Consider the following 66,861-nt stretch of genomic DNA (forward strand, 5'->3'; position numbering starts at 1 on the left):
AAATTACCTAACAACGTGTCTTTCGGGACTTGTGAGAGGAAACCGTAGCAGTCGGAGGAAACCCACACAGACACGGGGAGAACATGCAGACTCTGCCAGACAGTGATCCAAGTACATAGAACATAGAACATAGAACGATACAGCGCAGTACAGGCCCTTCGGCCCACGATGTTGCACCGAAACAAAAGCCATCTAACCTACACTATGCCATTATCATCCATATGTTTATCCAATAAACTTTTCAATGCCCTCAATGTTGGCGAGTTCACTACTGTAGCAGGTAGGGCATTCCACGGCCTCACTACTCTTTGCGTAAAGAACCTACCTCTGACCTCTGTCCTATATCTATTACCCCTCAGTTTAAAGCTATGTCCCCTCGTGTCAGCCATTTCCATCCGCGGCAGAAGGCTCTCACTGTCCACCCTATCTAACCCCCTGATCATTTTGTATGCCTCTATTAAGTCTCCTCTTAACCTTCTTCTCTCTAACGAAAACAACCTCAAGTCCATCAGCCTTTCCTCATAAGATTTTCCCTCCATACCAGGCAACATCCTGGTAAATCTCCTCTGCACCCGCTCCAAAGCCTCCACGTCCTTCCTATAATGCGGTGACCAGAACTGTACGCAATACTCCAAATGCGGCCGTACCAGAGTTCTGTACAGCTGCAACATGACCTTCTGACTCCGGAACTCAATCCCACTACCAATAAAGGCTAACACTCCATAGGCCTTCTTCACAACCCTATCAACCTGGGTGGCAACTTTCAGGGATCTATGCACATGGACACCTAGATCCCTCTGCTCATCCACACTTTCAAGAACTTTACCATTAGCCAAATATTCCGCATTCCTGTTATTCCTTCCAAAGTGAATCACCTCACACTTCTCTACATTAAACTCCATTTGCCACCTCTCAGCCCAGCTCTGCAGCTTATCTATATCCCTCTGTAACCGGTTACATCCTTCCACACTATCAACAACACCACCGACTTTAGTATCGTCTGCAAATTTACTCACCCACCCTTCTGCGCCTTCCTCTAGGTCATTGATAAAAATGACAAACAGCAACGGCCCCAGAACAGATCCTTGTGGTACTCCACTTGTAACTGAACTCCATTCTGAACATTTCCCATCAACCACCACCCTCTGTCTTCTTTCAGCTAGCCAATTTCTGATCCACATCTCTAAATCACCCTCAATCCCCAGCCTCCGTATTTTCTGCAATAGCCTACCATGGGGAACCTTATCAAACACTTTGCTGAAATCCATATACACCACATCAACTGCTCTACCCTCGTCTACCTGTTCAGTCACTCTCTCAAAGAACTCGATAAGGTTTGTGAGGCATGACCTACCCTTCACAAAGCCATGCTGACTATCCCTGATCATATTATTCCTATCTAGATGATTATAAATCTTGTCTCTTATAACCCCCTCCAAGACTTTACCCACTACAGACGTGAGGCTCACCGGTCTATAGTTGCCGGGGTTGTCTCTGCTCCCCTTTTTGAACAAAGGGACCACATTTGCTATCCTCCAGTCCTCTGGCACTATTCCTGTAGCCAATGATGACATAAAAATCAAAGCCAAAGTTCCAGCAATCTCTTCCCGGCCTCCCAGAGAATCCTAGGATAAATCCCATCAGGACCCGGGGACTTATCTATTTTCAGCCTGTCCAGAATTGCCAACACCTCTTCCCTACGTACCTCAATGCCATCTATTCTATTAGCCTGGGTCTCAGCATTCTCCTCCACAGCATTATCTTTTTCCTGAGTGAATACTGACGAAAAATATTCATTTAGTATCTCGCCTATCTCTTCAGACTCCACACACAACTTCCCATCCCTGTCCTTGACTGGTCCTACTCTTTCCCTAGTCATTCGCTTATTCCTGACATACCTATAGAAAGCTTTTGGGTTTTCCTTGATCCTACCTGCCAAATACTTCTCATGTCCCCTCCTTGCTCGTCTTAGCTCTCTCTTTAGATGCTTCCTCGCTACCTTGTAACTACCCATCGCCCCAACTGAAACTTCACACCTCATCTTCACATAGGCCTCCTTCTTCCTCTTAACAAGAGATTCCACTTCTTTGGTAAACCACGGTTCCCTCGCTCGACGCCTTCCTCCCTGCCTGACCGGTACATACTTATCAAGAACACGCAGTAGCTGATCCTTGAACAAGCTCCACTTATCCAGCGTGCCCAACACTTGCAGCCTACTTCTCCACCTTATCCCCCCTAAGTCACGTCTAATGGCATCATAATTGCCCTTCCCCCAGCTATAACTCTTGCCCTGCGGTGTATACTTATCGCTTTCCATCATTAACGTAAACGTCACCGAATTGTGGTCACTGTCCCCAAAGTGCTCTCCTACCTCCAAATCCAACACCTGGCCTGGTTCATTACCCAAAACCAAATCCAACGTGGCCTCGCCTCTTGTTGGCCTGTCAACATATTGTGTCAGGAAACCCTCCTGCACACACTGTACAAAAAACAACCCATATAATGTACTCGAACTGTATCTTTTCCAGTCAATATTTGGAAAGTTAAAGTCTCCCATAATAACTACCCTGTTACTTTCGCTCTTATCCAGGATCATCCTCGCCATCCTTTCCTCTACATCCCTAGAATTATTTGGAGGCCTATAGAAGACTCCCAACAGTGTGACCTCTCCTTTCCTGTTTCTAACCTCAGCCCATACTACCTCGGAAGATGAGTCCCCATCTAGCATCCTCTCCGCCACCGTAATACTGCCCTTGACTAGCAGCGCCACACTGCCCCCTCTTTTGCCTCCTTCTCTGAGCTTACTAAAACATCTAAACCCCGGAACCTGCAACATCCATTCCTGTCCCTGATCTATCCATGTCTCCGAAATGGCCACAACATCGAAGTCCCAGGTACCAACCCATGCTGCCAGTTCCCCTACCTTATTTCGTATACTCCTGGCATTGAAGTAGACACACTTCAAACCACCTACCTGAACACTGGCCCCCTCCTGCGACGTCAAATCTGTGCTCCTGACCTCTATACTCTCATTCTCCCTTACCCTAAAACTACAATCCAGGTTCCCATGCCCCTGCTGCATTAGTTTAAACCCCCCCAAAGAGCACTAACAAATCTCCCCCCCAGGATATTTGTGCCCCTCAGGTTCAGATGTAGACCATCCTGTCTGTAGGGGTCCCACCTTCCCCAGAAAGAGCCCCAGTTATCCAGAAATCTGAATCCCTCCCGCCTGCACCATCCCTGTAGCCACGTGTTTAATTGCTCTCTCTCCCTATTCCTCATCTCACTATCACGTGGCACGGGCAACAACCCAGAGATAACAACTCTGTTTGTTCTAGTTCTGAGCTTCCATCCTAGCTCCCTGAAAGCCTGCCTGACATCCTTGTCCCCTTTCCTACCTATGCCGTTAGTGCCAATGTGGACCACGACTTGGGGCTGCTCCCTTCGCCCCTAAGGACCCGGAAAACACGATCCGAGACATCACGTACCCTTGCACCTGGGAGGCAACATACCAAACGTGAGTCTCTCACGCTCCCACAAAATCTCCTATCTGTGCCCCTGACTATCGAATCCCCAATTACTAATGCTCTGCTCCTCTCCCCCCTTCCCTTCTGAGCAACAGGGACCGATTCCGTGCCAGAGGCCCGTACCCCATGGCTTACCCCTGGTAAGTCCCCCCCCCCCACAAGTATGCAAAGCGGTATACTTGTTTCTCAGGGGAACGACCGCAGGGGATCCCTGCACTGACTGCTTTTTCCCAGTCCCTCTTACAGTTACCCATCTATCTCCAATCTTTGGTGTAACTGATTCCCTGAAGCTGCTATCTATGACCCCCTCTGCCTCCCGATTGATCCGAAGTTCTTCCAACTCCAGCTCCAGTTCCCTAACTCGGTCTTGGAGGAGCTGGAGATGGCAGCACTTCATGCAGGTAAAATCAGCAGGGACACAAACGGCATCCCTCACCTCAAACATCCTGCAGGAGGAACATTGCACTCCCTTCCCTGCCATCCCTCTAACTTTCTACCAAGATTTAGCTAACAACTAAATTAAATTTTAAAAAAAATAATAATAATAATAAAATATGGTACTTACCTCACACCAATGGGTTTTATTATTAGGTTAGAGGAGGAGGGCGGGTGGGAGACACGACACGTGTAGTGTCTCGGGTTTCCTCTCCACCAGAATTTATTGGTGAGGGTCTTCCCAGAAGTCCGCGGGTCGAACTTCTTGTAGGAATCGAACCTGGGACCCTGGCGCTGTTAAGCAACGGTGCTAACCACTGTGCTACCGCGCTTCCAGCGGTATTTCAGCAGGTTCGATCAACAAGTGAATCTCTTCCCAACCCAGAGGAAATTTAAACAGCCTCTCTCCAGTAAGAATGTGCTGATCATGCATGAAACCCTTTGAATCTGGATCAGCTGGCAAAATAACAAGATGTCCTGGCTCACTTAAGACCATAAGACCATAAGACATAGGAGAGGAAGTAAGGCCATTCGGCCCATCGAGTCCACTCCACCATTCAATCATGGCTGATTTCAACTCCATTTACCCGCTCTCTCTCCATAGCCCTTAATTCCTCGAGAAATCAAGAATTTATCAACTTCTGTCTTCAAGACACTCAACATTCCGGCCTCCACCGCCCTCTGTGGCAATGAATTCCACAGACCCACCACTCTCTGGCTGAAGACATTTCTCCTCATCTCTGTTCTAAAGTGACTTCCTTTTATTCTAAGGCTGTGCCCCCGGGTCCTAGTCTCCCCTGCTAATGGAAACAACTTCCCTACATCCACCCTATCCAAGCCATTTATTATCTTGTAAGTTTCTATTAGATCTCCCCTCAACCTCCTAAGCTCCAATGAATATAATCGCAGGATCCTCAGACGTTCATTGTATGTTAGGCCTACCATTCCTGGGATCATCCGTGTGAATCTCCGCTGGACCCGCTCCAGTGCCAGTATGTCCTTCCTGAGGTGTGGGGCCCAAAATTGCTCACAGTATTCTAAATGGGGCCTCACTAATGCTTTATATAGCTTCAGAAGTACATCCCTGCTTTTATATTCCAAGCCTCTTGAGATGAATGACAACATTGCATTTGCTTTCTTAATTACGGACTCAACCTGCAAGTTTACCTTTAGAGAATCCTGGACTAGGACTCCCAAGTCCCTTTGCACTTATGAATTTTGTCACCATTTAGAAAGTAGTCCATGCCTCTATTCTTTTTTCCAACGTGCAAGACGTCGCACTTGTTTGTCCACGTTGAATTTCATTAGCCATTTCTTGGACCACTCTCCTAAACTGTCTAAATCTTTCTGCAGCCTCCCCACCTCCTCCATACTACCTGCCCCTCCACCTATCTTTGTATCATCGGCAAACTTAGCCAGAATGCCCTCAGTCCCGTCATCTAGATCGTTAATATATAAAGAGAACAGCTGTGGCCCCAACACTGAACCGTGCGGGACACCACTCGTCACCGGTTGCCATTCCGAAAAAGAACCTTTTATCCCAACTCTCTGCCTTCTGCCTGACAGCCAATCGTCAATCCATGTTAGTACCTTGCCTCGAATACCATGGGCCCTTATTTTACTCAGCAGTCTCCCGTGAGGCACCTTATCAAAGGCCTTTTGGAAGTCAAGATAGATAACATCCATTGGCTCTCCTTGGTCTAACCTATTTGTTATCTCTTCAAAGAACTCTAACAGGTTTGTCAGGCACGACCTCCCCTTACTAAATCCATGCTGACTTGTCCTAATCTGACCCTGCACTTCCAAGAATTTAGAAATCTCATCCTTAACAATGGATTCTAGAATCTTGCCAACAACCGAGGTTAGGCTAATTGGCCTATAATTTCCCATCTTTTTCCTTGTTCCCTTCTTGAACAGGGGGGTTACAACAGCGATTTTCCAATCCTCTGGGACTTTCCCGGACTCCAGTGACTTTTGAAAGATCATAACTAACGCCTCCACTATTTCTTCAGCTATCTCGTTTAGAAATCTAGGATGTAGCCCATCTGGGCCCGGAGATTTATCAATTTTTAGACCTCTTAGTTTCTCTAGCACTTTCTCCTTTGTGATGGCTACCATATTCAACTCTGTCCCCTGACTCTCCGGAATTGTTGGGATATTACTCATGTCTTCTACTGTGAAGACTGACGCAAAGTACTTATTCAGTTCCTCAGCTATTTCCTTGTCTCCAATCACAAAATTACCAGCGTCATTTTGGAGCGGCCCAATGTCTACTTTTGCCTCCCGTTTGTTTTTAATGTATTTAAATAAACTTTTACTATCATTCCTAATGTTACATGCTAGCCTACCTTCAAATTTGATCCTCTCTTTCCTTATCTCTCTCTTTGTTATCCTCTGTTTGTTTTTGTAGCCTTCCCAATCTTCTGACTTCCCACTACTCTTTGCCACATTATAGGCTTTCTCTTTTGCTTTGATGCATTCCCTAACTTCCTTTGTCAGCCATGGCTGCCTAATCCCCCCTCTGATAATCTTTCTTTTCTTTGGGATGAACCTCTGTACTGTGTCCTCAATTACTCCCAGAAACTCCTGCCATTGCTGTTCTACTGTCTTTCCCACTAGGCTCTGCTCCCAGTCGATTTTCGTCAGTTCCTCCCTCATGCCCCTGTAGTTACCTTTATTTAACTGTAACACCTTTACATCTGATTCTACCTTCTTTCTTTCAAATTGGAGATTGAATTCGACCATATTATGATCACTGCCTCCTAAGTGCTCCCTCACTTTAAGACCTTTAATCGAGTCTGGCTCATTACATAACACTAAGTCCAGAATGGCCTGTTCCCTCGTGGGCTCCATCACAAGCTGTTCCAAAAAGCCCTCCTGTAAACATTCAATGAATTCCCTTTCCTTGGGTCCACTGGCAGTATTATTTACCCAGTCCACCTGCATATTAAAATCCCCCATGATCACTGTGACCTTGCCTTTCTGACATGCACTTTCTATTTCGTGGTGCATCTTGTGCCCCTGGTCCTGACCACTGTTAGGAGGCCTGTACATAACTCCCATTCTGGGTTTTTTGCCTTTGTGGTTCCTCAACTCTACCCACACAGACTCCACATCATCCGACCCCATGTCGTTTAGTGCTATTGATTTAATTTTATTCCTAATTAACAAGTCAACCCCGACCCCTCTGCCCACTTCTCTGTCTTTTCGATAGGTTGTGAATCCCTGGATGTTTAAATGCCAGTCCTGAACCCCCTGCAACCATGTCTCTGTGATGCCTACCACATCATACCTGCCAGTCACAATCTGGGCCACAAGCTCATCTACCTTGTTCCGTATACTGCGCGCATTTAAATATAGCACCTTTAATTCTCTGTTGACCGTCCCTTTTTGCTTTCTTAGTGTGGTGGACCTTGGTTTACTGAGCCTTTCCCTACACTGTCATATTTTGTGGGATGGGGACAATCGTAATTACTCGTGAGTTTTGTCTGTTCGTGTTTTTTTTAATTCCTAAGCAGCTACGCTCCCCGCTGATTACTTCACCTCTTGGTTCCCTGACTTTCCCTCCCCCCCCCCCCCCCAATCTTTAGTTTAAAGTCCTATTGACCACCCTATTTACTCTTTTCGCCAGAACACTGGTCCCAGCTCGGTTCAGGTGGAGACCATCCCAACGGTATAGGTCCCCCTTGTCCCAAAACTGATGCCAGTGTCCCATGAAAAGGAACCCCTCACTCCCACACCACTCTTTCAGCCACGTGTTAACTTCCCTTATTCTTGCCTCCATGTGCCAATTTGCATGTGGCTCGGACAGTAATCTGGAGATTATGACCCTGAGGACCTGTTTTTTTAATTTTAATCCTAGCTCTTTATAATCTCTAAACAGGTCCTCTTTCCTAGACTTGCCTATGTTGTTGGTACCGACATGGACCACAACAACTGGATCCTCCCCCTCCCTCTCCAGTATCCTTTCAAGCCGGTCAGAGATGTCCCGCACCCTAGCATCGGGCAGGCAACATATCATAGTATTTGAATGGTCTCTCTCTAGTGTGACTGTGCTCTCTGTCAGTAAATGGTATGACCGTGAGCAGCTCTCCCCACATTGAGCTGCTGAGTGGTCAATCTGCAGTGTCATGACACCCTGGGCCAGTGCGTGGTTAATTCCAGCCCCACTTGACATGGAGTCACAACACATTTAAATTAACTTTTATCTTAAAATACCCCAGGTCTTCAGATGGCCAATAATTACAGTCACCTGGCCTTGTAAATGTAAACACTATTAACCTTGTATTATTAATGATGTGGAGATGCCGGTGTTGGACTGGGGTGAGCACAGTAAGACGTTTTACAACACCAGGTTAAAGTCCAACAGGTTTGCTTCGATGTCACAGTGCTCCAAAAGCAAGTGACATCGAAACAAACTTGTTGGACTTTAACCTGGTGTTGTAAAACCTCTTACTATTATATTATTAACAGTAACTATAATTAAATAGGCAACACATACAGCTGGTTAATTCTACTATCTAATCTCTGGGACTACGGCGCTGGGTTCGAATCCCGGCCCTGGGTCACTGTCCATGTGGAGTTTGTACATTCTCCCTGTGTCTGTGTAGGTTTCACCCCCACAACCCAAAGATGTGCAGGTTAGGTGTATTGGCCACGCTAAATTGCCCCTTAATTGGAAAAAAATAATTGGGTGCTCTAAATTTATTTTTAGAAAAAAAAATTCTACTATCTAATATCTGACTCTCAACCACCTCCCCTTAACTCACCCCACCCTCTACACATAGACAGACAAACAAACACAAAGGGGAAAGAGGAGTGTGAACTTAATGCCGACAATAAAAGGTGAAGAGTCTTTGTTTCAGATGGAAGTTTTGCAATTAGTTCCTTCACTCTAGGCTTTCAGATGGATGTTGCCCTGATATTCAGCTTGCAATGGTTTTCACAGTAGACTAACAGAACTAGCAGGCAGCCAGCATTTGAGCAGAGAGAAAGTTTCTTCTTTCAGGATCTAGAAGCTTCATGCCTTCAGACAGTACGCAGAAGAGCAGAGTGAGAAAGCTGCTTCCACCTTGAGGGTCCACTGGCTTCTCCTGGGTTTTCTCTGAAAAACCACACCTGATAAGAACAAATCGCTAGCGGTTGCCAGGTGGAATACTGTCCCTAACCAATCCATAGATCACCAGTCAACCAATTGGAACAAACCCCTTTTAAATCTTGGGTGCCATAAAGTCTGGATTTGTCTGTCCAAAATAGAAAACTTGATAACACAGTATACAATTTTGACACTTTGAGTTGCTTACTTCCTCTGCTCGAGTTAAATGTATGTCTCAATGGTCCAAAATAATAAAGACAAAATTAAAGGAATACGAATTAAGGGAATCAACCGGAAGACCCTTATAGTAACATGACTGTATCATGGGTTCCCAGCTCAGAGAGGACGTCCGTTCATTCCCATAGTCAGCGACTTGCACTTTATAGCACCTTAACAGGAATGACAACATTCCATAACCCTTCACAGGAATATTAACTGTCCCAATATTTAAATAGCTGATTGCTGACATTTTTTTGCTTGTCTCTCCAATTTAATCCCAAAACACAGTTGTAATTCCCACACAGTCAAAACAGGAATGATCTGCTTTTCTCGACATGAATCAATGGCACTGCAAAGTAGCATTCCATAACACACTGACAGTTGTGAAACCACTGGTCCTCTGGCTCACTCTGATTCATGGTTTAGTTGACCTGTCAGAATGCACCATAAACGTGAATTGTTTGTGTATTTCATGTTTATTACATCACACACGTATTTTAGTAAAATGTCTTTCAACTGATTGATCCCAGACTGATTTATTTCCCCAATATTAATAACAAATGTTTCATGTCTCCCAGTTTATTTTTACTGCTCCTGTATTCAGCCAATCTCAATTTTTTTCTCCGTGCATTTCTTGCTGGTAATTTCTCTCATTTTCTTCTCCGTACTGTTTAAATCAGTTTCCCACCTGTGTTGTGTCTCTCCATCCAGATTATTCAGACATTGTACCCAGGTTGGTAAAGATTTCAGCATTATGGTTTGTACATTTGATCTGCTATGTGTCTGCCATTTCCCCCAGTCTCACTGTTTCCTATGTTTCCATTTCCCCAGTTCTCCTGGAATTTGTTACTATCCTCCCCACTATTCCTATATTTCAATTTTCCCCAGTCTCTCTCTGTGTCATCCTGAAATTTGTTATGATCAGCATCACTATTTCCTATATTTCCATTCCCCCAGTCTCCCTCTGTTCTCCTGGAATTTGTTACTATCCTCCCCATTATTCTTATATTTCTATTTTCCCCAGTTTCTCCCTGTCCTCCTGAGGTTTGTTGTTCTCTTCACTATTTCCTATATTTCAATTTTCACCAGTCTCTCTCTGCCTCCCTTAGGTTTGCCCGATAGGACAGGACATGTCCCATATGTGTTTGCTTGGGTGTTGGTGTATCCATGAGTGCCTGGTATGTGTGTTTGTAGAATATATTGGTGTGTATGTGTCTGTCTGTATATTTTCTATGAAATCGATACATAGTTAATATAGAAAGGTACAGGAGGTGAAATGGCTGCATGAAGCCCCATGTTAGAGGCATAAAAGGGCTTCCTTGACCTTGTTACTAATGACAATGAATAGACTCTGAAAATAACAATTTCAAAACTATTTTTTTTTAAATGTAGAGGACCCAATTATTATTTTTTTCAAACGAAGGGACAATTTAGTGTGGTCAATCGACCTAACCTGCACATCTTTGGGTTGTGGGGGTGAAACCCATGCAGACACAGGAAGAATATGCAAACACGGACAGTGATCCAGAGCCAGGATTCAAACACGGGTCCTCAGTGCTGTAGGCAGCAGTGCTAACCACTGCACTACCGTGCCGCCCACAATTAAATGTGATTACACATGCGTACTTACAGCTTCCTACATTACAACAGTGAATATGTTTCAAAGTACTCCATTGGCTTTAAAACACTTCAGGAGGTCCAGTGGGAGTGAGGTTTGATAGAAATGTACATTTGTTCTCACTGTCCCTACACCCGGACATATTACACTCTGTGTCCTCATCAAAATAATTGATAAAGGTAGAGTCTTAATTTTGTGTAATAACCACAGTGTTGACACCATTTTGAATACTCTGTGAAACTCCAGACACACCATATGCACAATTATTTGTTGTAAAACACAGCGGGTTGTTGTGATTTGGAATGCACTGTCCATAAATGGTGCCAGAATCTCATTGGGCTGTAACTTCCAAAAGGGAATTTGGTACATTCTGAAAAAGAAAACAAAACAGTCAAACTCTGGGATTAAATGGGTCGCTGTACAAAGAGCTGGCACGTGAAAAATGGGCCAAATAGACTCATCTGTGCTCTAGCAGCCTTGTGTACATGTAAAGCGAGTGGTAACAACCTGGAACCTACAGCCTTTGATGGTGGGAGATGCAGAAACGACGGAAGGATTTCAATTGGAAATTGGACAGGCACTGAGAGAAATAAACCCACAGGGATTTGGGGAACGAACGGGGCAATGGACAGACTGGCTTCCTCCACAGGGAGCCAACACCGTCTCAAAGGGCTGAATGACCCCATTCCCCACCCTCCAGACGCTGTGATCTCAGGAGAGAAATTCAGCTGCTCCAGTCACTCCAACAGACTGGAGTCCCTCATCTCTGGTGCCATTCTTGTAAATGTCCTCTACACCCTCTCTAAGAACTTGACATATTACCTAAAGTGTGGGGCCCATATATAGGTGTCCACTCTATTAGGGTTAGACTGCACTGGGAGCACTTTCAACATTGGTGATCACCATTTCGATAAAGGAAATAGAGGCACTGGATAAGGTGCAACAAAGATTCATAATATACAGAACTGAGAGCATTTAACACTCAGGAAAGTCTGTGGCTGCTTTTTTCTCGAAAAGAGAAAATTGATGGGTGACCTGATGGAAATCCTTAAGATTATGAAGGAATTCAATAATCCAATGGGAATTTCAGTAGAAACCTCTTTACCCAGCGAGTGGCGAGAATGTGGAACTCACTCCCACAGCGAGTGGTTGAGGTGAACAGCATGAATGCACTGAACATAAAGCTAGATACATACATGAGGGAAAAAGGAATAGAAGGCGATGCTGACGGGGGAGATGTAGTGGGGTGGGTGGAGGATCATGTGGATCATAAATACTGACACAGACCATGGCTACCCTCAGCCGGTATGGGAATTGAACCTGTGCTGTTGGTGTCACTCAGCACAAACCAGCCATCCAGTCAACATAGCCAACCAACCCCCGTGTAAATCTGCAATAATTCCTGAAATATTAGTGATTGCCTGTCTCCCACCATACTATTTAATGTAGTTTCCCAGTGCACCTCAGACAACATCCCCCTCATACCCTGATAGTTTTCTTCTGTGAGAAGCACCAAGATAAATTAAACAAAAGAACCATGTAACCACCACAGCCCATCTTCATGGCAATGTGGCATGATTTTGGGGGTTTCCAAACAGAAATGGTAATGAAACATCTTCTAACCTCACTCTTCTTGTGAAATGTGAAACCAGATATTCACAAGAAGGCTCAGAGAGAATCAGACCACTGGAGACAAAGTCGTGAGACCGGCCAGTCCAGCAGAAAGAAATCCTCTGACCATCCCCATTGACCAACAGATTAAACAAAATGCAGTCCTGGATATATTTGAGAATAGAAACAATAACAGCAGAATCCAATCCCTGTAATCAGTTGTGAACTTGTTGGTGTCTCAGGAAGTGCGATGAATTACAAAATCCCTTCACACATTCAGAGCAGGTGAATGGCCTCTCCCCAGTATGAACTCCCTGGTGTGACTGCAGACGGAATAACCGAGTGAATCGCGCAAATAGACAGAAACAGGTGTGATATAATCGGGATTATGGAGACATGGCTCCAGGATGACCAGGGATGGGAACTGAATATATTCAGTATTTAGGAAGGACAGACAAAAAGGAAAAGGCAGTGGAGTGGCAGTGCTGGTTAAAGAGGAATTTAAAAAAAAAAATTAAATTTAGAGTACCCAATTACTTTTTCCAATTGAGGGGCAATTTAGCATGGCCAATCCACCTACCCTGCACATCTTTTTGGGTTGTCGGGGTGAAACCCATGCAGACACAGGGAGAACGTGCAAACGCCACATGGACAGTAACCCAGGGCCGGGATTCGAGCCCGGGTCCTCAGAACCGTAGGCAGCAATGCTAACCACTGTGCCACCATGCTGCCCTGTTAAAGAGGAAATTTATGCAATCGTGAGGAAAGATATTAGCTCTGACACTGTGGAATCTGTATGGGTAGAGCTGAGAAACACCAAGGGGCAAAATAATTAGTGGGCGTCGTATATAGACCCCAAACTGCAGTGGTGATGTTGGTAATGGCATAAAACAGGAAATTAGGCTGATTGTAAAAGTTATATGAAAAGAAAAAGATTGGTGAAGACAAATGTCGGTTCCTTAGTCAGAAATTGGGGAATGTATAATGGGGACAAATAAATGGCTGAGCAAATAAATACATACTTTGGTTCTGTCTTCAGAAATGAGGGCACATATCAGACACCAGAAATGTTGGGGAACAAAGGATTTAGTAAGAGGGAGGAACTGAGGGAGATTAATATTAGTAGTGAAATGGTGTTGGTGAAATTGATGGGATTGAAGGCTGATAAATCCCCAAGGCCTGATAATCTGCATCCCAAAGTACTTAAAGAAGTGGCTCTAGAAATAGATGGTGGTCATCTTCCAGGATTCTATAGACTCTGGAACAATTCCTGCAGATTGGAGGGTGCCTTATGTAATTCCACTGTTTAAAAAGGGGTACAGCGAGAAAACAGGGAATTATAGACCAGTAAGCCTGACATCGGTAGTGGGGAAAAGTCCAGAATCCATTGTCAAAGATTTTGTAGCAAAGCACTTATAATAATAATCCTTATTGCCACAAGTAGGCTTACATTAACACTGCAATGAAGTTCCTGTGAAAAGCCCCGAGTCGTCACACTCCGACGCCTGTTCGGGTACAGAGGGAAAATTCAGAATGTCCAAATTATCTAACTGCACGTCTTTTGAGACTTGTGGGAGGAAACGGAGTGCCCGGAGGAAAACCACACAGACACGGGGAGAATCTGCAGACTCCGCACAGAAGGTGACCCAAACCGAGAATCAAATCTTGGACCCTGGCACTGTCAAGCAACAGTGCTACCGTGCAGCCCCAGAAAACTTAGAAAACAGTGGCAGGATTGGACAGAGTCAGCATGGATTTATGAAGGGGAAATCATGCTGGACAAATCGACTGGAATTCTTCGAGGGTGTAACTGGTAGAGTTGATGGGGGGGAGCCAGTGGTTGTCGTATATTTGGACTTTCAGATGGCTTTTGACAAAGTCCCGCATAAGATATTAGTGTGTAAAATTAAAGCACATGGGATTAGGGGTAGAGTATTGAGATGGAAAGAAAACTGGTTGGCAGACAGGAAACAAACAGTAGGAATTAATGATCTTTTTCAAATTGGCAGGCAGTGACTAGTGGGGTACTGCAGGGATCGGTGCTCGGACCCCAGATATTCAAAAGATATATTAATGATTTTTAAAAAAAAATTTAAAGTACCAAATTCCTTTTTTCTAATTAAGGGGCAATTTAGTGTGGCCAATTCACCTCCCCTGCACATCTTTGGGTTATGGGGGTGAGACCCATGGAGACACAGGGAGAACTTGTCTCCACACAGTGACCCGGGGCAGGATTGAACACTGATCCACAGTGCCGTGAGGCAGCAGTGCTAACCACTGTGCCACCCTATATATTAACTATTTCGATCAGGTCACAACATGAGAAGGCAGACTATTATCTGAATGACCATAGATTGGGAGAGGGGGACTGTGCAACGAGACCTGGGTGTCCTTGTACACAAGTCACTGAAGGTAAGCATGCAGATACAGCAGGCGGCAAAGAAGGCAAATGGTATGTTGGCCTTCATTGCGAGCGGATTCGACTACAGGAGCAGGAATATCTTGCTGTCATTATACAGGGCCTTGGTGAGGCCACAGCTGGAATATTGTGTGAAGTTTTGGTCTCCTTATCTGAGGAAGGATGTTCTTGCTCTAGAGGGAGTGCAGCGAAGGTTTACCAGACTGTTCCTGGGATGGTGGGACTGACGTATGAGAGAGTGAATCAGTTAGGATTGTATTCACTGGAGTTCAGAAGAATGGGGGATCTCACAGAAACGTCTAATATTCCAACAGGACTTGACAGGGTAGATGCAGGAAAGATTTTCCCGATGGTGGGAGTGTACAGAACCAGAGGTCGCAGTCTGAGGATACGAGGTAGACCATTTAGGACAGAGATGAGGAGAAATTTCTTCAACCAGAGAGTGGTGATCCTGTGGAATTTGTTACCACAGGAAATAGTTGAGGCCAATACATTGTATGTTTTTAAGAAGCAGTTAGATGTAGCTCTGAGGGTGAAGGGGATCAAAGGATGTGGAGGGGAAAGCGGGATTAGGCTATGGAGTTGGATGATAAGCCATAATCATAATGAATGGCAGAGCAGGCGCAAAGGGCCAAATGATCTCTTCCTGCTCCTATTTTCAATGTAATCCCTTCCCACACTAAGAGCAGGTGAATGGCCCCTCCCCAGTGTGAACTCGCTGGTGTGTCTGCAGGGTGGATAACTTAATGAGTCCTTTCCCACACTGAGAGCAGGTGAATGGCCTCTCCCCAGTGTGAACTCGCTGATGTCTCAGCAAGGTGGGTGAATCACAGAATCCCTTCCCACACTGAGAGCAGGTGAACGGTCTCTCCCCAGTGTGAACTCGCTGATGTCTCAGCAAGGTGGATGAATCACTGAATCCTTTCCCACACTGAGAGCAGGTGAACGGCCTCTCCCCAGTGTGAACTCGCTGGTGTCTCAGCAGGGTGGATAACTGAATGAATCCCTTCCCACACTGAGAGCAGGTGAATGGCCTCTCCCCAGTGTGAACTCGCTGATGTTTCCACAGGGTGGATAAATCAATGAATCCCTTCTCACACTGAGAGCAGGTGAACGGTCTCTCCCCAGTGTGATTGCGTCGATGAATCTCCAGCACAGATGGGACTCCGAATCCTTTCCCACAGTCCCCACATTTCCACGGTCTCTCCATGTTTTGGGTCTCCTCGTGTCTCTCCAGGTTGGACAATCAGCGGATTCCTTGTCAACACACAGAACGTGTGCACTGTCTCTCCTCACTGTGAATGGAGTGATGTTTTTTCAGGGTGCGTAACTGGTTTAAGCTCTTTCAACAGTCAGTTAGAGGCTGGTTTAGCTCAGGGCTAAATCGCTGGCTTTGAAAGCAGACTGTGGCAGGCCAGCAGCACGGTTCAATTCCCCAAACAGCCTCCCCAAACAGGCGCCGGAATGTGACGACTAGGGGCTTTACACAGTAACTTCATTTGAAGCCTACTTGTGACATTTAATCACCATTTAAATGTCCAAATCAGTGATATTTATTTGTTTAACTGAGACTGGGCTGTTCAGGAGCAAAGTCAGAAATCACTTCACAGAAAATATAGTGAAATCTGGAATTCTGTTCAGATTCTGTCAATAGAAACTATAAAAACTGAGATTCATAGAAGTTTGTGAGATGAGAGTATTAATGGTTATAGAATTAAGGGAGATGGATGAATTTAACAGATCAGACATTTACAAACTGAGCTTAATGTCTGAGGTTGAACTGATTTTGGTTTTGTTTTGAAGGTGGTGTCGGTTTCCTGTCCTGTCGATTATCTCCACACCCGCTGGTAATTTGCCGGAGGTGAGATCATAATTTTTATTTGTGTCATGAGTAGGCTTACTTTAACACTGCAGTGATTAACTATGATTAACACAAATTGATATCACTTGATTTTTATTCAGAATTTAATTTCTCACAACAAGGTTGGAATTAATGAACACCATAATAACAATAACAACCTTTATTGTCACAAGTAGGCTTATATTAACACTGCAATGAAGTTACTGTGAAAATCCCCTAGTTGCCACACTCCGGCGCCTGTTTGGTAAATTGGGGGAAAATTCAGAATGTCCAGTTCAACTTACAATTCACCTCACGTCTTTTGGGACTTGTGGGAGACCCACGCAGGCACGGGGAGAACGTGCAGACTCTGCACAGTGACCTAAGTGGGAATCGAACCCAGGTCCCTGGTGCTGTGAAGCAACAGTGCTAACAACTGTGTTACCGTGAAGGGGAAGAGGGTTGGTGCAGTGACACAGCCTTGTCTGATCCCAGTCTTCACTGAGATAGTGCCTGGGGTGTTTCCATTTATGAGAATCATGGCTTGTGTGTCATCATTGTGCAGGCGGAGGATAGAACATAGAAAAATACGGCACAGAACAGGCCCTTCGGCCCACGATGTTGTGCTGAACCTTTGTCCTAGATTAGTCATAGATTATCATTGAATTTACAGTGCAGAAGGAGGCCATTCGGCCCATTGAGTCTGCATCGGCTCTTGGAAAGAGCACCCTACCCATAGTCAACACCTCCACCCAACACTAAGGGCAATTTATCATGGCCAATCCACCTAACCTGCACATCTTTGGACTGTGGGAGGAAACCGGAGCACCCGGAGGAAACCCACGCAGACACGGGGAGGATGTGCAGACTCCACACAGACAGTAACCCAAGCCGGAATCGAACCTGGGACCCTGGAGCTGTGAAGCAATTATGCTATCCACAATGCTACCGTGTTGCCCTTAAGAACAAATAAATCTACACTATATAATTTTACCGTAATCCATGTACCTATCCAATAGCTACTTGAAGGTCCCTAATGTTTCCGACTCGACTACTTCCACAGGCAGTGCATTCCATGCCCCCGCTACTCTCTGGGTAAATAACCTACCTCTGACATCCCCCCTATATCTTCCACCATTCACCTAAATTTATGTCCCCTTGTAATGGTTTTTTCCACCCGGGGAAAAAGTCTCTGACTGTACTCTATCTATTCCCCTGATCATCTTATAAACCTCTATCAAGTCGCCACTCATCCTTCTCCGTTCTAATGAGAAAAGGCCTAGCACCCTCAACCTTTCCTCGTAAGACCTACTCTCCATTCCAGGCAACATCCTGGTAAATCTCCTTTGCACCTTTTCCAAAGCTTCCACATCCTTCCTAAAATGAGGCGACCAGAACTGGATGGTGGCCAATTTCTGAGGACAGCCAAATTTGAAGAACATACTGAATAAAACATCACTTTGACGGTGTAAAGTGTGTTTGTGAGGTCAGAAAAGACCAAGAACTGCGATTGGTGCTGTTCCTTGTGTTTTCCTTGGGTTTGTCAAGTAGTGTAGATCATGTCTTAGGTTTTCTCCCTTCATGAGGCACCTAACTGTGACTCTGGAAGGAGCTCTTTGGCCACGAAGAGGAGATCATTGAGGAGGATCCTGGCAGTGATCTCTGTGGCAGACAGCAGGGAGTCGGCTGTGTAATTACCACAATCAGACTTGTCTCTCTTGAATATAGTCACAGTGTCTCTGAGATCCCTGGCATGCATTCATCTTCCCAGGTGAGGAATATGAGATTGTGTAGCTGTGCCAGGAGTGTAACCCCGCCATGCTTCAGAATTTCAGCAGCGATTCATTCTGCTCCAGAGGCCGTGTTGTTTTTCAGCTGTTGAATGGCTTTTTCACTCCGCTCCAGATCGGGGTACCACAGGGACTGAGCCGGAGAGGATACTGTGGAATGGATTTGAGGACGTTGAAGCCAAAGACAGAGTCTCGGTCGAGGGAATCTTCAGAATGTTCCCTCCAGTGAGCACTGACTGACTCTCTGTCCTTGATGAGTTCCCCTCCACACTTTGCTCTCAGTGGGATGGGCCATTGACTGCTTAGGTCATCAATTGTATTGGCAGCGCTGGTGAAACCATGCATGCCATTATTTTCCATGAGCTCTTGGCTATCCCTCATTCTTTCTACCCTCTAAAGGCTTCAGAAACTTGGAAAACCTAGAGCAGGCACCTCAAAAGCACTGGAGCAGTACTTCCAGCAGTGCCTTCACAAGATGCTCCAAATCCAGGGGCAAGGAGGGCGGTCCAACAGAGGAGAGGGATGAGAAAACTGGGAGTGGAGGAAAGAAAGTCGGGGGCAGAGGTTAGTGTAGTGGCCATCACTAAGGAGAAAGTGCTGGGGAAGCTGAAAGGTCTGAAGGTGGATAAAACACCCAGTCCGGGTGGACTACACCCCAGGGTTCCGAAGGACATAACTGCGGTGGTTGTGGGGCCATTGGTGGTGATCCTTCAGGGATCACTGGAGTCAAGGGACTCCCGGGGTACAGGGAAGTGATGAATGTCACACCCCAGTTTAAGAAAGGCAAGAGGTAGCAGATGAGACATTTTTGGCCGGTTAGTCTGACTTTGATTGTTGATAAGATTTAGAGTCCATTGTTGAGGATGATATTCCGGAGTTCTTGGAAGTGCATTGTGAAATAGGACGGAGTCAGCACGGCTTCATCAAGGGGAGGTCATGCCTGACAAATCTGTTAGAATTCTTTGAGGAGGTAAAAAGGAAGTTAGACAAAGGAGAGCCAGTGGATATGATCCATTTGGGTTTCCAGAAGGCCTTTGACAAGGTGCTGTACAACAGGCTGCAAAATAAAGATAAGAGCCCATGGTGTTAGGGGCAAGGTACTTGAATGGTTAAGAGAATTAGTTGACAGGCGGAGAGTGGGGATAAAGGGGTCTATTTCAGGATGGCAGCCTGGTGAATATTGGTGTTCCACAGGGGTCAGTGCTGGACCACAACTATTCAATACATTAACGATCTGGAAGAAGGTACAGAGGGCACTGTTGCTAAGCTTGCAGATGACAGAAAGATGTGTAGAGGAACAGGTAGTGTTGAGGAAGCGGAGAGGCTGTAGAAGGACTTGGACAGGTTAGGAGAGTGAGCAAAGAAGTGGCAGATGTAATAGAATATGGAAAGTGTGAGGTTATGCACTTTGGAAGGAAGAATCGAGGCAGACTATTTTCTAAATGGAGAACGGCTTGTTAGGTGAATTGGACATTCTGAATTCTCCCTCTGTGTACCCGAACAGGGGCCAGACTGTGGCAACGAGGAGATTTTCACAGTAACTTCATTGCAGTGTTAATGTAAGCCTACTTGTGACACTAATATAGATTATCATTATTATTATTAGCTGGAGTACTGTGTGCAGTTCTGGTCGCCACATTACAGGAAGGATGTGATTGCTGATCGAGGTGTACAAGATTATGAGGGCCATGGACAGGGTGGGTAGGCAGCAGCTGTTACCCTCAGTTGAAGGGTCAGTCACAAGGGGACACAAGTTCATGGTGAGGGGCAGGGGGTTTAGGGGGGGTTTGAGGAAAAACCTTTTCACCCAGAGGGTGGTGACAATCTGGAATGCACTTCCTGGGAGGGTGGTAGAGGCAGGTTGCCTCACATTCTTTAAAAAGTACCTGGACGAAGACTGGCACGTCATAACATTCAAGGCTATGGATCAACTGCTGGCAAATGGGGTTAGGTAGGTAGGTCAGGTGTTTTTCGTGTGTCAGTGTTGGATTGGATTTGGATTTTGTTTATTGTCACGTGTACCGAGGTACAGTGAAAAGTATTTTTCTGCGAGCAGCTCAACAGATCATTAAATACATGAAAAGAAAAGGAAATAAAAGAAAATACATAATAGGGCAACACAAGGTACACAATGTAACTACGTAAACACCGGCATCGGGTGAAGCATACAGGGGTGTAGTGTTAATCAGGTCAGTCCATAAGAGGGTCATTTAGGAGTCTGGTAACAGCGGGGAAGAAGCTGTTTTTGAGTCTGTTCATGCGTGTTCTCAGACTTTTGTATCTCCTGCCCGATGGAAGAAGTTGGAAGAGTGAGTAAGCCGGGTGGCAGGGGTCTTTGATTATGCTGCCCACTTTCCCCAGGCAGCGGGAGGTGTAGATGGGGTCAATGGATGGGAGGCAGGTTTGTGTGATGGGCTGGGCTGTGTTCACGACTCTCTGAAGTTTCTTACGGTCTTGGGCCGAAAAGTTGTCATACCAAACTGTGATGATAGGATCTGTAAAAGTTGATATGAGTTAATGTGGACATGCTGAATTTCCTTAGTTTCCTGAGGAAATATAGGCGCTGTTGTGCTTTCTTGGTGGCAGCGTCGACGTGGGTGGACCAGGAAAGATTTCTGGAGATGTGTACCCCTAGGAATTTGAAACTGCTAACCATCTCCAACTCGGCCCCGTTGATGCTGACAGGGGTGTGTACAGTTCTTTGCTTCCTGAAGTCAATGACCTGCTCTTTAGTTTTGCTGGCATTGAGGGATAGATAGTTGTCGCTGCACCACTCCACTAGGTTCTCTATCTCCCTCTTGTAATCTGACTCATGCAGACTTGATGGGCGAAAGGCCTCTTCACTGTTGCTGTTGATACAATGTTAGGTGGCATTGTAGGCAGCTCAGACGATGGCATAAAATTGCAAGGAGATATTGACAGACCAGGTGAATGGGCAAGTTTGTGACAGATGGAATTCAATGTAATCAAGTGTGAGGTTATCCGTTTTGAACCCAAAAAAAATAGAACAGAGGACTTTCTAAATGGAAAGAGGTTAAGTACAGTGGATGGCGAAGGTGCACAGATCCTTAAAATGCCCCGAAGTGCAGAAATCTTCAAAAAGGAATGCTAGCATTTATATCCAGAGGATTGGAGTATGAAGTCACAGAGGTTATGCTGCAGTTATACAAAACCCTGGTAAGACCCCACTTGGAGAACTGTGAGCCATTCTGGCAACCACACCTTCGGGAGGATATTGTGGCCTTGGAGGGAGTGCAATATACGTTTACTAAAACGATACGCCACGATACCTGGACTACGGGGGTTAGGTTACGGCGAGAGATTATTGATTGATTGGTTTTGTTTATTGTCACGTGTGCCGAGGTACAGTGAAAAGTATTGTTCTGCGGACAGTCCATAAAGATCGTTCCATACATGAAATAAACCCACATGACCTACATAAATGCACAGGCAAGGAGTGAGCATACAGAGTGCATTACTACTCAGTAGAGAAGATGTGTGAAGAGACCAGTTCAGTCCATAAGAGGATCATTCAGGAGTCTGGTAAAACCGGGGAAGAAACTGTTGTTGAACCTGTTAGTGCGTGTTCTCAGACTTTTCTCTGATGGGAGAAGTTGGAAGAGTGAGTAACCCGGATGGGAGGGCTCTTTGATTATGCTGCCCACTTTCCCAAGGCAGAGGGAGGTGTAGACGGAGTCAGTGGATGGGAGGCAGGTTTGTGTGATGGACTGGGCTGTGTTCACGATTCTCTGAAGTTTCTTACTATCTTGGACCAAGCAGTTGCCATACCAGGCTGTGATGCAGCCAGATGGGATGCTTTCTGTGGTGCATCTGTAAAAGTTGGTAAGAGTCAATGTGAACATGCTGAATTTCCTTAGTTTCCTGAGAAAGTATAGCCACTGTTGTGCTTTCTTGGTCGTAGAGTCGGCATGGGTGGTCCAGGACAGATTGTTGGTGATGTGCACACCTAGGAATTTGAAGCTGTCAACCATCGCCACCTCGACACAATTGATGCAGACAGAGATGTGTATGATACTTCGCTTCCTGAAGTCAATGACCAGCTCTTTAGTTTTGCTGATATTGAGGGAGAGATTGTTGTTGTTATGCCACTCCACTTGGTTCTCTGTGTCCTCCTGTCGATATTGAAGATGTCGAGGGATATGGGGGATAGTGTGGGAAAACGGTGCTGTGGTAGATCAGCCAATGATCCCATTGAATGGTTCAGGCTCGATGGGCCGAATGGCCGACTGCAGCTCATATTTGTTGTGATCTCCTGGACAGGAATCTGTGAGCTTGGGTCTGTCAATAAGCCTGAATCAGCACCTTCAGAGAATAGGGAGGGTGAATGTTAGATACAGCAGAGTGAGAATGGAGGGAGTGTGTGGGATGGAGATTTACAGCTTTCAGGGAATAAGAGAGAGGAAAAAATGTGACATAGAAATTAGAATTGTGTGTTCAGAATTTCTGTCCTGTACTGACAGTGATGAATTTTGTAAATTGTTTTTACAGGATATTAGACGAGGAGGAATTACAGACAGAAATCTCAAATGTTACGTCTCGATCTGACAGTCACTCGATTCCCTTTAACCTGAATATCACCGGCCTTTGAATCTAGAAGGAGAAACGTTTGCCCGAACTGCCAGCTAAAGATTTCAAACATCAGTGTGACTGGAAAAGCACCAAGATCCACACAACACACACCCGAGTGAGAGTGTTCCACTCAACTGACTGTGGAAAGAGCTTTAACCAGTTACACAGCCTGAATAAACATCACAACATTCACAGTGGGCAGAGACCATACCCTGTTCTGAACTGATTGTCCAACCTGGAGAGTCACGAGGAGACCCAAAACATGGAGAAACGGAGGAAATGTGGGGACTGTGGGAAGGGATTCGGAGTCCCATCGCAGCTGGAGATTCATCGATGCAGTCACACTGGGGAGAGGCCATTCACCTGCTCTCAATGTGGGAAAGGATTTACTCGAGTATCCAAACTACAGACACACCAGCGAGTTCACACTGGGGAGAGGCCATTCACCTGCTCTCAATGTGGGAAAGGATTTTCTCAAGGATCCAACCTGCGGACACACCAGCGAGTTCACACTGGGGAGAGGCCATTCACCTGCTCTCAGTGTGGGAAAGTATTTGCTCAAGGATCCCATCTGCAGACACACCAGCGAGTTCACACCGGAGAGAGGCCGTTCACCTGCTCTCAGTGTGGGAAAGGATTTGCTCGAGGATCCCAGCTGCAGACACACCAGCGATTTCACACCGGAGAGAGGCCGTTCACCTGCTCTCAGTGTGGGAAAGGATTTACTGAAGCATCTATACTACGGAAACACCAGCGAGTTCACACTGGGGAGACGTCGTTCATCTGCTCTCTTTGTGGGGAGAGATTCAGTCAGTTATCCCGCCTGCGGAAACATCAGCGAGTTCACACTGGGGAGAAGCCATTCACCTGCTCTCAGTGTGGGAAGGGATTCACTCAAGTAACCGGCCTGCGGAGACACCAGCGAGTTCACACTGGGGAGAGACCATTCATCTGCTCTCGGTGTGGGAAAGGATTTAGTCAAGTATCAAACCTGCGGAAACACCAGCGAGTTCGCACTGGGGAGACGCCGTCCACCTCTCAGTGTGGGAAAGGATTTGCTCAAGGATCCAACCTGCGGAGACAACAGCGAGTTCACACTGGGGAGAGGCCATTCACCTGCTCTCAATGTGGGAAAGGATTTGCTAAAGGATCCCAGCTGCAGACACACCAGCGAGTTCACACTGGGGAGAGGCCATTCACCTGCTCTCGATGTGGGAAAGGATTTTCTCAAGGATCCAACCTGCGGAGACACCAGCGAGTTCACACTGGGGAGAGACCATTCACCTGCTCTCAGTGTGGGAAAGGATTTGCTCAAGGATCCCAGCTGCAGACACACCAGCGATTTCACACCGGAGAGAGGCCGTTCACCTGCTCTCAGTGTGGGAAAGGATTTACTGAAGCATCTATACTACGGAAACACCAGCGAGTTCACACTGGGGAGACGTCGTTCATCTGCTCTCTTTGTGGGGAGAGATTCAGTCAGTTATCCCGCCTGCGGAAACATCAGCGAGTTCACACTGGGGAGAAGCCATTCACCTGCTCTCAGTGTGGGAAGGGATTCACTCAAGTAACCGGCCTGCGGAGACACCAGCGAGTTCACACTGGGGAGAGACCATTCATCTGCTCTCGGTGTGGGAAAGGATTTAGTCAAGTATCAAACCTGCGGAAACACCAGCGAGTTCGCACTGGGGAGACGCCGTCCACCTCTCAGTGTGGGAAAGGATTTGCTCAAGGATCCAACCTGCGGAGACAACAGCGAGTTCACACTGGGGAGAGGCCATTCACCTGCTCTCAATGTGGGAAAGGATTTGCTAAAGGATCCCAGCTGCAGACACACCAGCGAGTTCACACTGGGGAGAGGCCATTCACCTGCTCTCGATGTGGGAAAGGATTTTCTCAAGGATCCAACCTGCGGAGACACCAGCGAGTTCACACTGGGGAGAGACCATTCACCTGCTCTCAGTGTGGGAAAGGATTTGCTCAAGGATCCCAGCTGCAGACACACCAGCGATTTCACACCGGAGAGAGGCCGTTCACCTGCTCTCAGTGTGGGAAAGGATTTACTGAAGCATCTATACTACGGAAACACCAGCGAGTTCACACTGGGGAGACGTCGTTCATCTGCTCTCTTTGTGGGGAGAGATTCAGTCAGTTATCCAGCCTGCGGAAACATCAGCGAGTTCACACTGGGGAGAAGCCATTCACCTGCTCTCAGTGTGGGAAAGGATTCACTCAAGTAACCGGCCTGCGGAGACACCAGCGAGTTCACACAGGGGAGAGACCATTCATCTGCTCTCGGTGTGGGAAAGGATTTAGTCAAGTATCAAACCTGCGGAGACACCAGCGAGTTCGCACTGGGGAGACGCCGTCCACCTCTCGATGTGAGACGGGATTGTCTGTTTCATCGCATCTGCTGTGACACCAACAATTTCACAATTGATGACAGGGGTTGGATTCTGTTGTTATTGTTTCTGCTCTGCATCCAGGACTGCATTTTGTTCATTCTGACAGGTGGTCAGGGGGATGGTCGGAGGGTTTCTTTCTGCTGGACTGCCCGGTCTCACCACTTTGCCTCCAGTGGGCTGATGCTCTTTGAGCTTTGTTACTAATACCTGGCTTCTCATTGCATAAGGATCACAGAGTGAAAGGGTGTTTGGAAGTTTGAAGATATTTAGTTCCTATTTCTGTTTGGAACCTCCCAAAGCGTGCCATGGAGATGGGTTACCTTTTTTTTTGTTTAATTTACCTGGATCATGGTGCCAAGGACCCGGGTTCGATCCTGGCTCTGGGTCACTGCCTGTTGGAGTTTGCATATTCTCCCCATGTCTGAGTGGGTCTCGCCCCCAAAATCCAGGGTAGATAAATTGGCCACGGTAAGTTGCCTCTCAATTGGAAAAAAAGAATTGGGTATTCTAAATTTAAAAAACAAAATATCTTGGTGTTACTTACACAAGAAAACTATCCGGGTTTGAGTGGCAAGTTGTCTGAGGTGGACTGGGAAACTGGTGGGAGACAGGAAACAGCTAATATTTTAGGAATTATTACATATTTACCAGGGGGTCAGTTAGCTCAGTTGGCTGGACGGCTGGTTCGTGATGCAGAGCGAGGCGAACCGCACGGTTCGACTCCCACACCGGTTGAGGTTAGCCATGAAGGCCCGGCCTTATCAGCATTACCCCTCACCTGAGGTGTGGTGGCCCTCAGATTAAATCACCACCAGTCAGCTCGCTCGCTCTCGCTCTCTCTCTTGCTTTCTCTCTCAAAGTGGAAAGCAGCCTGTAGTCCTCTGGGTATTTTGTGACTTTTATTTCACATTTATACAACAAATATAGGTTCTATTAAGGAACAAAATTCCAAAAGGAAAAGTGATACAACCGTGGCGAACAAGAAAGGTTAAATGTTCCATTAGATGGAATACAATGTGGAAAAGTGTGAGATTATGCACTTTGGAAGGAGGAATGGAGGCATAGACTATTTTCTAAATGGGGAAATGCTTAGGAAATTAGAAGCACAAAGGGACTTGGGAGTCCTTATCCACCATTCTCTTAAGGTTAACGTGCAGGTTCAGTCGGCAGTTAGGAAGGCAAATGCAATGTTAGCATTCATGTCGAGAGGGCTAGAATACAACACCAGGGATGTCCTTCTGAGGCTGTTTATGGCTCTGGTCAGACCCCATTTGGAGTGTTGTGAGCAGTTTTGGGCCCCGTATCTAAGGACTGCTGTCCTTGGAAAGGGTCCAGAGGAGGTTCACAAGAATAATCTCTGGAATTAAGAGCTTGTCATATGAGGAACGGTTGAGGACTCTGTGTCTGTACTCGTTGGAGTTTAGAAGGATGAGAGGGGATCTTCTTGAAACTTATAGGATACTGCAAGGCCTGGATAGAGTGGATGTGTAGAGGATGTTTCCACTTGTAGGAAAAACTAGAAGCAGAGGACACTATCTCAGACTAAAGGGACAATCCTTTAAAACAGAGGTGAGGAGGAATTTCCTGAACCAGAGGGTGGTGAATCTGTGAAACTCTTTGCTGCAGAAGGCTGTGGAGGCCAATTAACTGAGTTTTTAAGACCGAGATAGATTGGTTCTTGATTAATAAGGGGATCAGGGGTTATGGGAAAAAGGCAGGAGAATGGGGATGAGAAAAATATCAGCCATGATTGAATGGCGGAGCAGATTTGATGGGCCGAGTGGCCTAATTCTGCTCCTATGTCTTATGGGTACACCCCGGCGTCTTCTGTTCGGGTGCACTGAGGGAGAATCAGAATGTCCAATTCGCCTAACAGCATGTCTTTCAGGAAACCAGAGCACCCAGAGGAAACCCACGCAATCACGGGGAGAACGTGCAGACTCCACACAGACAGTGTCCCAAGCCGGGAATCGAACCCGGGCCCCTGGCGCTGTGAATCAACAGTGCTAACCACTGTGCTACTTTAAATTTAAAGTGCCCAATTTTTTCCCAATTAATGGGCAATTTTGCGTGGCCAATCCACCTACCCTGCACATCTTTGGGTTGTGGAGGTGAGACCCACGCAGAGAATGTGCAAACTCCACATGGACAGTGACCGGAGACCGGGATCGAACCCGGGTCCTCGGCGACCTGAGGAAAAGTGCTAACCGCTGTGTCACCATGCCGCCCGTGAGGATTCTTTTGTAGCCAGTCCGGATTAAATGATCAGTCGAACACCTCGTTACTTTAACATATGTTTTATTTCTCGGCCGGGGCTAAGACCACTGTATCTCTTGAGAGTTACAATAGCAAGCCAAAGTCAATACATCTAACAGCAGTTCTTATACGTTTTTGGTTCATCTCTGAGGGCAGCTCCCTCACATTCCATTTTGCTGAAGGCAGCCCCCCTTGCATTTCATCTGTGCTTTTAGTTTAATTATAATTATCTTCCATTAGATTGTGTTTTGTACTTAACCCTGTTGGGTTCTTTTCTCTTTCTCATTTTGTTATTGATATTTTATGAAAACCTTTAATAAAAATTATTTTTTAAAAAATAAAATTATTATTATCTTCCAGCCTAGCGCAACCATTCTCAAGGCCGTTACTGCAATTTGTCTGGTACAAAAACAAGTGACCGCAGCCTGTCTTGGCATTCCTTCACACAAAGCTTTACCTAACATTTTGTTTTTCCCGTAAAGTTTGATTCTAGCGCCAGACTACGTCATTCTATAGCTTGAGCCATATTCTCATTCCCCCCCTTTTATCATTTCATGATAACTTCTAATCCATAGCCAATCGTCTCAGTCTCTGCCATTCTATCTGTACTTCTATCATTTTCTTACGTTCCTCTGCACTTTCTTTCACATCCATTAACTCTTCAAGGCGCACTTCATGTTGCTGCATTAACTGTTGAGAAATTACTGCTGCACTGACACTTTTACACAAGCATTTCATCAGGAAGCTAAGCATCATTATTACAAGTATTACAACTACCAGGATTATCAATCCATGCACTAGGTAAGACCCGCATGATCCGGCAAACAACCAATCTAACCACCCATCTCTTGATATTTCATGCAGTTTCTTAACCTCTGTGCGGATATGATCCACGAGGTGGGTGATGTTCTCCGAACTATCGGGGATATAGGTGCAACATTCCGAACCGATCACGGCACAAGTCCCACCTTTGTTTGCAAGGAGGTAATCGAGGGCCATTCGGTTTTGTAGGGCTACGGTTCTTATTGCCACCATTTCATTATTTATCTCAGTCAATGCTTCAGTGGTGTCGTTTGCTACCTCTTCCAGGATTTTTGCTATCTTCCTTATTTCCTTTATTGCAAGAGCTACCCTGACATGAGGAAGCAGGATCCCAAAGTATCGTTGCGTTTTGGTTATTTCTCTCTTTTGTCCCTTCATCATTTGGTAATGGTCGCCTAAATTGGTGAGGTGGTGTATAAAGGGGACTACATACCCCATATAACAGGATCCCGTCCAATTCTCTGGCAGCCAGGCATATGCCTTGTGGCCACAAATAAAATACGTCCCATTGTATGAAGTGAGTTTGTCCACATCAAACCCTTGGGCCATCAGGGAGTACTTGAAGGTACCTGTCCCATTTGCGTATGGGACGTCCAGTGTACACCCATAAAACTGAGGAGATGTATATACGGGATAGACCTCGGATATGTTGGCCACCACAAATCTGTGCTCGCATTGACTAGCACCTACAAATATCCCTTTAACCACATTCCTTACCAAACATATTATTCCCAGTGGTCTTCCCATGTTGGTGGTATTAATGAGGGTAAGAAACGGAGGCTGGTGGGATTTGTTATAACTTGGTTGGTACCACATCTCAAAGGTGTTCATTGGATAGCCCCCCTCTTTCCAAGGTCTTGGGGATATGGGGAGAAATGATAAACTAGAAGCTGCCCCGCCGTCTGGGTGTTTTACCATAGATGCAATTCTTATAGTCCTGGGGGATTGACGAGTACCATTCTGGTAAATATACCATTCTACAGTTTCTGACAGGTTGAGGGGAACAGGTCTGAGGGGGAACCCTCCCTTAGCATGGGTCGGGATATGTGTACATACCCAGCAACCAGAAACATTCATATCCTTTGCGTACACATATGACATATACAGATACATGTTTACCTGTAATTCCCTTTTTTCCCGCAGCCTTGCCCTCCCTTGGTCAACGCATCCCAAGGGTACAGTCTTTTTTTTGTTTTTGCAGCTATAGTCCCATTTACAGTTGACCTGATGACAGGGTAGGTTGCCCTTAGTCACTCCACTGATGAGTATGGTCCGATTGCATCGTTGTACGTAGGCCGAACATCCGTCCGCAGGGGTCACCTTCCAAGGTCCTTCTCCTGGGCCTTGACTGGTACACTGTAAGGTGTCTCCTCGACAGGTGATGAGTCCGTCTTCCCTTGGGGCCACAGGTTCTTCGCTTGGCCTCTCCTCAAGTTTCCAAAAGTTACGATAATAAGGCTGTCCTTCATCCCGTGAATGATGCTGAAGTTATTACTTCGGGCTCGGAACAGAGGGTTATTCTCTATTGCATTTTCACAACCTTACAATGGTGGATGTGGATCCAGGCATTTCTGCCTTTTACTTTTACAGCAGTGGGAGTAGTGAGTAGGACCTGGTGTGGTCCTTCCCATCGGGGTTTTAATCCTTTCCGAACCCAGTTCCGGATCATAACGTACTCGCCTGGGTTAATGGTGACAGTACTGGATAAGGGGGGTATCTCCCCATGGGCTGCTCGGACCCGCGAGTGGAGGCCTTTTAAAATCTTTGTTAGAGCTATAACGTAATTGGCCATTTCCGTGGTCATGTGGTGAAAGTTGACATCTTTTGGTTTGTCCTGATCCCATGGAGTGTGAAAAGGCCTTCTGTACAATATCTCGGCTTGGCTTAATCGGGTTTTTCCTGCGGGTGTAGCGCGAATTTGAAAAAGGGCAATGGGTAATAGTTTGAGCCAGGTAGCGCCTGTCTCAGCCTGTAATTTGGCTAGTTTGGTTTTCAATGTCTGGTTGGCACGCTCCACCATTCCTGCTGCTTGTGGCCTATATGCACAGTGCAACTGTTGTTTTATGCCCAGCTGAGCACAGAATTCTTTGTTAATCTGTCCCACAAAATGAGGTCCATTATCAGAGCTTAATCGATATGGAATCCCAAATCTAGGAACAATTTCTCGCATCTTTTACGACCGTGGAAGCTTTGTTATCTACAGTGGGGTAAGCTTCTATCCATTTGCTAAATACAGCAACAATAACTAATACATGTTTATAACATTGGCATCTTTCCAACTCAATGTAATCCATCTGGAGTGTCTCAAAGGGACCTTCCGGTACCCTTTCACAGGGTATTGCTTTACCAGGATTATACTGCTGACATACTAGGCAACGACTGCTAATGTTTTGTGCTATATCTTGCAGTCGTGGATGCCACCATGTTTTAAGCAATACATCACCCATAGCTCGCGCACCACAATGAGTTGCAAAGTGAACACATTCGGTAACCCAGGCTGCCAATGCATCGGGCATACAAGTCTGCCCTGCCGGGGTGACCCACAATTTGTTTTCAGAATCATAACAACATCCCAATTCTTCCCATAGTCTTTTTACACAGCCAGGAGCGTCCTCCTGTAATTAAATGACGTCAGTGATGGTCGGCATTGGCTTTTCAGAGGGAGACTGACTATCTAGGTTTTTAGTCTGGCTCATCATTTTGGGGACCACCACGTCTTTTAAGCGAGAAGCCTCTTTGGCCTGATGGTCCGCCTGCCTATTGCCCACATCCACTAAAGTTTTTCCATTTGTATGTGCTGCACGTTTTATAACCGCAATCTGTTTTGGAAGCATTAGAGCTTGTAATAATTATGTAATTAATTGTTTCTGAGATATCTGAGTACCTGCTGACGTCAGAAATCCCCTGTTTTTCCATAATTGGCCAAAATCGTGTGTGACCCCAAAGGCATATCGGGAATCAGTGTAGATATTTACAATTTTATCTTTCCCTAATACACAAGCTCGAATAAGTGCAAAAAGTTCAGCCTGTTGGGTGGAAAAGGGAATTTCGAATGCTGCTGCTTAAAGCGTTTCTCCTTGTTGGTTAACAATTGCATACCCTGATAATCTATCCCCCCTTTCACCGATGGATGAACTACCATCGGTGAATAGGTTCAGATCAGCATTTGGTATTGGTGAGTCAGCTTGTTGCCGAATAAGATTCTGTATAAGTGCCTCTAGTGAATTCTACAGGGATAGTCAAGAACTGTCAACTTAAGAGAACTGTCATTATTCTGAATATTGCTTCATTAATTTTAAGAAACCAACATCTCTTGCTAGTAGTGCCTTCTTTAATAGAATCGACAAATTCATCTACAGAAAACCTATATGTTTAATAAGTTATTGTGTTTCTGATATTTTAAAATAAATGTTTAGAATTAGCCTGGAAATTAAAACTTCAAACAATGGAAGCTGGTTTTACAAAAACCAAAACAACTCAGATTAAAAGGAACAGATCGTTCAAGGACACCTGATAACGGGAATTTGGCAGCAATCCAACTTTTACTCCCAGTCCATTTGAGGGTCAAATATTTATTTTTTTATTTTTTGGAGTTTTGAGATGCGAATGGCATCATTCCAAGCTATACGCCTCTTTTTGTCTCTGCAAGAAAATTAACCCTTTTAACAAGCTTTTGTGTATAATCCAGAAGATGTCAAAGTGCAGAATGTTGTACTTTCATTCCCAATAACTCTAAAGAAGTTAAAGATTTGGCATTACATATCCAAAAAGAAATCAAAAACTTGATCCACCCCAACTTATCTTCCAACTGTACCCCCAATGGATGAATTTGAGCTGAAATACTATTATTGAAATGTTACTGATCAATCAACTGTTTGACTGTTTTATATTGTATAATTTATTAATACTGAATCAGTAGTATCAAATATGATTAATTTATTAATTATAATAATTATTTTGAAATGCCTGGTTGTTGGGCCCCGGGGGTTGGCAGGGTTGTGTGCTATATTGGGAACTTGCCGGATGGGAAACTGACACTGCCGCTGATAATCGTCTGGGTAATCAGGGAAATCCACCTCTAGTGCCCCCTCTTTTTCCAGGACTAACTCTTGATTCATCTGTGGGAATTGATTAGCACGGGTTTTAGAACGAGTGCGAGTTGCCGGACCTCCTTGCGACGGTGGAGGTGGTGATAGTGGCGGGGGAGCAGTGGATAAAGGGCTTGAATGTACACATCTTTAATGAAATTTCTAACATGGTCACACCAGAGGAATAAAGAGGTTTTTTTGTCTGAAACATCATTTGTTTTAGAAGTTTAAACTACAATCAGAACCCTGGGAATGTAAGGTGGAGGCGGTCGTAGTGGCGGTGTAACGGTCGGTCACCCCCTATAGTGGCAATTTTCAGGGTCATCCTCATCGTCTCCCTCGGTCAAGGCAAGGCCGGCCATTTGACCGTACGGTCCTGATTTAGAAATGGGGGGTTTACAGACTTAGGTCTTTTTCTATGGTGGGCATATTCCTTTTTCAAACCCCCCACCCGCAGTCTTAACAATTCCCCCTTTTGTTAATTCAATACCCAATTTTAAAGCGTTAGCCTGCCAATTAGCCAATAAAGATGCATCTTTTAATTAATTTTTTGGCAGTACTCCCGCCATAACTCAATCAATTTCTTAGCTGTGGAGCTACGGTTATGTTGCCAAATAATCTGCTGTCCCTCTATAACCGTAGGCAAATCTTTTGATCCTCCCAGGGGCCATTTCCCCTTTCCCAAATTTTTATGCAATTCTCCCGAGAACTGCCGCAGCTGCTGAGAATGTTCCGGATACTGTTCACAAAGAGTTTGAAGCGCGCTTCCACTATCAGCTGTGCTATCTAAAGTATTACCCATTGTCTCCTATCCTCGGATGATCCTTGTGGTTTCCTATTTAATTTTGGTAGCGATCCTAAATCGCCTATTCAATCAAGAATTTAAACGGGGTTATCCTGCCCCATTGCCCAATCAAAAGGCTAAATCAAACAGTTCGAAAGTGATTTTTAGGTCAAAGTCTGGAAATGAAACATGAAAAGAGAGAGAAAGAGAAGACTGATTTAAACAGACAGACTCAGAGAATTAAAGACAGAACAGATTTAAGAAATTGTTTGAATGTTCCGACAGGGCACCCAACGGTCAAGCCCTGTTTATTATGTTTCCTTTAGGTGTTATCCGCACCCTTAATTATATAATTTGGACAGAGTTATCCGTTCTCCGTAATATTCAATCTGATCAACCCGAAGTGTCGAACAAGTCTAGACACCGGTTGATATACTTATTTATCGAAAATCACCTTTTATCGTGAAGGTATTAGGCAACCCTAAGGATCATCATCACTCATTTACCTACCCAGAGATTTAAGGAGCCCTGGTACTCCAACTCGGACTATTTAGGGGAAGGACTCTAACCCCCCCAAGGTTTCCAACCCGGTTCTTTAGGAAGGATTTTAACCTCCCAGGGACTCCAACCCGGTACTTAAGGGACTTTAGGAGATCCAATCCTCCAGAGCCTCAAACCCAGTACTTTAAGAAGGTCCAACCTTCTAGGGAACATATAGCACCAACCCGGTTTAAGAAGGTCTAACCCTCGAGGGATTCCAACCCTGGTACTTTAGGGAGGATTCTCACCTCCCAGGGACTCAAACCCGGGATTCTAGGGAGGACTTTAACCTCCCAGGGACTCCAAACCCTGGACTGTTTAGGGAGGACTCTAACCTCCCAGGGTTTCCAACCAGGTACTTTAGGAAGGTCCGATCTTCCCGGGACCCCGACCTTAAGAAGGTCCAACCTTCCTGGGACTCCAACCCGGTACCTTTAAGAAGGTCCAACCTTCTAGGGACTCCAACCCGGTACTTTAGGAAGGTCCAACCTTTCCAGGGAACTTGATAACACCAACCCTTCTTCGTAACGGGTTCGCCGGACTGCTTTGATTTCGTCAGAATCTCCACCGAAACCGAACAGCAGGGCGTGGCCACACTCGGGACAGCAGAGGGGGAAACCAAAGTGGTAACAAGGGTACTCACGTTTGGTGCGAAAGTCCCTCCTCAGCGTCCGAATGCGATCAGACTGTTATGCCGTCAGGTTCCAGGAAGCCTCCTGTGAAATCCCACTTCTGACACCAAATGAGGATTCTTTTGCAGCCAGTCCGGATGAAATGATCAGTCGAACACCTCGTAACTTTAACATGTTTATTTCTCGGCCGGGGCTAAAACCACTGTGTCTCGAGAGTCACAATAGCAAGCCAAAGTCAATACATCTAACAGCAGGATTTATACATTTTTGGTTCATTTCTGAGGGCAGCTCCCTCGCATCCCTATCTGTGCTCTCAGCTCAATTATAATTCAGCCGCCTCAATTATAATTATCTTTAAGCCTAGTGCACCCATTCCCAAGGCCGTTATTGCAGTTTGTCTGGTTCAAAAACAAGTGATACATTTTTGCTACCAGAAGCCTGTCTTGACATTTCTTCACACAAAGCTTTACCTAACATTTTGTTTTTCCCATAAAGTTCCAATCCATCTTGAGCCAAACTCTCATTTATCGATCATCAGCCAAACTCTCATTTATCGATCATCAGCCAAACTCTCATTTATCGATCATCAGCCAAACTCTCAGCAGCAGAGGCAGCTGATCGGATTTACACAATCTCAGTCACAAAGAAGCTCCACAAGCTCCTCACACTTCTTGTTGGAGGTGAGGATGGAAGAGACAGGGGAGAGCGAGAGTACTTCAAAAGGAACTAACTTGTGTCAGAGATATTGGAAAGTTTCAACACACTGCGTATTTAAAACCAATCTAATTTATTTGACTTTTAGCTAGAATATTAGCCCCTGTAAATGGGCTGGAGTTTGTTATCAGCAGAAATGAACATAGTTCAGTCCTGAATGTGGAATTAACAACAAAATCATTCACTGTGGTTACTTGTGGCCTCGTTGATGCTGCTGCAGGTTGGATGACTGAGCGAATCCCTTCCCACACTCTGAGCAGGCGAATGGCTTCTCCCCAGTGTGAACTCGCTCGTGTCTCAGCAAGTGGGATGACCGAGTGAAAGACTTCCCACACTTGGAGCAGGTGAATGGTCTCTCCCCAGTGTGAACTTGCTGGTGTCCGGACAGAGTGGACAACTGAATGAATCCCTTCCCACACTGTGAGCAGGTGAACGGCTTCTCCCCAGTGTGAATTCGCTGGTGAATCAGCAGGTGGGATGACCGAGTGAATCCCTTCCCACACTTGGAGCAGGTGAATGGTCTCTCCCCAGTGTGAACTCGCTGGTGGCTCTGCAGGTCATATGATCGAGTGAATCTCTTCCCACACTGAGCGCAGGCAAATGGCCTCTCCCCAGTGTGAATTCGCTGGTGATTCTGCAGGTTGGATGACAGAGTGAATCCCTTCCCACACTCTGAACAGGTGAACGGCCTCTCCCCAGTGTGAACTCGCTGGTGACTCAGCAGGTGGGATGGCCGAGTGAATCCCTTCCCACACTTGGAGCAGGTGAACGGTCTCTCCCCAGTGTGAACTCGCTCGTGTTTCAGCAAGTGGAATGACCGAGTGAAAGACTTCCCACCCTTGGAGCAGGTGAATGGTCTCTCCCCAGTGTGAACTTGCTGGTGTCCGGACAGAGTGGACAACTGAGTGAATCCCTTCCCACACTGAGAGCAGGTGAACGGCCTCTCCCCAGTGTGAACTCGCTGGTGTCTCAGCAGGTTGGATGTATCACTGAATGCCTTCCCACACATGGAGCAGGTGAATAGTCTCTGCCCAGTGTGTATTTGCTGGTGTGTGGACAGGCTGGATGACTGAGTGAATCTCTTCCCACACTTGGAGCAGGTGAATGGTCTCTCCCCAGTGTGACTGCGTCGATGAATTTCCAGCTGGGATGGGTAAGTGAATCCTTTCCCACAGTCCGCACATTTCCACGGTTTCTTCTCCGTGTGACTGCATTTGTGGCTTGTGAGGCCTGATGACGTGTCCGGTTTCTCCCCAATGTGAACGATGCTTTTTCCTTCCATGTTCAAAATCCGCTGATATTCAGGATATGATAAATTGAGGCTCTGTCAGATCCTGATGTGATGCTTGGTTTGTGTTTCCGGACGTTGAAGCCTTTCCTTCGAACACCCGGTGAAACTGATTCAAAACAGAAAATAGAGTGAGAAGGAACCCACAAAAACACAAAGGCAGGTTGTGAAATTGAGCTGAATGAATCTGGTCATTTGTGGGGCAGGCACTGGGAACAAAAGTGACCATAAACACCCAACTGGCCCCTTTGGGAGGAGAGAGAAAGAGGTGAAGAGGGATTTTGTGTTTCTACAAGACATATTAAAGAGAATAGATGGCAAAGCAAATTCGATCTTGAGCTTCATAAACAGTAATATTGATTCCTAAACAGGGAAGCCAGGCTTCCGGTGACACAGTGATTAGCACTGCTGCCTCACAGTGCCAGGGACCGGGTTCAATTCCGGCCTTGGCAACTGTGTGTGTGGAGCTTGCACTTTCTCCCAGTGTCTGCATGGGTTTCCACCCGGTGCTCAGGTTTCCTCCCACAGTCCAAAGAAGGGCAAGTTTGGTGGATTGGTCTTGATAAATTGCCCGTTAGTGTCCATGGATGTGCAGGTTAGGTGGGGCTATGGAGTTACAGGGACAGGGTGTGGGCCTAGGCAGGGTGCCCCTTCAAGACAATCGGTGCAGACTTGATGGGCCCAATGGCCTCTTGCTCTTTGGGAATTCTATGGTTCTACTTCTATTCTCTGAATCTTTATAAAGCTCTGGTCACCACTCTTCAGGAAGAATGTGAAAATTCTTGGAGAAGGTGCAGAGGAGATTTATCAGAATGGTTCCAGCAAAGGAGGTTGAGGGAGACTTGATTCAGGGACAAAAGCTTAGGCCAAATTTCCATCGGGTGGGCAAAGAAACTGTTTCCATTCACTGATCGTACAAGCAGTCGGGACACAGATGTAAAGTTTTGGGTAAAACCTGGATTGAACTATATAAGATGCTGAGGGGTCTTGACAGGGTGGATGTGGTGAAAATGTTTCCTCTTGTGGGAGAATCTAGAACAGGGGGGTTACTGTTGCAAAATAAAGGGCCACCCATTTCAGATGGGGATAAGGATATTTTTTCTCTTGAGGGTTGTAGGACAGGGTGTGGCACAGTGGTTAGCATTGTTGCCTCACAGCACCAGGGACCCAGTCTATGACTCATCTTTCATTCCCTCACCTATAGTATAAATATCTCCCACTTTCTCTGTCTTTCAGCTTTGACAAAGAGTCATCTGGAATCGAAATGTGAGCTCCTTTCTCCCCCCACTGATGCTGCCAGACCTGCTGAGATTTTCCTGCATTTTCTCTTTTGGTCCCGGGTTCAATTCCGACCCTGGGTGACGGTGGAGTTTACACGTTCTCCCTGTATCTGTGTGGGTTTCCTCCGGGTGATCCTATTTCCTCCCACAGTTCAAAGGTCTGCAGGTTCGGTGGATTGGCCATGCTTAAATGGCCCTTAGTCTCCAACAATGTGCAAGTTGGGTGGGATTACGAGGGTGGGGTGGGGAGCTCTTTCGGAGGGTCGATGCAGACTCGATGGGCTGAATTGGGTCAATCTGCACTGTAGAGATTCTATGACTTTGGAACACATCTTTAAAAGGCAGTGGAAGCAGTGTCCTTGGATATTTTTTAAGGCAGAGCTGGATAGATTCTTGATAAGCAAGGAGGTGAAAGGTTATCGGTGTTTGCCACAATGTGGAATTGAGGTTAAAATTAGATCAGCCGATGGGGCAGCACGGTGGCGCAGTGGTTAGCACTGCTGCCTCATGGGTCCGATCACAGCCCCGAGTCACTGTCCAGGTAGAGTTTGCACATTCTCCCCATGTCTGCGTGGGTCTCACCCTCACAACCCAAAGATGTGCCGGGTAGGTAAATTAGCCACAATAAATTGCCTTTTAATTGGGAAGAAGAAAATAATTGGGTACTCTAAATTTAAGGGAACAATATTGGAAAATAAAAGAATTAGGTACTCCAAATTCTTTTTTTAAAATTAGATCAGCCGCAAACCTATTGAATACTGGAGCAGACCTGAGGGGACGACTCCCAGTTTGTGTAAGGAGCAGGCTCGAGGGGCCGACTCCCAGTTTGTGTGTAAGGAGCAGGCTCGACGGGCCGACTCCCAGTTTGTGTGTAAGGTGCAGGCTCGAGGGGCCGACTCCCAGTTTGTGTGTAAGGAGCAGGCTCGAGGGGCCGACTCCCAGTTTGTGTGTAAGGAGCAGGCTCACCAAGACAGACGGTAACATTTGAATTGATTGAAAGTTTACTGATGACCATGAAACCATTGTTGATTGTTGGTTCACTCATGTCCTTCAGTGAAGGAAATCTCTGTCTGGCCTACATGTGACTCCAGATCCACAGTCAGCTGGCTGACTCTTAAAATGCTCTCTGCGATGCACTCAGTTCAAGGGCAATTAGTGATGCTGGCCCAACCAGCGACACCCACATCCCGTGAATGAACAGAAAAGAAAATCTGCCATCCTTACCTGGTCTGGCCAACACGATTCCAAACCACAGCAATGTGGTTGACTCTTTAAATGCCCTCCGAGATCCAGCAGAGGGCAGTAGGATCCAGCAGAGGGTAATAGAGCGGAGCTGCTGATTGGCCGTTGCAGGGGAAATTTGCATACATCCGTGTGCTCACCCTAACTTGGAGGCGTACCTGAACAAGAGACCCCAGCTGTTCAAGTGAAGACAAGCATCCAGCAGAGGGCAGTAGAGCGGAGCTGCCGATTGACCGTTGCAGGGGAAATTTGCATACGTCCGTGTGCTCACCCTAACTTGGAGGCGTACCTGAACAAGAGACCCTAGCTGTTCAAGTGAAGACAAGCATCCAGCAGAGGGCAGTACAGCGGAGCTGCCGATTGACCGTTGCAGGGGAAATTTGCATACGTCTGTGTGGTCACCCTAACTTGGAGGTGGTTTGTGGAGGAGCTCTTGTCAAGTGACACTTAAACCTGAAACACTTCAGTGTTTCCCTCCCTACCCCCTCCTCTAACCAAAAAAAAACAACCGCTGTAAGGATCAAGAGGAAGGCTCGAGGGCAGGTAGAAGTGGAAAGTTGAACCGTGACGTCACAGCCTGCAGGTAAGGGATTGGCTGGTGACTGGTAAGTAGTTTTTATTTATTTTCCCTCATGTGTTATCGTGCGGGTCGCAGAGGTTGCTGAGTGAGTGCTTGCTGAGAAGGGGAGTGAATAACAGGTAAGCTCTTTCTTTCCTTTTTTTTTATCTAGAGGGATGACAGGGAAGGTAGTGCAATGTTCCTCCTGCAGAATGTTTGAGGTGAGGGACGCCGTCAGTGTCCCTGCTGATTTCATCTGTGGGAAGTGCACCCATCTCCAGCTCCTCAGGAACAACGTTAGGGAACTGGAGCTGGAGTTGGATGAACTTCGGATCATTCGGGAGGTAGAGTTGGTCATAGATAGAAGCTTCAGGGATGTAGTTACTCCGAAGAATAAAGATAGATGGGCGACGGTGAGAGGGGCTGGGAGGAAGCAGTCAGTACAGGGATCCCCTGTGGCCCGTTCCCCTTAGTAACAAGTATACCGCTTTGGATACTGTTGGCGGGGGGGGGGGGGGGGGGGGGGGGGGGGACTTATCAGGGTTAAGCCATGGGGTACAGGTCTCTGGCACAGAGTCTGTCCCTGTTGCTCAGAAGGGAAGGGGGGAGAGGAGTAGAGCATTAGTCATTGGAGACTCCATAGTTAGGGGGATAGATAGGAGATTCTGTGGGAACGAGAGAGACTCACGGTTGGTGTGTTGCCTCCCAGGTGCCAGGGTGCGTGATGTCTCGGATCGTGTTTTCGGGATCCTTAAGTGGGAGGGGGAGCAGCCCCAAGTCTTGGTCCACATAGGTACCAACAACATAGGTAGGAAAAGGGATGGGGATGTAAGGCAGGAATTCAGGGAGCTAGGGTGGAAACTTAGATCTAGGACAAACAGAGTTATTATCTCTGGGTTGTTACCCGTGCCACGTGATAGCGAGACGAGGAATAGGGAGAGAGAGGAGTTGAACACGTGGCTACAGGGTTGGTGCAGGAGGGAGGGTTTCAGATTTCTGGATAATTGGGGCTCATTCTGGGGTCGGTGGGACCTCTACAAACGAGATGGTCTGCACCTGGGCCAGAGGGGTACCAATATTCTGGGGGGGGAAAATTGCTCATGCTCTTCGTGAGGGTTTAAACTAGTTCAGCAGGAGCTTGGGAACCTGAATTGTAGCTCCAGTATACAGGAGGTTGAGAGTAGTGAGGTCATGAGTAGGGTTTCAAAGTTGCAGGAGTGTACCGGCAAGCAGGAAGGTGGTTTAAAGTGTGTCTTCTTCAATGCCAGGAGCATCCGGAATAAGGTGGGTGAACTTGCGGCATGGGTTGGTACCTGGGACTTCGATGTTGTGGCCATTTCGGAGACATGGATAGAGCAGGGACAGGAATGGTTGTTGCAGGTGCCGGGATTTAGATATTTCAGTAAGCTCAGGGAAGGTGGTAAAAGAGGGGGAGGGGTGGCATTGTTAGTCAAGGACAGTATTATAGTGGCAGAAAGGACGTTTGATGAGGACTCGTCTACTGAGGTAGTATGGGCTGAGGTTAGAAACAGGAAAGGAGAGGTCACCCTGTTAGGGGTTTTCTATAGGCCTCCGAAAAGTTCCAGAGATGAAGAGGAGAGTATTGCAAAGATGATTCTGGATAGGAGCGAAAGCAACAGGGTAGTTGTTATGGGGGACTTTAACTTTCCAAATATTGACTGGAAACGCAACAGTTCGAGTAAATTAGATGGGTCCGTTTTTGTCCAATGTGTGCAGGAGGGTTTCCTGACACAGTATGTAGATAGGCCAACGAGAGGAGAGGCCATATTGGATTTGGTACTGGGTAATGAACCAGGACAGGTGTTAGATTTGAAGGTAGGTGAGCACAATTCGATTATGTTTACTTTAGTGATGGAAAGGGATAGGTATATACCGCAGGGCAAGAGTTATATCTGGGGAAAGGCAATTATGATGCGATGAGGCAAGACTTAGGATACATCGGATGGAGAGGAAAACTGCAGGGGATGGGCACAATGGAAATGTGGAGCTTGTTGAAGGAACAGCTACTGCGTGTCCTTGATAAGTATGTACCAGTCAGGCAGGGAGGAAGTGGTCGAGTGAGGGAACCGTGGTTTACTAAAGCAGTCGAAACACTTGTCAAGAGGAAGAAGGAGACTTATGTCAAGATGAGACATGAAGGTTCAGTTAGGGCGCTCGAGAGTTACAAGTTAGCTTGGAAGGACCTAAAGAGAGAGCTAAGAAGAGCCAGGAGGGGACATGAGAAGTCTTTGGCAGGTAGGATCAAGGATAACCCTAAAGCTTTCTATAGATATGTCAGGAATAAAAGAATGACTAGGGTAAGTGTAGGGCCAGTCAAGGACAGTAGTGGGAAGTTGTGCTTGGAGTCCGAGGAGATAGGAGAGGTGCTAAATGAATATTTTTCGTCAGTATTCACACAGGAAAAAGACAATGTTGTCGAGGAGAATACTGAGATTCAGGCTACGAGACTAGAAGGGCTTGAGGTTCATAAGGAGGAGGTGTTAGCAATTCAGGAAAGTGTGAAAATAGATAAGTCACCTGGGCCGGATGGGATTTATCCTAGAATTCTCTGGGAAGCTAGGGAGGAGATTGCTGAGCCTTTGGCCTTGATCTTTAAGTCATCTTTGTCTGCAGGAATAGTGCCAGAAGACTGGAGGATAGCAAATGTTGTCCCCTTGTTCAAGAAGGGGAGTAGAGATAACCCCGGTAACTATAGACCAGTGAGCCTTACTTCTGTTGTGGGAAAAATCTTGGAAAGATTTCTAAGAGATAGGATGTATAATCATCTGGAAAGGAATAATTTGATTAGAGATAGTCAACACGGTTTTGTGAAGGGTAGGTTGTGCCTCACACACCTTACAGAGTTCTTTGAGAAGGTGACCAAACAGGTGGATGAGGGTAAAGCAGTTGATGTGGTGCATATGGATTTCAGTAAAGCGTTTGATAAGGTTCCCCATGGTAGGCTACTGCAGAAAATACGGAGGCATGGGATTCAGGGTGATTTAGCAGTTTGGATCAGAAATTGGCAAGCTGGAAGAAGACAAAGGGTGGTGGTTGATGGGAAATGTTCAGACTGGAGTCCAGTTACTAGTGGTATACCACAAGGATCTGTTTTGGGGCCACTGCTGTTTGTCATTTTTATAAATGACCTGGAGGAGGGCGTAGAAGGATGGGTGAGTAAATTTGCAGATGACACTAAAGTCGGTGGAGTTGTGGACAGTGCGGAAGGATGTTACAAGTTACAGAGGGACATAGATAAGCTGCAGTGCTGGGCTGAGAGATGGCAAATGCAGTTTAATGCAGAAAAGTGTGAGGTGATTCATTTTGGAATGAATAATAAGAAGACAGAGTACTGGGCTAATGGTAAGATTCTTGGCAGTGTGGATGAGCAGAGAGATCTCGGTGTCCATGTACATAGATCCCTGAAAGTTGCCACCCAGGTTGAGAGGGTTGTTAAGAAGGCGTACGGTGTGTTCGCTTTTATTGGTAGAGGGATTGAGTTTAGGAGCCATGAGGTCATGTTGCAGCTATACAAAACTCTGGTACGGCCGCATTTGGAGTATTGCGTGCAATTCTGGTCGCCGCATTATAGGAAGGATGTGGAAGCATTGGAAAGGGTGCAGAGGAGATTTACCAGAATGTTGCCCGGTATGGAGGGAAGATCTTATTAGGAAAGGCTGAGGGACTTAAGGCTGTTTTCGTTAGAGAGAAGGTTGAGAGCTGAATTAATTGAGGCATACAAGATGATCAGAGGATTGGATAGGGTGGACAGCGAGAGCCTTTTTCCTCGGATGGTGATGCCTCGAGGGGGCATACCTTTAAATTGAGGGGAGATAGATATAAGACAGATGTCAGAGGTAGGTTCTTTACTCAGAGAGTAGTAAGGGCATGGAATGCCCTGCCTGCTACAGTAGTGGACTCGCCAACACTAAGGACATTCAAATGGTCATTGGATAGACATATGGACAATCAGGGAATAGTGTAGAATTGCTTTAGAGTGGTTTCCCAGGTCGGCGCAACATCGAGGGCCAAAGGGCCTGTATTGCGCTGTAATGTTCAATGAGATGGCTGAGCAAGCCACTCGGTTTAAGGGAAATTAGGGATGGGCAATAAATGTTGGCCCAGCCAGTGACTCCCACAAATGATTAAAATAAAATCCTGGAGACTCCAGTCAGTCAATCCGGGAGAGTTGCCATCCGGTCCAGGCACCTTATTCTCTGTAAAGATGGCGGCCGGTAACCCGGGCCTGTCACCGCTCAGCTCTCACTCTATTCGGTGCTGTTTAAGACGGGACCGTTAACATTTTAGTCGGGAGTTGAAGCCTCCACGGGGTATTTATGAAGCCTCCCGGCTCACTCCGCAGCTTCTATTGCTCCCGGCTACAATCCTGAAAGTTGCTTGATTATTTCTTTCCCGCTCCTCGCATCGTCAGCGACAACCTGAACTGCAGATGCGCCGGGCACAGCCCGAACGGTGACAATGCCCAGGGAGTGATTGGCGGCGGTACCGGACCAATAGGAATTGTGAGGGTTGGCCTGGAGGACCGGACGGGAGCAGCTGGTCCTCCAACCAATGGTAGTGAGTGAGGGGCGGGGCTGGACTGTGAGTGAAGCATGCGCAGTGCGGGTGATGGGCAGACGGGTCCACAATGGGTAAAGGGGGGGATGGTGGGGCGGAGGATCCGGTGGGTGGACGGAGAGGCTCCGGAAACCACGGGAATAAACTGAGCGGATCCCCCCTCCCCCCCCGTTTACACCGACCAGGGCCGCAGCTCCCAGATCAATGAAGAGCCGCTTTGTATCAGGTTGGTCATTGGTTCTAGAGGTTGTTCCCTGGTCTCCAGCGTCGCTTCTTTATCAGTGAATCATTGAATGGTTACAATGCAGATTGAGGCCATTCAGCCAGTCCTGTCTGTGCTGGCTCTCTTTGCCAGAGCAAATCAGCTCCTCCCACTCCCCTGTCCTTTCACCAACAAGATCAGCAGCAAATATTCCCCATCCCCAGTTACCTGTGGAAAAGATGATGTTTGACCTTCTTGACCCGCTGCAGTCTGTGTGGTGAAGGTGCTCCCACAATGCTGGAGTTACAGGTTATTCACCTTATTGGTTAGGAATCGAACAGAGTGATCAGGGATCACCCAATTAGTAGGGTCCAAACTGAAGGACCACCCAAAAGAGCACGAAACCCCCCCCAAGAATAAGAAGAGTTCGCCACATGTTCGTCCTCTCTTGGACCTGGTACCCCGGTCCGGCCATCTCCAATTGCAACAACACCAGAAGCAAGTCCAAGTTTAACGCTCGCTACCAGACGGATGAGTCCCGCTGAGCAGCAGTTACTCCTTCGGACTCGATAGATCCAGAATCGAACAGTGGCTACTGTTTCTCTGACCTAAACCGGGTGTCCGAAGTTAAGTACAGGTTGTCATAGTCGATAGGTGTAGTTAACTAGTAGTGTTTATGTTGCATGACTAATTGTGTGTAAATAAAATAGCCTTGACCTTGAACTAACTAACTGGTGTTTGGCTCTTTGATCGATAGCCGGTTGAACCTTGTGGTGGTATCATTTGATTCCTGGCGACGCGAAGCATTAGAATATAGATAACATAGAAAGAAGGGCAAACTCACTGATTGCCATCATTGGAACTGAGCCACAGAAAGGACAGAGTAAAAGAAGAAAAGGCAACAATTTGATTGGTCGATTGGCCTCCTTCTGCACTGAAGGAATTCGTTGGTTCTGAGACTCCATTTGTCAACAGAATATTCATCAATAATTTGGTTTTCTGCAATTTTGATTTATGGGCTCAGATTGAATCAAGGCATCAGAAAGAGGAACAGGAGTCGGTTATTCAGTCCATGTTCTAAACATGCAGGATATTTTGAAGCAAAGAGATTTTCTGAAGCATCAACACCAGGATGTGTAAAGAAATGGGACAGGAGCCTGGGTCTTTGCTGCATCATCAACAGATCAAGAGTCAAGGATTGCTTCCTGAGATTGGAAGGTAACTCACGGAGTTCCCACATTCCAAATCAGAGACAGGGAACGATAGGCCCCACAATCACAGGGAAGATGCTTGAGGATCCTAACAGATTCAGTTTCTGATCACTGTGGTGGAGAAGGAGCCATTAGAGATTCTCAAATGGCTTCTGAAAAACAAGGTCACGTCTTAATAATAACAATAATCTTTATTGTCACAAGTAAGCTTACATTAACACTGCAATGAAGTTACTATGAAAAGCTCCCAGTTGCCACATTCCGGCGCCTGTTCGGGTACACAGAGCGATAATTCAGAATGTCCAAATTACCTAACAGCACGTCTTTCGGGACTTGTGGGAGGAAACCAACGCAGACACGGGGAGAACGTGTAGCCTCCAATAGACAGTGACCCAAGCCAGGAATCAAACCTGGGACCCTGACCCTGGACATTGAATTCTCCCGAACAGGTGTCGGGATGTGGCGACTAGGGGCTTTCACAGTAACTTCATTGCTGTGTTAATGTAAGCCTACTTGTGACAGAGGATTATTATTATAAATAAATCAAATCAAAACTGGCTCGTTGGTCCAGGGGTAAGATTCTCGCTTCAGGGGTTGTGCTCTATGAAAATGTGAGAGGTCCCGGGTTCAAATCCCAGATGAGCCCTTTGATGTTGTTTCTTATTGGGGGCAGCACGGTAGCATAGTGGTTAGCACAATTGCTTCACAGCTCAAGGGTCCCATGTTCGATTCCCGGCTTGGGTCACTGTCTGTGCGGAGTCTGCACGTTCTCCCCGTGTGTGCGTGGGTTTTCTCCGGGTGCTCCGGTTTCCTCCCACAGTCCAAAGATGTGCAGGTCTGGTGGACTGGCCATGCTAAATTGCCCTTCGTGTCCAAAATTGCCCTTAGTGTTGGGTGGGGTTACTGGGTTATAGGGACAGGGTGGAGGTGTGGGCTTGGGTAGGGTGCTCTTGCCAAGAGTCGGTGCAGACTCGATGGACCGAATGGCCTCCTTCTGCACTGTAAATTCTATGATAACCTATGAAACCTGGGTGAGGGTCACATTCAGGAGAAGTTATTAAAATGGAACCACATACAGATAAACTATATCAGGATTTACTGATATTTCCATTTGAATCACTGCTCCTGGCACCTGACACCTCTTGATCCATCACATCAACATTTGGCGGAACTGACTGCGCTGAGGTCTGTCTTGGATTAAAAACTGGAGGATCACTTGTCATCACAGAATCCTAGACATTTACAGCACAGAGGCCATTCAGCCCATTGTGTCTGTGTTGGCTGAAAATTCCTTGTCCAGTCTAATCCCATTTTCCACCTCTTGGTCTGTAGCCTGCAGATCACACAAACTCCACATACGACGAGGGTTTCTGTCTCTACCTCCCTTTCAGACAGAGTTCCAGATCCCCACCACCCCGGGTGAAGAAAATCCTCAATTCCCCTCTAATCCTTCCAACAGATACTTAAATCTCTGGCCCCAGGTTACTGATCTGTTTGTTCATGAAATAGGTCCTTCTGCCATCTGATCCACTATATCTGGGACCCTCAATGTTGCACACCTCAATTAAATGTCCACTCAGCCTCCTCTGTTCCACAGAAAACAATCGATCCAATCGTTCCTCTTGTTAAAATTCCCTAATCCTGGAAACATCCAGAAAAACCTCTTCCGTACTCTCTCCAGGAAGAATGTGATTGTACTGGAATGTGGTGACCAGAACTGTGCTCAGTGCTCTAGCTGTGATCTAACTCATGTTTTTTAGTTCTCGAATACCCATTCTCTAACCTTCAATGTGATGGAAACTGACAGCTGCAACCTGTCAGCATTTGAAAGATATTTACAAATGATTCGAGAGTTTCTTACAGTTGGGATCTTTCTCTGTTCTGTCCATTCGAGGCGTTTGATAAAAGACTTTCTCCTGTGAATATCCAGCTGGAGTTTTGGGCCTTGATGTGTTTCCTTGTTCATCTTGTTGCCTCTAATCATTGAATCTTGTGGTTTCAGACACCAGAGAATCAAACTCCCAGCAACAGATTGTCTTTTACTGACTTTCTTAACAGCTCTGCAATAATACAGGCATAGTCATTCCTTACATAGTTCTGGTCCTCAGTGAAATACTTAAATGATGAGCTTTAGATGTTCTTCATATATTCCACAGGAAACTAAGGCGCCCACCAGAGAGTAAGGGAGTGAATCTGAACCGTGTCCCCGGGAAAGGAGCACCCTTGGGACCAGCCATCTGCCTTTCCCTCGGGGAACAGAACCGATGGGGACCTCGCCGCAAACCACACATCAAGGAAGCCCCCAAAGCCGGCCTGCCTTTCAAATCGGCCCGTGGGGAGGTATATTAAGCTCGTCTCCACTCAATAACGCCAATCTCAGCCGGAAATCGGAGTGGGAAATCATTAACCAGTGGCTCTGTGCGGGAAATCATTAACCAGTGGCTCTGTGTGCGGCAAATCATTAACCAGTGGCTGTGTATGCGGCAAATCATTAACCAGTGGCTCTGTGTGCGGCAAATCATTAACCAGTGGCTCTGTGTGCGGCAAATCATTAACCAGTGGCTGTGTGTGCGGCAAATCATTAACCAGTGGTTCTGTGTGCGGCAAATCATTAACCAGTGGCTCTGTGTGCAGCAAATCATTAACCAGTGGCTCTGTGTGCGGCAAATCATTAACCAGTGGCTCTATGTGCAGCAAATCATTAACCAGTGGCTCTGTGTGCGGCAAATCATTAACCAGTGGATCTGTGTGCGGCAAATCATTAACCAGTGGCTGTGTGTGCGGCAAATCATTAACCAGTGGCTCTGTGTGTGGGAAATCATTAACCAGTGGCTGTGTGTGCGGCAAATCATTAACCAGTGGCTCTGTGTGCGGCAAATCAATAACCAGTGGCTCTGTGTGCGACAAATCATTAACCAGTGGCTCTGTGTGTGGGAAATCATTAACCAGTGGCTCTGTGTGCGGCAAATCATTAACCAGTGGCTCTGTGTGCGGCAAATCATTAACCAGTGAACAGAGTTAATTTTCAGAGAACCACTTTCACTTGGAATTATTTTTCCATGGAAGTGGCTGATCAGCCATGATATTGTAGAGAAGAGCATGCTCAATGGGCTGAATGGCCTGCTCCTTTCCTATGTACCAGTCCTGGGAGTGTTTGTTGGGGACAGTGTAGAGGGGGCTTTACTCTGTATCTAACCCCGTGCTGTACCTGTCCTGGGAGTGTTTGATGGCGACAGTGCAGAGGGAGCTTTACTCTGTATCTAACCCTGTGCTGTACCTGTACTGGGAGTGTTTGATGGGGACAGTTTAGAGGGAGCTTTACTCTGTACCTAACCCCGTGCTGTACCTGTCCTGGGAGTGTTTGATGGGGAGAGTGTAGAGGGAGGTTTACTCTGTATCTAACCCCGTGTTGTACCTGTCCTGGGAGTGTTTGATGGAGACAGTGTAGAGGGAGCTTTACTCTGTATCTAACCCCGTGCTGTACCTGTCCTGGGAGTGTTTGATGGGGACAGTGTAGAAGGATGGAGCTTTACTCCCTGTCTAACACGTTGCTCTGTGTAGATCAATGTTGGTCACACTCCAGCTTTTCACACTTTGCACCAGTGTTTTCTCTTTCTGCACCTGTGTTATCCATGTCAAATGTTTAAATATTCAGGAGGAACAATGTTTATGTTGAAACCCGATCGAGCCCCTCGTCCAGAACCTGAGCCACAGGCTACAGCTGGTGTGTAACCTGTAACCAGATCCCAGCAGCATTAAAACAAGCTGACAACCGACAGTAGCTCCTTGTATAGCGAAAGCTGCTCCCGGACTGTCAGCAGAAACAGGACCGAAGAAGACCCTCAAGCTCTTCGCCATAAATATGAAACTAATGAGGTAATCACAATTTGCAGTCAAATATATTCAACCCCTCCCATCTCTCTCTGTACCCCGAAGCCCGACCTTGCATAGAAATTTGGGAAGGACACAAAGGCGTTTGTGGGAGCGAGGTGAAGCAACAAGAGGGGATGATGATGTGGGGGGGGGGGGGGGGGGGGGGTTGTGGAGGGTAGTGGAGAGGATCTGAGAGGGAAGGTGGACAAGGCTGTGTCATGGGGGCGGCTGCGGGGGGAGGGGCGGATTCCGGAGGGGTCCATTCCAGAGGAGGGGGGTCCTAGAGGCCTCGGGGAACATAGAACATTACAGCACAGTACAGGCCCTTCGGCCCTCGATGTTGGTGTTGGTGGTGTTCGGGACACCGGGGATCCTGTGTGTGAGAGGGCTCCTGTGAGCGTTTGGGAAAGGTGTTCCTGTGTCCGCAGGCGTGTGACTGGGGGAGGTGGGGCATCCTGTATCTGGGTGTGGGGGGGTCCTGTGTGTGGAGGCAGGGAGGGGGGGAAAGAGATGTCCTGTGGGCGTGTGTCTGGGGGGAGTTTTCCTGTGTGTGTGGGGAGGGGGGGGGGTCTTGTGTGTGGATGTTTGTCTGGGGGAGGTGTCCTGTGTGTGGGTGTGTGTCTGCGGGCAATGTCCTGTGTGTGGGCGTGTGCCTGGAGGAGGTGGTCTGTGTGTGGGTGCATGTCTTGGGGAGGTGTCCTGTGTGTGTGGGGGGGGTCCTGTGTGTGGGTGCGTGTCTGGGGAGGTGTCCTGTGTGTGGGAGAGGTGTCCTGTGTGTGGGTGCGTGTCTGGGGAGGTGTCCTGTGTGTGGGTGCGTGTCTGGGGAGGTGTCCTGTGTGTGGGGGAGGTGTCCAGTGTGTGGGTGGGTGTCTCGGGGAGGTGTCCTGTGTGTGGGTGTGTGTCTGGGGGCAATGGCCTGTGTGGGGTGTGTGTCTGGGGAGGTGTCCTGTGTGTGGGGGAGGTGTCCTGTGTGTGGGAGAGGTGTCCTGTGTGTGGGGAGGTGTCCTGTGTGTGGGTGTGTGTCTAGGGGAGGTGTCCTGTGTGTGGGGGACGTGTCCTGTGTGGGGTGTGTGTCTGGGGAGGTGTCCTGTGTGTCGGGGAGGTGTCCTGTGTGTGGGTGTGTGTCTGGGGGCAATGTCCTGTGTGGGGTTTGTGTCTGGGGGAGGTGTCCTGTGTGTGGGGAGGTGTCCTGTGTGTGGGTGTGTGTCTGGGGGAGGTGGTGTCTGGGGAGGTGTCTTGTGTTTGTGGGTGTGTGTGGGGGACGTGTCCTGTGTGGGGTGTGTCTGGGGAGGGTGTCCTGTGTGTGGGAGAGGTGTCCTGTGTGTCTAGGGGAGGTGTCCTGTGTGTGGGGACGTGTCCTGTGTGGGGGACGTGTCTGGGGAGGTGTCCTGTGTGTGGGTGTGTGTCTGGGGGCAATGTCCTGTGTGGGGTTTGTGTCTGGGGGAGGTGTCCTGTGTATGGGGGAGATGTCCTGTGCGTGGGTGTGTGTCTGGGGGGTCCAGCTCCCCTCACTGACCCCCTGTTTTGTTTGCTTTACAGGCCGTGGGGCAGGACGTTGTTGCTGGCAGTGAGGCCTCCTCTCCTCCCCCTGCTCCTCCTCCTGGGTACGGGGCTCGGCTGCCCCTCAGACTGCCTCTGCTGGAGCCCCAACCGGACGGTGAGCTGCTCGTCCCGGGGGCTGGAGTCGCTGCCGCGGGGGATCCCGGCTGGCACGCGGGCGCTGGACCTAAGTGACAACCGGCTGGAGTGGCTGGACTGGGGCCCGGGACGGGGCCTGAGCCGCCGGCTGGAGGAGCTGGAATTGGGCCACAACCGGCTGCGGGAGCTGGAGGCCGGCGCCCTGGAGCGGCTGCAGCGCCTGGGCCTCGGCCACAACCTCCTGCGCTACCTGCAGCCCGGAACCCTCCGCGGCCTGGCCGCCCTGCGCAGCCTGGTGCTGGCTGGCAACCCGCTGCTGCTGCTCGGCGACCACACCTTCCGCGGCTTGGCCGCCCTGCGCACCCTCAGCCTGGGCTCCCCCGAGCTGGCCTGGGCCGGCCCGCGAGCCTGGGCTGGCCTCAGCGGCCTCAACCAACTCACCGTCCGCGGTGCCGCGCTGACCTGGCCACCCAGTCCTGCCCTCTCCCCCCTCCTCAACCTGACCGCCCTCCGCCTGCTGGCCTTCCCCAAGGCCGCCGCCCTGCCCGGCCGCCCCTTCCAGGACCTCTCCCGCCTCCGTCTGCTGGAAATCGACTCCTGGGCCTCACTGGCCCAACTAGGCCCCGATTGCCTCCAGGGCCTCAATTTGGTTTGGCTCTCAATCACCCGCTGCAACCTCAGCACTGTCCCCTATGCCAGCCTGAGGACTCAGGCCTACCTGCGCTTCCTCAACCTCTCCTATAATCCCATCAGTGCCATCCGCGGTGCGCTGCTGCAGCACGTAACCCGCCTGGAGGAGCTGCGATTGGTGGGCGGCTGTCTGCGCATCATCCATGACGCCGCCTTCCGCGGCCTCGTCTACTTCCGGCTGCTGGACGTCACGGCCAATCAGTTGGCCAGCTTGCCGGCTACTGCCTTCCGCTCGCTGGCCTCCCTCCAGAGCCTGGGCCTCGGCCTCAACCCGCTGGCCTGCGACTGCCGCCTGCTCTGGATCATCCGCCGGCGCCACCGCCTCCGCTTCCTGGGCCCCCAGCCGCCCACCTGCGCCTCCCCGCCGCGGCCGCCGCCTGCCCGAGGCCGCCGGCTCCCTCCCTGCCAGCACCTTCAGTTGCCGCCGGCCCCGCATCCGCGACAAGAGGCCGCAGCGGCTGCAGGCCCGAGAGGGCCAGACCGTCACCCTCCGCTGCTCGGCCGACGGCCAGCCGCCGCCCCTCATCCTGTGGCTCAACCCACGCCGCCAGCGGCTGGGCCACCCCGAGGCGGGGTTGGGCCTCCCCGGGGCGGGGAAGAGCCTCCCCGGGGGCCTGGGCCTAGTATCTGAAAATCTGGGCCTGAACCCCGAGGACCGCGGCCTCCTCCCTGGACGTCCGGACCCCAGCCTGCCCCCCGCGCCCCCGCTCCTCTCCGGACCCACCGTGGGCCGCAGCCGCCTCCTGCCAGACGGCAGCCTGCAGATCACCTCGGTCCGCCGCATGGACTCCGGCACCTATCGCTGTGTGGCCCGCAACGCCGGCGGCAACGACACGGCCTCGGCCTCGCTACAGGTGCGGCCGCTCTCGCTACAGGAGCTGGGACTGGCTGGGCGCTCCGACTCCCGGGCCAAGGCCGGCCTACGGCCCGGATATCCCTTCGACACCCACACGCTGCTGGTGGCCACCACCATGGGCTTCGCCTCATTCTTCACCGTGGTGTCGCTCTGTTTCACTTTACTCTTCATCTGGAGCCGGGCCAGCGGGCCCATCAAACACAACAACATCCATGTCGACTTGGTGCCACACGCGGGCGGGGGCGGCAGAGGTGGCGACGGGGACGACGCCAAATTCAACATGAAGGTGGTCTGAGGGCTGACGTCACTGTCCGAGACGTCACTGCGACCCCATCTATGCCGCAATTGCTAAAGGACAAGTGTCCCATATGCCTTTTTCACCATCCTATTAACCTGTCCTTCCACCTTCAGAGATCTCAGAACAAACACACCACGGTCCCTTTGTTCCTCAGACGCCCCAGTGTCATGCCGTTCATTGAATGCTTCGTTGTCAAATTACGCCTGCCAAAGTGTGTCACCTCACATTTTTCAGGGTTAAATTCCATCTGCCACGTTTCTGCCCATTTGACCATCCTGTCTATATCTTCCTGTAACCAAAGACACTCAACCTCACTGTTAACCATCAGGCCAAGCTGTGTGACAGCCACAAAGGTAATGATTCTACCCCACACATCGTCATCTATGGCGTTTATATAAATGACAAACAACAGGGGACCCAGCGCAGATCCCTGTGGTACGCCACTGGACACTGGCTTCCAGACACTAAAGCAGCCATCTGTCATCTTCCTCTGTCTCCTACAGCCAAGCCAATTTTGAATCCACCTTATCATGTTACTCTGTATCACATGTGTATTTGTCTTCTTTATAAAGTCTCCCATGTGGGATCTTGGCAAAGGCTTTGCTGAAATCTATGTAAACTACATCACTACCACCATCGACATACCTGGTGTCAATCAATCAATCAAAATTTGTTAGGCATGACCTCCCGCTGACAAAGCCATGCTGACTATTCCTGATCAAACCTTGCCTCTTCAAGTGGAGATAGATTCTCTCCTTCTGAATTTTCTCCGATAGGTTCCCTACCACTGATGCGAGACTCACTGGTACTTAGTTCCCTGGCTTATCTCTACAACCTTTCTTAAATAGTGGGATCATATTAGCTGATCTGCAGTCCTCTAGCACCGACCTCGTCGCTAAAGAGCAATTAAAAATTTGGGTCGGGGCCCCTGCAATCTCACCTCCCACAGCATCCTGGGACACAATTCATCCAGACCTGGAGATTTGTCCACTTTTAAGCTTGCCAACACTTCCAATGTCTTGTCACTCCCTCTGTCAATTCGCTCAAGAACCTCACAGTTTCTCTCCCCGAGTTCCAAGTCTATCTCCTCATTCTCTTGGCTGGAGACGGATGTGAAATATTTATTCAACACCCAACCAATGTCCTCTAAAGTTTCTCTCCATTTAGATAATAAAATTGCCTTTTTATTCCTCTGACCAAAATTGATAACCTCACACTTATGCATGTTAAATTCCATCTTAACAAATGTATTCTGGAAGTCCAAACACATCTACAGTACCCCCATTATCCGCCTGGCTTGTTACATCTTCCAAGAACTCCAACAAATGAGTCAAACACGATTTACCCTTTACAAAACCACACTACAAAGTCTCACAACATCAGGTGAAAGTCCAACAGGTTTGTTTCGATGTCACTAGCTTTCGGAGCGCTGCTCCTTCCTCAGGTGAATGAAGAGGTATGTTCCAGAAACATATATATAGACAAATTCAAAGATCTCAGACAATGCTTGGAATGCGAGCATTAGCAGGTAATTAAATCTTTACAGATCCAGAGATGGGGTAACCCCAGGTTAAAGAGGTGTGAATTGTGTCAAGCCAGGACAGTTGGTAGGATTTCGCAGGTCAGATGGCGGGGGATGAATGTAATGCAACATGAATCCCAGGTCCCGGTTGAGGCCGCACTAATGTGTGCGGAACTTGGCTATAAGCTTCTGCTCGGCGATTCTGCGTTGTCGCGCGTCCTGAAGGCCGCCTTGGAGAACGCTTACCCGGAGATCAGAGGCTGAATGCCCTTGACTGCTGCCCCGACTGGAAGGGAACATTCCTGCCTGGTGATTGTCGCGCGATGTCCGTTCATTGCCACACTGACTCTGATGGATTGCGGTTTGGCTTTCCAAAAGTCCAATTACTACTTCCTCAATAATGGATTCCAACAGTCTCCCAACTACAGGCTTAAACTAACTAGTTTCCTACTTTTTGAACAGGAGGGATTACATTAGACTTTTCTACTAATGCAGTGACATTGTCACTGGATCAGTGTCTCCCCCCCCCCCCCCCCCCCAGTCTCTACGAGGTTGTTTGCGGAGAGGAGCCAGAAGCAGCGGATAGTGAGAGTGGAGAATGTCCATCGGGGCTGGTTTAGCACACTGGGCTAAATCACTGGCTTTCAAAGCAGACCAGCAGCACGGTTCAATTCCCGTACCAGCCTCCCTGAACAGGCGCCGGAATGTGGCGACTAGGGGCTTTTCACAGTAACTTCATTTGAAGCCTACTTGTGACAATAAGCGATTTTCATTCATTGTTTCATTCAGCTCTCGGGCAGCACTGAGGATTTGTAAACCCCGCCTCCCGACACTGACCTCTCACCTGATACCTCACAATGCCAGGGCAATGATTGACGGCAGCTCCTGACCAATAGGGTGAAGGGGTGGATTCGAAAGGCCGGTGGGAATCGGCTGGTCCTCCAGCCAATCGGAGTGAACAAGGAGGCGGGACTGGGCTGAGTGAAGCATGCGCAGTGCGATTAATGGCGGCGTTCTTTCTCGGATGTATGATCCGTAAAGGAGGGAATGGCAGGACCGAGGGAGAGCTCAATTAGGCGCGTCGTTGGACACACTTCTTAAACATGTTATATTAACCGAAAATCCTGAAAAATAACCTACCGGTATCGGGGCGGACCTGAGCGGGGCCTGCAGCTTTCTCACAAACGAGACTAAATGGCGGCCATCTCTCTCGCGCGTACTAGAGCGGCTGCGCATGCGCATTCGTCAACGTGCTTGGGGCACGAGCAGCAATGCGCGCGCGCATCCACCATCTGTCTTGGGGGCAGCAGCGGAGCGCATGCTCAGTCGCCATCATTGCAATATTTTTGAAATGTTTCACCATGACAGACTCACTCTGAGTTACAAATTCTTATTTATGAGGCAGAACAATGATACATGTCCAGGGCAGTGACAATAATTCGTATTTATTGTGCCTTGACAAAATCAAGCATTTTAACACATCGCAGAGAAACGTTATAAAATAACAATTGACACTGAGCAACATGGGGAGATATTAGGAGAATCTTAATGGAGGAAAGTGAGTGAGAGAGTCGGAGAGTTTGAAGGAGGAAATTCCAGAGCTTGTGGCCCAGTCAAATGATAAAAGGCCAGTAATGGTGGACCGAATAAATCAGGTATGCTGTAGTGGCCAGAATTAAATTAGTGCAGAGATCTTGAAGGGGCGTGTGAGGAGATTACAGAGATCAGGATGATCACAACTATAGGAATCGAAGAATGGGAAATTTCAACTTTTGGTACTTCTTAAAAGGAAAGTGAGCACAGGGGATGGGTAAACAAGACTTGTTTGTATTGTATTTGTTTTATTGTCACATGTACTGAAGTACAGTGAAAAGTATTTGGTGTACAGTCATAAGTTCGGATATGGAGATGCTGGCATTGGACTGGGGTGAGCACAGTAAGAAGTCTTACAACACCAGGTTAAAGGAGGAAGGAGCAGTGCTCTGAAAGCTATTGATTTGAAACAAACCTGTGTAAGGACTTTAACCTGGTGTAAGACCTCTTACTGCAGTCATAAGTTCATAAGATACAGGAGCAGAATTAGGCCATTTGGCCCATCGAATCTGCTCCACCATTCTATCATAGCTGATATTTTCCTCATCTGCTCCCTACAATGCTAAAGACCAAGAGCGGGATTGCAAAATCAGCCAGAGCATCTCCTCGCTAGAACACATGTCCTAGGAGCAGGAGTAGGAAATGTAGCCTCCCGCGCCTAAACATCTTCAATGTGATCATGGCTGATTCCATCCTGGCCTCAACTCCACTTTCTCCATAAAGCATTCTCCATAAACCTTCAACCCATCACCAATTAAATATCTGTCTAACTCCTCCTTGAATTTACTCACTGTCACTACATCCACCACACTCTGGGGTAGCGAATTCCACAGATTCACAATCCTTTGGGAGAAGTAGTTTCTCTTCAAATCTGTTTTTAACTTGCTACCTCTTATTCTAAGATCATGACCACTCGGTTGAAATTCCCACGAGAGGAAGCATCAGCACCATGTATACTTTATAATCTTTGATATTGTCACAAGTAGGCTTACATTAACACTGCAATGACGCTACTGTGGAAATTCCCTAGTTGCCACATTCCGGCGCCTGTTTGGGAATACAGAGGGAGAATTCAGAATGTCCAATTCACCGAATAAGCACATCTTTTGGGACTTGTGGGAGGAAACCCGAGCGCCCGGCGGAAACCCACGCAGACACCGGGAGAATGTGCAGACTCCACACTGACAGTGACCCAAACCAGGAATCAAACCTGGAACCCTTGCACTGCGAATCAACAGTGCTAACCACTGTGCTGCCTTGCCACCCATTATCCATATCTTTTACCATCTTCTTTACCTCAATTAGATCGCCCCTTATTCTTCTAAACTCCAGAGAGTATAGGCCTAAACTGTTCAATCTCTCCTCATACGACAAACCCCTCATCTCTGGAATCAATCTAGTGAACCTCCTCGGAACTGCCTCCAATGCGACTACATCTTTCACAAATAAGGGGACAAAACTGTGCACAATACTCCAGGTGCGACATTACCAATGCCTTGTATAGTTGCAACAACACTTCCTTACTCAATTCCTTTTGCTAACATTCCATTTGCTTTCCTTATTATCTGCGGCATCTGGATGCTCGTTTTCTGTGACTCATGCACAAAGACACCCAGATCCCTCTGCATAGGAGTTAAACTCCATTTGCCACATTTTGGCCCACTCTCCTAACCTATCGATATCCATTTGTAAGGTTCTTATTTTCTCATTGCAGTTTACTGTCCCACCTATATTTGTGTAATCTGCGAATTTGGTTTTTGAACCTTCTATCCCTGTATCCAAGTCGTTAATATAGATTGTAAATAACTGGGGCCCAAGGACCGAACCCTGTGGCAGCCCACTAGTTACATCTTGCCATCCAGAATAAGAACTATTTATCCTGACTCTCTGTCTCCTGTCCTTCTGCCAGTCTTCTATCCAAGCTAATAAATTATCCTAATCCCATGTGATCTCACTTTGTCAATTAACCTTCTTTGTGGCAACTTATCAAACACCTTCCAGAAGTCCAGATACACTACATCTACAGGATCCCCATTATCCACTTTGCTTGTTACATCGTCGAAGAACTCACAATTCTTTAGTCCAGAAATTAACTTCTTAGTATTTGGAATGGTGGAATGTGAATTCAGTTTTTAAAAATCTGGATTTAAAAGTCTAATAATGACCATGAAACCATCATTGATTGGCATAAAAACCTATCTGGTTCACTCATGTCCTTTAGGAAAGGAAATCTCCTGCCCTTACCTGGTGCGGCCCACATGAGATTCCAGACCCACAGCAAAGTGGTTGACTCTTAAAATGCCCTCTGAAATGGCTGAGCAAAGCACTCAGAGTCCAGAGAAGGTTCCCAAGAATGTTTCCAGGGATAAATATGAGAAGACGTTGGGTCTGTTTTCCGTGGAGAAAAGAAGGCTGATTGGAGACTTGTAGAGGTAATCAAGATCCTGAGGGCTTTAGACGGGGTAAATAATGAAAATCTATTTCCCTTCTGGAGTACATCAAGAACTGGAGAGCACAGATTCAAAATAATTAGCAAAAGGAACAGAAGTGATGCGAGGAAAAAGGTTTTCACCCAGAGGGTGGTTGGTGTCTGGAACGAACATCTTAAGAGGGTGATGGAGGCAGCTCCAATCAAGGTATTTAAACGGGAATTGGATTGTTATCTGAAAAGAAAGAATGTGCAAGGTTACAGGGATAAGGCAGGGGAGTGGGATTAGGTAGGATGTTCTTTCAGTGAGCAGTGCAGACTCGATGGGCTGAATGGCCTCTTCCTGAACTGTAATGATTCTGTGGTTCTGTCAGCACAGGCCCTCCAGCATCAGCATTGGAACAAACTCGGATCATTAATTCAACACAGAACCACACTGGAGTTTCAGAAAACTGGGAAATCTTCCGAGGGCAACTGACACCAACATCAGGTGAAATTCACCAACCGCCCAATGTCTCCAACAGATTGATAGGATTGATGAAAGCTCAGTGTTTAATCTGGGAGAAGGTGAACCAGAGAACAGAAATCATTCAGAGTAAGAAAAGATCAAAAATAATGTCCCAATCAGTAACAGGAGATCAATCAGTCTCCTCTTATCATTGAGGAAACCGAATATTCAAAACACAGTGTCTGAATCAAAGCTGATTTAATCAATATTTATACAGAACATCAATGCACACCCCAGCTTTCAGGCTTATTAATACCGGCAGCAAAAAACTCTAGCTGTCAGAGTGAAGATGGTTCAGTCCAGATGAGATTAACAGCAGAATCCAAATCCAATCCCTGCAGTCACTTGTGAACTCGCTGGTGTCTCAGCATGTGGGATGACTGAATGAATCCCTTCCCACACACTGAGCAGATGAACGGCCTCTCCCCAGTGTGACTCCGCTGGTGCTTAAGTAGGTTGGACTTCCAAGAGAAACCTTTCCCACAGAAAGAACAGATGAAAGGTCTCTTCCTGGTTTGAGTGTGTTCATGTGTCAGCAGATCCTTCCGGCTTTTAAAGCTCTTCTCACAGTCAGGATATTTAAACGGCCTCTGATCAGTATGAACAAGTTGGTGTGTCAGCAGATCGAATGAACGGGCGAATCCTTTCCCACAAACGGTGCAGGTGAACGGCTTCTCCCCGGTGTGAGTGAGTTTATGGCTCAACAGATCTCTTTTCCTTTTATAGTTTTTCTCACAGTAAGAACATTGAAAAGGTCTCTCCTCACTGTGGATATGATGGTGTTTCAGGAGGTGGTACGAAGTTCTGAAGCCTTTCCGACACACAGAGCAGATGAACGGTCTTTCCCCTGTGTGAACTCGCTGGTGTCTCAGAAGGTCAGATGATTTAGTGAATCCTTTCTCACACACAGAACGGGTGAATGGTCTCTCCCCGGTGTGACTGCGTTGATGAATATGCAGCTCAGACGGGTAATTGAATCCCTTCCCACAGTCTCCACATTTCCACGGTTTCTCCCCCATGGGACAACACTTGTGTTTTGACAAGTTTGATGATTGGCTGAAGCTTCGTCCACACACAGAACACGGAAACACTTTCTCCCCATTGTGAGCGTTTTTTTTTGATTCCATGTTCAAAAGCTGATAATGTTCTGGCTCTGATGAATCGAGTGACTGTTACATCCTGATGTGATATTTACAAATCACCCCTTCCAATATCCTGAAAAATGAATTCAAAGAGGAGAAAAAGAGAGTGATAAACACAAAGGCAGCTTGTGAAATGGAGTTGGATGAATCCCTCATTTGTGGGACCGGCACTAGGAAACGTGACCATGAAAACTTCTGGATTGTCATAAAAAACAACTGGTTCACCAATGTCCTTCTGGGAAGGGAAGCTGCCACCTGATCTGGGCCGTCACCTCCTGGTCTGGGGGAGAGAGGAAGAGGGAGGTGGGAGTTGGAAGGCTTGAAGGAGAGGATTTTATCTAAAACTCAACCAGAGCTCTCATGTAACGTCCAAAACCCTTAACCTCCACTATCATCTCCAAGTGTCCCTCCAAGTCAGAAAATGTCCCGAATTGTCTGACTCAGTACTGGATAAGCAGAAATGTCCTCCATTTAAATATCGGGACGAGGAAAGCAATCATCTTCAGTTTCTGTTACATATCCCACTCCCTAGCTACTATCTCTATTGCAACTCTTTGAGGCTGAACCAATCTGTTCATAATCTGGTTGTCAAATTTCATCCCAAACTGTTTTTTTGATGACACATCACTAAGACTGTCTATTTCCACCTCAGTAACCTTGTCCAGATGTGCTGCTGCCTCATCTCATCTGCGACTGAAATTCATTCATTCCTTTGTCACCTCAATCCTTAACGGCTCCAAATCATTCCCTTGCCAGCCTCAGATTCAACTCCACACAAGGTCATGTCAAAATCTGCTGCTTGTGTGCGGATTCACACTAATACCTGTTCAGGAGTGACCAAATCCACTGGAGAAAAGGGGACATCTTGGGGGGGGGGGGTGGTATGGTGGGAGATGTTGATGACAAAACAATTGATGGGGGAAGGGTGAAACCTGTTGAGAGTGAAGATTGTGGAAACTGGAGACACGTGGCTTTATCAGGGGTATCAAGTGCACACCATTTACATGGTGGAGGAGGCCCAACAGTTGTCCAAAACCAAAAATATGAAATATGCCCTTATAACATTCCAAATATAAAATATTTGATTTACACTCTGCCTGTTCTACCCACCAACAGTGTGCACAGAGCTCTCTTGGATCTTTGACACTCCATGCTGGTCCCCAACATATAAACACAAAAACTCTGTCAATATCCCCTCCCTTGACAGACAGAAGCCTATTCCCTTAATCCTAACTACCATTGCCCACTCAGGTCATTCTCATCAAACGTCCTCACCCAACTCAGTCAGAAGCCTTTCTATCAACCCCCCTCCCCATCTCACTCACAGGTTCCTGGCTTCAGACCTCCTTCCTCACTCACTCCAACTACCCTGCTCACTCACAATCTACTTTCCCCAACCTCCCCTCCACATGCTCAGTCCCTGCGGCTGTGATAATTTAAATTCCAAACATTACCATATGACCATAAGACATAGGAGCGGAAGTAAGGCCATTCAGCCCATCGAGTCCACTCCACCATTCAACCATGGCTGATTTCAACTCCATTTACCCGCTCTCTCTCCATAGCCCTTAATTCCTCGAGAAATCAAGAATTTATCAACTTCTGTCTTAAAGACACTCAACGTCCCAGCCTCCACCGCCCTCTGTGGCAATGAATTCCACAGACCCACCACTCTCTGGCTGAAGAAATTTCTCCTCATCTCTGTTCTAAAGTGACTCCCTTTTATTCGAAGGCTGTGCCCCCGGGTCCGAGTCTCCCCTGCTAATGGAAACAACTTCCCTACATCCACCCTATCAAAGCCATTCATTATCTTGTAAGTTTCTATTAGATCTCCCCTCAACCTCCTAAACTTCAATGAATATAATCCCAGGATCCTCAGACGTTCATCGTAAGTTAGGCCTACCATTCCTGGGATCATCTGTGTGAATCTCCGCTGGACCCGCTCCAGTGCCAGTATGTCCTTCCTGAGGTGTGGGGCCCAAAATTGCTCACAGTATTCTAAATGGGGCCTAACTAATGCTTTATAAAGCTTCAGAAGTACATCCCTGCTTTTATATTTCAAGCCTCTTGAGATGAATGACAACATTGCATTTGCTTTCTTAATTACGGACTCAACCTACCTCAAGTTTACCTTTAGAGAATCCTGGACTAGGACTCCCAAGTCCCTTTGCACTTCAGCATGATGAATTTTGTCACCGTTTAGAAAATAGTCCACGCCTCTATTCTTTTTTCCAAAGTGCAAGACCTCCCACTTGCCCACGTTGAATTTCATCAGCTATTTCTTGGACCACTCTCCTAAACTGTCTAAATCTTTCTGCAGCCTCCCCACCTCCTCCATACTACCTGCCCCTCCACCTATCTTTGTATCATCGGCAAACTTAGCCAGAATGCCCCCAGTCCCGTCTTCTAGATCGTTAATATATAAAGAGATCAGCTGTGGCCCAAACACTGAACCCTGCGGGACACCACTCGTCACCGGTTGCCATTCCGAAAAAGAACCTTTTATCCCAACTCTCTGCCTTCTGCCTGACAGCCAATCGTCAATCCATGTTAGTACCTTGCCTCGAATACCATGGGCCCTTATTTTACTCAGCAGTCTCCCGTGAGGCACCTTATCAAAGGCCTTTTGGAAGTCAAGATAGATAACATCCATTGGCTCTCCTTGGTCTAACCTATTTGTTATCTCTTCTGCACTGTAAATTCTATGATAAATTCTATGATAAAGTACACGAAAAGAAAAGGAAATAAAAGAAAATACATAATAGGGCAACACAAGGTACATAATGTAACTACATAAGCACCGGCATCGGGTGAAGCATACAGGGGTGTAGTGTTACTGAGGTCAGTCTATAAGAGGGTCGTTTAAGAGTCTGGTAACAGTGGGAAAGGGGGGATCAGATAGGGGGGAAGAGTGGGGGGGGAAATATATATAAAGACAGACAAAGAAATAAAAGGTAAAAGACAGTTAAAATTAAATGGAATGAAAACAAAGGGGTCGAGGTGGGCTAGAACTAATCATCTGAAGTTGTTGAATTCAATGTTGAGACTGGAAGGCTGTCGCGTGTCGAACCGGAAGATGAGATGCTGTTCCTCCAGTTTGCGTTGAGCTTCACTGGAACATTGCAGCAGGCCAAGGACAGACATGTGGGCATGGTAACATGGTCTTGTGTTAAAATGGCAATCAACGGAAAGGTCAGGTTCCTGAATGCGCAGAGACCAAAGGTCTACGTTTGGTTTCTCCAATACAGAGAAGACCACATTGGGAGCAGTGAATGCAATAGACCAAATTGAAAGAGGTGCATGTGAAACGTTGCTTTAACCTGGAATGAATGTTTTGGGCCTGGGATGTTAAGCATGGAAGAGGTAAAAGGATAGGTGTTGCACCTTCCGCAATTGCATGGGAAGATGCCATGGGTGATGGGAGAGGTGTTGGGTATGGTGGAAGAGTGGACTAGTTTATCTCGTAGGGAATGGTGTTTGTGGAATGCTGACCGAGGGAGTGGAAGGAAGATGTGTTTGGTGGTGACATCACGCTGAAGTTGGCGAAAATAGCAGAGGATTATGCTTTGCATACGGAGGCTGGTGGGGTGAAATGTGAGAATGAGGGGGATTCTATCCATGTTCTTGGGGGGAGCGGACGGGGCGAGGTTAGTGGTGTGGGAGATGGACCGCACACTGTTGAGGGCCCTGTCAACAGCTGGAGGTGATAAATGATGGTTGAGGAAGAAGGAACACATTCAAAGCATCACTTTGGTAAGTGGCATCATTGGGACAAATGCGTCGGAGGCAGAGGATCTGCGAGAAAGGGAGGGAGTCCATACAGGGTGTAGGGTGCGAAGATAGCTGTGGGAGTCAGTGGGATTGTAATAGATATTAGCAGATAGTCTATTGCCGGAAATGGTGCCAGCAAGGTCAACAAAGGGAAGGGAGGGGAGGAGTCTGAGATGGACCAGTTGAAAGTGATGAAGGGGTGGAAACTGGAAGCAAAGTTGATGAATTTTTCCAGTTCCAGACAAGAGCATGAAGCAGCACCAAAATAGTCATCGATGTACCGGTAAAGGGGTTGTGGGAGGGGACCCAGGTAAGCATGGAACAAGGAATGTTCCACATACCCCATAAAAAGGCAAGCATAGCTCAGACCCATGTGGGTACCCATTGCTACCTTTGATTTGGAGAAAGTGAGATGAATTAAAGGAGAAGTTGTTGAGCGATAGAACAAGTTCAGCCAGGCGGAGTAGAGTGGTGGTGAATGGGATTTGGCCAGGCCTCTTTTGTTCAAGTATTGTATCATTTTTTATTCAAGTATTTCTATCAAGTATTCCATGTTATATTTTTAATCATCTTATCTACATGTCCACCAATGGACATGCACACCAAGGCCCCTCTGATCCTCTGTACTTCCTAGGGTCCTACCATTGATGATTTATTCCCTTGCCTTGTTTGCAGATTCTTTACCCAGCGTGAAACCACAGGTTGACCGTGTGCTGTGTAAAACCTGTCATTCCACAGGCCCCATTTTCCTGGAACAACATGAAGAATCTGCTGCTTTCTGTCATGTTGGGTGTTCCGATACACAAACAAACCAACATGGTTGTAGATGGTACAACTCTGTTTTATTATTCTGTATAATAACAACTGTTAACTTCTGGCTGTGGTTCGTACTTCACCAGTTAACCTGTGGACCCAGCCCTAGCATCTTAGAGAGGCACTCAGCACATGGTGTATGTCTGAGTGTCACGCTGTGAGCTCTGTGCTCTGAGCTATCTCCTGGTGGAATGAGCGGGAACTGTGGTGTTCCCTGTTTTATAGTGCGTGTGCTCTCACTGGTGATTGGCTGTGATGTTGCGTGTGTGTTGATTGGTCCGTCGACCTGTCCATCAGTGTGTGTGTGTTTGCACCATGATATGTTAATATGGATATCATGACATCCTCTCTTTTCACAAGAATATGTGCCTACATGGTAATAAATATTGGTGTGTACTGAGTGCGGCTGAGTATGTGTGTGCAATATTTACAACATGTACATGAGGCTAAACAATATACATAGGAAGGTGTCAGGTGCAACATAGCAACGAGGTTGTACCACAAACAAAACAAGTGCAATCATCAAATCTCGAAAGAGAACTCCTGGAACGACAAAAAGAGAAACATGTTAACATTGTTGCACAACAATTCAGTGAGTCCAATGTGAAAACAGACTCATAAGTCCAGCCTAGTAGGTGGGTGACGAATTCGGGTTGACCGCCTCAAGCGTGGGTCAGGATCCACCGGCTGAGGAATGGGCCTGGCCATGGGCGATAGAGGAATAGGCAGAGTGGCAGGAAGCTCTATGAAGTTGACATCAGGGACAACAGGAGGGCATGGCACCGGTGCATGATCACGTAGCGAGCGTGGAAGCAGCCGAAGGGCCCGCCGATTACACCGGCGAATGGAGTCATCAGGCATGCGAACCAGGAACGAGCAGGGAGCCGCGCGGTGGAGAACCTCGGCAGTTGCCGACCAGTCACCCTCTGGTAGGTGTATGCGGATGTTGTCTCCAGGCGCCAGGGCAGGAAGATCAGTTGCCCGAGTGTCATGTGCCACCTTCTGCTGAGCACGCTGCTGTCGCATCCTTTGCAGTACTGGAGCATGGTCGGGTTCAGGAACATGAATGGATGGCACAGTGGTCCTGAGGGCACGACCCATCAACAGCTGGGCTGGTGAGAGGCCTGTGGACAGTGGGGCCGAGCGATAGGCCAGCAGGGCTAAACAGAAGTCAGATCCGGCATCAGCAGCCTTGCAGAGGAGCCGCTTCACGATATGGATGCCCTTTTCTGTCTTGCCATTTGACTGGGGATGCAGAGGGCTGGACGTTACGTGTGTGAAGCCATATGAAGTGGCAAAAGAAGACCATTCTTGGCTCGCAAAACAGGGCCCATTATCTGACATGACGGTAAGCGGAATGACATGGCGAGCGAAGGTTTCTTTACATGCTCTGATTACAGCTGATGATGTCAAGTCGTACAGGCGTATGACCTCCGGATAACTGGAAAAATAGTCAATTATGATGACATAGTCCCTGCCGAGCGCATGAAAAAGGTCCACACCCACCTTTGCCCAGGGGGACGTTACCAACTCATAGGGCTGAAGTGTCTCAGGGGGTTGCGCCGGCTGAAAACTTTGGTAGGTGGGGCAGTTGAGCACCATGTTGGCGATGTCGTCGTTGATGCCCGGCCAGTACACAGCTTCTCGGCCCCTCCGCCTGCACTTTTCAACCCCGAGATGGCATTCGTGCAATTGTTCGAGGACAAGCCTGTGCATGCTGTGTGGGATCACAATCCGGTCCAACTTTAGGAGGACACCATCAATGACGGCCAAGTCATCCCGGACATTGTAGAATTGTGGGCACTGCCCCTTGAGCCACCCTTCCGTCATGTGGCGCATCACATGTTGTAGAAGGGGGGTCAGCCGCAGTCTCACGGCGAATGTGGGCCAGACTTGCATCAGTAGCTGGCAGATTGGCCGATGTGAAGGCGACATGTGCTTCGACCTGACAGACAAACCCCCCGATTCGGGCGGTGTGCTCACT

At 47.5% G+C, this 66,861-nt stretch overlaps 3 protein-coding genes across 7 annotated transcripts; 2 read left to right on the top strand and 1 right to left on the bottom strand.

The window, feature by feature from the left end:
• The first annotated feature begins 16,455 nt into the window (after nt 1–16,455).
• On the top strand, nt 16,456–27,714 carry LOC140418833 (uncharacterized). Of its 2 annotated transcripts, XM_072502463.1 has the most exons (3): nt 16,699–16,785; nt 18,954–19,118; nt 23,064–27,714. In XM_072502463.1, exon 3 carries the CDS (start codon nt 23,407–23,409, stop codon nt 25,561–25,563), a length of 2,157 nt encoding a protein of 718 aa, XP_072358564.1. In that variant the 5' UTR covers nt 16,699–16,785; nt 18,954–19,118; nt 23,064–23,406; the 3' UTR covers nt 25,564–27,714. The 2 variants fall into 2 exon arrangements, with proteins under 2 accessions (XP_072358563.1, XP_072358564.1); XM_072502462.1 differs by lacking the exon at nt 18,954–19,118 and having other exon boundaries at nt 16,456–16,785.
• Nucleotides 27,715–27,830: 116 nt separating this feature from the next.
• Nucleotides 27,831–55,860, bottom strand: LOC140418835 (uncharacterized). Of its 4 annotated transcripts, none has more exons than XM_072502464.1 (3): nt 55,763–55,860; nt 34,513–36,782; nt 27,831–34,471 (listed from the first exon to the last, which is right to left on the bottom strand). In XM_072502464.1, the coding sequence occupies exon 3, from the start codon at nt 29,738–29,740 to the stop codon at nt 28,370–28,372; it is 1,371 nt and encodes a 456-aa protein (XP_072358565.1). In that variant the 5' UTR covers nt 29,741–34,471; nt 34,513–36,782; nt 55,763–55,860; the 3' UTR covers nt 27,831–28,369. The 4 variants fall into 4 exon arrangements, with proteins under 4 accessions (XP_072358565.1, XP_072358566.1, XP_072358567.1 ...); XM_072502465.1 differs by adding an exon at nt 47,607–47,805 and having other exon boundaries at nt 27,831–36,782; nt 55,763–55,828; XM_072502466.1 differs by lacking the exon at nt 55,763–55,860 and adding an exon at nt 51,975–52,059 and having other exon boundaries at nt 27,831–36,782.
• On the top strand, nt 49,608–53,784 carry LOC140417779 (leucine-rich repeat and immunoglobulin-like domain-containing nogo receptor-interacting protein 1). Its single transcript, XM_072501241.1, is given in 3 exon segments — nt 49,608–49,621; nt 51,158–52,309; nt 52,311–53,784. Coding segments are annotated over 3 exon segments (1,953 nt in total). The 3' UTR covers nt 53,098–53,784.
• Nucleotides 55,861–66,861: the final 11,001 nt, after the last annotated feature.

The sequence above is a fragment of the Scyliorhinus torazame genome, chromosome 5 (assembly GCF_047496885.1).
Source record: "Scyliorhinus torazame isolate Kashiwa2021f chromosome 5, sScyTor2.1, whole genome shotgun sequence".
Taxonomy (NCBI): Eukaryota; Metazoa; Chordata; class Chondrichthyes; order Carcharhiniformes; family Scyliorhinidae; genus Scyliorhinus; species Scyliorhinus torazame.

Coding starts and splice junctions, on each gene's coding strand:
- LOC140418833 (XM_072502462.1), top strand. CDS start 23,407: ATGGAGAAACGGAGGAAATGTGGGGACTGTGGGAAGGGATTCGGAGTC.
- LOC140418835 (XM_072502464.1), bottom strand. CDS start 29,740: ATGTATCTGTATATGTCATATGTGTACGCAAAGGATATGAATGTTTCT.